Below are 63006 nucleotides of genomic sequence, written 5' to 3' on the forward strand. Positions count from 1 at the left end.
GACCAATTTTCATGAAGATCTTTTGAAATATATGGCCTCTAGAGAGGTCACAAGGTTTTTCTATTTTTAGACCTACTGACCTAGTTTTTGATGGCACGTGACTTTCGAACTTGACCTAGATATCATCAAGATGAACATTCTGACCAACTTTCATAAAGATCCCACAAAAAATGTGACCTCTAGAGTGGTCACAAGCAAAAGTTTACTGACGGACGACGGACGCCGCGCAATCACAAAAGCTCACCTTGTCACTTTGTGACAGGTGAGCTAAAAACAGGGAAGTGTGACAGAGAATATAGGAACAGGGTAGTGTGATAGACAGAGAATATTGATACAGGGATGTGTGATAGAAAGAGAATACAGAGACAGGGTAGTGTGAAAGACTGAGAATACATAGACAGGGTAGTGTGATTGACTGAGAATACAGAGACAGGGTAGTGTGAAAGACTGAGAATACAGAGACAGGGTAGTGTGAAAGACTGAGAATACAGAGACAGGGTAATGTGAAAGACTGAGAATACAGAGACAGGGTAATGTGATAGACTGAGAATACAGAGACAGGGTAGTGTGAAAGACAGGGAATACAGAGACAGGGTAATGTGATAGACTGAGAATACAGAGACAGGGTAGTGTGAAAGACTGGGAATACAGAGGGTAATGTGAAAGACTGAGAATATGGAGACAGGGTAATGTGACAGACAGAGAATATAGAGACAGGGTGGTGTGATAGACTGAAAATATAGTGACAGGGTAGTGTGATAGACAGAGAATATAGAGACAGGGTAGTGTGATAGACTGAGAATACAGAAACAGGGTAGTGTGCATAGACTGAGAATACAGAGACAGGGAAGTGTGATAGACTGTGAATACAGAGACAGGGTAGTGTGAAAGACTGAGAATATAGAGACAGGGTAGTGTGACAGACAGAGAATATAGAGACAGGGTAATGTGATAGACAGAGAATACTGTAAAATCATTTAATTTCGTGGGCATGAAATTTCGTGGTTTTGGTCAAAACGGCAGTTTCGTGGGGATATGAATTCGTGGATTTCAACTTTTGAACATAAAATTAAGGGGAATTTTACTTGTTCGTTGGGATTAAATTTCGTGGATTGACTCAACCACGAAATCCACGAAAATTAGTCCCCCACGAATATTAATGATTTCACAGTATAGAGACAGGGTAGTGTGACAGACAGATAATATAGAGACAGGGTAGTGTGATAGACAGAGAACACAGAGACAGGGTAGTGTGACAGACAGAGAATATAGAGACAGGGTAGTGTGACAGACATAGAGACAGGGTAATGTGATAGACTGAGAATACAGAGACAGGGTAGTGTGACAGACTGAGACAGAGAATATAGAGACAAGGTAGTGTGAAAGACTGAGAAACAGAGACAGGGTAGTGTGACAGACAGAGAATATAAAGACAGGGTAATGTGATAGACAGAGAATATAGAGACAGGGTAGTGTGGTAGACTGAGAATATAGAGACAGGGTAGTGTGGTAGACAGAGAATATAGAGACAGTGAAGTGTGACAGATAATACAGAGACAGGGTAGTGTGATAGACAGAGAATATAGAGACAGTGAAGTGTGACAGATAATACAGAGACAGGTGGTATGATAGACAGAGAATTTAGAAACAAGTAAGTATGATAGACAGAGAATATGGAGACAGGGTAGTGTGAAAGACTGAGAATATAGAGACAGGGTAGTGTGACAGAGAATGTAGAAACAGGGAAGTGTGAAAGACTGAGAATACAGAGACAGGGTAGCATGACAGACAGAGAATATAGAGACAGGGTAATGTGATAGACAGAGAATATAGAGACAGGGTAGTGTGACAGTCAGAGAATATAGAGACAGGGTAGTGTGATAGACTGAGAATACATAGACAGGGTAGTGTGACAGAGAATATAGAGACAGGGTAGCGTGAAAGGCTGAGAATACAGAGACTGGGTAGTGTGACAGACAGAGAATATAAAGACTGGGTAATGTGACAGAGAATATAGAAACAAGAAAGTGTGAAAGGCTGAGAATATAGAGACAGGGTAGTGTGACAGAGAATATAGAAACGGAAGTGTGGCAGACTGAGAATACAGAGAGAGGGTAATGTGATAGACAGAGAATATAGAGACAGGGAAGTGTGACAGAGAATATAGAAACAGGGAAGTGTGACAGATAATATAGAGACAGGGGGTATGATAGACAGAGAATTTAGAAACAAGGAAGTATGATAGACAGAGGATATAGAGACAGGGTGGATAGACAGAAAATATAGAGACAGGGTAGTGTGACAGAGAATGTAGAAACAGGGAAGTGTGAAAGACTGAGAATACAGAGACAGGGTAGTGCGACAGACAGAGAATATAGAGTCAGGGTAATGTGATAGACAGAGAATATAGAGACAGGGTAGTGTGACAGACAGAGAATATAGAGACAGGGTAGTGCGATAGACTGAGAATACATAGACAGGGTAGTGTGACAGAGAATATAGAAACAGGGAAGTGTGAAAGACTGAGAATACAGAGACAGGGTAGTGTGACAGACAGAGAATATAAAGACTGGGTAATGTGATAGACAGAGAATATAGAGACAGGGTAGTGTGACAGAGAATATAGAAACAGGGAAGTGTGGCAGACTGAGAATACAGAGACAGGGTAGTGTGACAGACAGAGAATATAGAGACAGGGTAATGTGATAGACAGAGAATATAGAGACAAGGTAGTGTGATAGACAGAGAATATAGAGACAGGGAAGTCTGACAGAGAATATAGAAACAGGGTAGTGTGACAGATATTATAGAGACAGGTGGTATGATATACAGAGAATTTAGAAACAAGGAAGTATGATAGACAGAGGATATTGAGACAGGGTGGATAGACAGAGAATATAGAGACAGGGTAGTGTAAAAGACAGAGAATATAGAGATAGGGAAGTGTGACAGAGAATATAGAAACAGGGAAGTGTGAAAGACTGAGAATACAGAGACAGGGTAGTATGACAGACAGAGAAAACAGAGACAGGGTAGTGTGAAAGACTGAGAATACAGAGACAGAGGGTATGACAGACAGATATCATGAAATATGGTAAAAGAGAACATAGAGACAGGGAAGTATGACAGCCTCAGGCAGAGAATACTAAGAAGGGGAGATATTACTGTGAGACAGAGAAATAGGGAAGTATGGTAGACAGATAACATGAAGACAGGGAAGTATGTCAAACAGAGCAACTAGAGCCAGGGAAATATGGCAGAGAGAGAACACTGAGACAAGGAGGTATGATAGACATAGAATATAGAAACATATATAGGTACAGTAGACAGATAACAAGAGGATGAGGAGATGTTAAGACAAACAGAGAGCACAGAGAAAGCAAAGTAAGACAGACAGAGAATATAAAGACAAGGAGGTATAGCAGAGAGAATACAGAAACAGGGAAGTATGACAGAAGTAAACACATAGAGACAGGGATTTATGACAGAAAGACAACATACAGACACCCAAATGTGGCAGACAGGGATCACAGAGACAACAAGGTATGGAAGACAGGCAATAAAAAAATAGGGAAGTAGACATACAGATAACATGAAGATAGGGAAGTAGACATACAGAAAACATGAGAGATATGGAAGTATACTGTATGACAATAAGAGAGCTCAGAGACAGGAAAGTATGGCAGATGGATAACATGAAGTTTGTCAAACAAAACAAATAGAGCCAGGGAAGTATGGCAGACACAGAACAGAGAGATAGGGACTATAACAAACAGAGAACATAAAGACAGGTAAGTATGACAGAAAAATAGAGACAGAGAGGAATGACTGATAGAGAACATAGACACATGGGGTATGGCAGACAGGGAATATGGAGAGAGAAAGGTATGGCACACAGGGAATATGGAGACACCTGGGAGGTAAGGCAGACAGAGAACACAGATGTAGGGATGACTAATTATCTCAAATGCAGTATATCCTAATGACCTGATATCAGGGCACAGAGACAAGAAAGTACTGGTATGACAGAAGTAGAACATAAAAGATCTTGAGGTATGACAGAGAATATAGCAACAGTGAGCTATGGCAGATAGAGATTATACAGAGACAGGACAGTATGGCACTGCAGACAGGTAATATACATACAGGGAAGTATTGTAAACAGAGATCATAAAGACAAGGAGGTGAAGCAAACAGAGAACATAGAGACAGATAGTTATGGCAGACAGAGAACACAGACACTAAGAGAATGACTGACAGAGAACATGATGGGGAGATACATGTATCCTATTTTCTCATATTCTCGTAGGCCTAAGGGGTTGTTTTTCCCAGTAACAGAATAACCATTTCATAAACAGCATTTGGGTGTTATTTTGTAGAAAATTCACTTGTCTTTCAGATGAAGTCATAAAATGTTACAGAAATTATCCCATTTAATTATTTTATTACTGTATTTGATACCACCCTCACCCGCAGAAATTGACCAAGAGTTTCTCGTATTCCCGTGGATTTAGATTTGACTTATCATCACAAATGAGTTGTAGAATTTAAAACATTAAAATTACAATTGTGTAATAAAAAGATATATTCTGTAGTAAATACATGAAGAAATATGACAATTAATTGCATAATCAATAATTTATGGCAAATTTGCTAACACCACCAGAAAATTTTTATTAATAAGGATTTTTTTGAAAATTGAGTAAAATGCTGATAGTCTCGTCAATATGCGTTCAAATCACTTGAAAGTTTCAGTGTGTCCGTTTTGCACCATTCCTGTCTAGAAAATAACATTAAATTATTTGACAATTTTAAGGCAAAAAATGAGAATACATCTACATCTACATGTTACTTCCAACAATCATTAGCGATTATGACTGGAAGGCGTTTGTCTGGGCAGTGTTAAAAAATGAGAAAACTCATTAGGTGCAAAGAATAAAAATTACTACAGGTGCTAAGTTAAAAACATAGTGAAGGAAGTTACTGCAGATGTACAGTAGCCAGCCAGAATATGAGAAACCCTGAGAATACGAGAAACAGGAATACATATGGCTGATAGAATACATAGATATGTCAGACAATTGTCAAAAATGCTGCTCAATTTTTCTGGTTTAATGCTGCTCAATTTTTCTGGTTTAATGCTTGCACATTCCTGAAATAAAGCCAGCACCTGTAAATGTCCAAGGGGCAATTCCAGCTCTGCTAGAGCTTAATTTGTACCTGATCCACACTTGGTTGAGCCCCTTGGTTGATGAAAACACAGGTAGGTGTTTTCCTGGCCTTTAATGGCTAGATGAATTTTTGTAAAATTCATCATTATTTGCTAAATCAACTATAATACAAACTACACTCTACACTCTACAACTATGACAATGTACCATATGGATGAAGTATAGTTTTTGGATGGACCAGATGAGGTCACGAATGTCCAGCTTTGGCTTACTTATAAACATTTATGTTTTTCAAATGTAACAAAAATATGTGAAGAGTCTTACCGAATGCAATAAAAAGAATCACAAAGAAAAGTGAAGCAAAAAAGGAAACTATTGGGATTATTATTTCATTCATTTTTCCTTTTGTTTACAAAAACTGGCAGGGTACCAGGTATTTCAGAAAGAAACCAGCAAAATGATTCCTAACATTCTTCGCGCCCTGCGAGAAGCAAGGAACCAAAATAAATTTGACCAATCAAATACGAGAGTGTCAGTCTTAGCGTAATTAGTCAAAATGGCGCTTGCCGATGTTTGCGGATTCCGTGATTCTTCACTTCAAACCAAAATTTTCGGAGGAACAAGAAGCATAAATGCCTCACAGTTATTTCAAGATGTAGAGTGTTCCTCACAAAATTTTTCAATGCCATACAACTTTGATGTGAGTGCTTACTTACTTGTACAGATCTACCGGTTTAGAAAGTGCAACTCATTTTGCGTGCTACACTGGTGGGTGGGGTATGACAATTTTACCAAAAATCCGCAGTTGTGAGTTGGGTGTTTTGTTTAGTATCAGGGTTTCAGAAATCCCATGTCCAGAGCCCGGGGGCAGCTTTTTCTTCTTCTACCAGAAAATTCTGCCGGGCGACTTAATTTTTCCAGAGCGTGCCCGCCGGGCTACCTTGAAACTTCGTATCGAGTAGCCCGGAAATCAATAATTCAGTCTTCAAATATAATTTTGATAGTTGTCTATAATCCCCTTGTTTATCAAGAGATACACGCCCAAGGCTTTAATTATTATCACCTACTGTCATAATCGGCAAACAATTGACCAAACGCCGGCTGTCAATCAAACCAATAAATCGATAGGCGATCAACCAATCAATGCGCTTGATTCGACGCACACCTCTAGATGGTGTTAATGTAAATATTACCCTCCGACATTTCGATCTCGACACCGTTAAAAATAACTGATAAATTCCTTTTGAAAATGATTATATATACAAGTAAAATTTATTAGAAATGGTTAAAAGGTGTCAGTGGGGACTTTGCTAGTCCGATAATCGCTTCACAGAACGCCTAGATTATTCCTTTTCCAAAACCTAAGTAAAGTTTTGAGAAGTGTCTTCGCTGGATTAAGACTTGTGGACGTCCTCACAGACAATTGAAAGTGGATAAAATCGACGGAAACTACCACATATTTGTATATATAATGGTATTAATATATTTAGCTTTCACTTAATTCACATTTGACCCGGGGACCGTGCGATAAATTAGTCTAAATTTGGCATCGTAGGTGGCTACGGGGTACGGGGTATGTGTTCACATTTTTTTTTTTGTACATGCCGGGAGAAATTCTTATACATCTTATACGAAAATTGTGCAATTTAAGTGCAGTTGCCTTGCAGTCACCGCAAGCTTCCAACGGAAATCTTACGTGCTGAAGATGACCAATATATATAACCATCTGAAAAATGTTATGCCATATAAAGACCGCCGCACGGAAATTATGTGGCTGCTGCAGAGTTGCCGCGTGATGACTGCTCAGTATCCATGCGATTTCATTCGGTACTGCAGCAAGCAGGAACTTTGTGGCCCAGCGAGTGCCGTGCGAAGGTCCCATGTGTCTACAATCTCCGTACGATTTCTTTTAGGCACTTTGCCCACGGAATATCGTGCGTTGGCTGCACGATCAGCGCGTGGCCTCCTAACGATGCCCGTGCGGAGATTGTGCAATGTCACCTACGACACGTCTACGGGCTACCGGCTTTCGATTAATTCAAATATGTATAACTTTTCGCTAAACAAAGTCGTAGAGGCTGCGGAGCCCGTACGAAATCGCACATCCATACCCCCTCCCCCCCCCCCCCCCCTCCACACACCCACTGCCTCCGCATGGAGGTCACACAGAAAGGAGGATACGGGCAGTCTACGGGTTCCGCAGACATATCGTAGGCGAAAATAAACTAGGCATTGTTGGTTTATTTCTCAGTCATAACACTTCTTATTGGGCATTTACATAACGAGAAACTGTGAAGAGAAAGTGCCAAAATGTTCAAGTAGCAAAAATATGAACTAAAAGTGCTCCATAACTCGTGCCCAAACTTTTAGTTGCCTCGATCAACATGTACTTGGAAAGGCATCGGTGATGTGAATTCTTTTTATGTTGAGGGAGAAGGGCTATTTATACCTAAAATGTAAATGTATCATTATGCACTTTTTCCAGTTTTGCACACGGGGCATAAGTACTGATAGAGTACAAGTCGAGAAAATATTAAGAAATTATCAAACTGAATGATAAACAAATATTTTTATAATAATAAAAACACGCATAAACTCAGTGATTTATTTAAGAAGCAACACATAATTTTCAACAATTAATATCATCAGTAATTATCGTGTAGCCTTCTTCCGTCCTCTTTTGTCTTCTGAATATACATGCTTTCTCAACTAATTCCGTCCCCGAATGTCAGAAAATCCCAAAACTATCAATGTAAGACTCCTAACAGTACTTACTCAAAATTCATCTAAATGTTTAAAAGACACATAATAAGACAGAAATTTCTTGCCAATCTCTCAGAAATATCGCGTAAAGTAGCAGCAGCAGCCATTATCGATCTAAATGTCGGAGGTCTAGTATTTTGTGGTACCACGTGACCTGTAGGCGGAGCTTGGCGTCTGGTCAATTGACCGTTAAATCGTACCCGCAGGCAAATGTTTACAAAAACATGTGCCCAAGTGATTTTAGACTGATCCAGTAACACCAAAGTCGCTGATCGGTATTGTTTAAAACAATATGCAAACCAGTCTTAAAATTACGTCATTTTAGCGCCACCTGCCAAAGTGTACTTTCAGTTTCGCTGTATTTATCGAGCAATCAGAAAGAACAGATGTTTGATTTTGAGGCAGTTTAGTGCCTACACTGATTGTTTATGCTTTTCAATTTAAATACTTGCTTAACATGCAAAAAAATCGACCATGATTTAGCAAAATATCAGAAAGTATACAGAATTTTGGTCAAACATAAATTCGGATAAGTGAATACACAGTGCCGAGCAGGGGTTCCATTTGACCCGGGACCCCGGGTCCGGTCCCGGAGATTTTCAAAAGACGCTCAAAGGACCCGGCATGAAACTTGCCTATGCGTCCTTCAGGACCCGGGGGCATTTTCCTTTGATAATCCTTTCTCTTAACATTCATTTCCTTCAGTAAAACTATTTCCACGATAGACTGTGTATTCAAAATAAACACTCACGGTCATGCCCTCCTGCCTTTGATCTTCTGCAAAATCCCACCCTTTCTCCTGTAGACATGCCTCGCTGATTTTTTTATCAGCAAGTTATGTCACGGCGAGTGCACACAGGTAACAAGAATCAATGAAGTGTTGAAATTAATTGATAAAGTGTATTGATCCTGTGTACTGTCAAAATGGCGCCAATTATTAAATTATCGTAAGCAGCTGATTATACCGAGCATGTGAAAAGTGCCCTGCAAGATTTTTTCATGCCAACTTTAAATTAGACCGTTGTTTAGTGATCATATCGTAATTTCAACAAGAAACTTTACAAATTTTGATGAATTTCGAAAGCAAAAATAAGTTTAGAATGTCTAATTACACCCGATGTCATATGCATATTAGCCAAAATTCCTTAAAAAAACTGATTTTCAATGCAGTTTTAAATGATAAGTAGCATCATTATTTGGAACTATCTCTGATTTAGCTTAGTTGGCCTAAACTGAGCAAAAACTACTTTCCTATGACATTCCGAAAGTGTACCAGTATCCGGATAGTACATTTTGGATACATTTTTATAGTGTTATAGCACTCATCTGTTATTAAAAATTAAATGAAATATTGAAGAAAACCCTAATCAAAATTTATAACATGAATTTTGATAAATATTAGTTTACAATATGAGACTATATAGCCTGAAACTGACATTTTTATTATGCTGTAACATGATCTTGGGTTTATTGTTTTCTTAGTTAAGATCTACGTATTACTAAATAAAAAAATATAGTCAATTATATGGACGTGTTGGGACAGGACTCATGTATTTTGGAAAAGGACCCTTCAAAATTTGGGCCCAAGGGTCCTGGGACTCTTGAGTTTTCAGGTCTAATGGAACCCCTGGCCAAGAATCTGAGTGACGTTATATACGCGGTTCTAGTCCGTTTATTAAACCAGACAGATGTTTAGAATCAGACAGAATTATTATGTCACCTTTAAAAAAATTTGAGATAAATTACAATTCATACAGCTCTAAGGAATTTGCAAGTTTATAAAAATTGATTTGCGTTCCCTTTATATTGCCATGTTGCAATAACTATCAGGAGTACTCCTGATAATATTTCTCAGTTTAAATACGTACATGTACCGGTTTTATCTTTTAAAAGGAGAAAAAGGAGTAATGGCAATTGCTATTTAAGAGAACAAAATTTATAACAATGTGCATATGGCTAAAATTATGAAACCTCTAATAATTTAATCAGTCCATCCACTTTAGTATAGAAGCACATAGTAAATAAACCGAAATGGCCATTGCCAAATAAACTTAAATGCCCGGGCTACCAGATTAAAATTTTTTACCAATAAATTTGCAGATTTCTGAAACTCTGAGTATGATATTGGCTAGAGACCATTTTTAGTTTGATGGTTACTTACTCTGAGATTTATGGAAAAGAAGGTTTCCATTAAATTTTGCAATAGCATAATTTTTTAAGGCTTACTAAAGTCTCCAAAATTTGTCAGCTTTTTTCTTGATAGGACACATCTAGTAAACTTGAATAGGTATGGTAATTTTAGGCTTTTGGTACAAGTTGTTCTCTCCAATATATTCACTAAGGCCAAAATTAATAGTGAGCTTGAAGAGAAGGCCCATAGGGCTTGCTTGAGAATCAAGCTTCACGATAACACATGTATACTTTAATCACACTTGGTGGTGGATTTTAAAACTTTCGCCGGAAGCTAATAAAGTGCCCCTAGTGGACAGGAAATAGTTCTCTCCACAGTGAATACAGAACTTCATTCAATAAATGAATTGCTGAAACTTATTTAACTGACACTCAAAAATCATGCAAGTGAGGTTTCTAGTTAAATGTAGTTGAAAAAAAGATTTTTTTTATTTTCTTTTAAAAGATAAACAAATGGAAAGAAATTGTAAAGTGTTGTCACAAATAATCTTAAAGCCAGTATGAGAACGCGGTGAATAGGAAATGACGTCACCGTGGCACCGGCTTCCCAGAAAATTAGCAAAGTATGGTATTCGCTGTAATAGGTATAAATTACTATAATGCGGATGCAAATGGCAAAAGGAGAAGATCAACCTATGAAGAATTTATTAAGGTTTACTATTTTTTTCAGCCAGTGGAAAATTTACAGCAGTTTCAAGAGAAAGACAGCAAAGTAAAAATACACTTTGACCATGGTACAACCACACTTGCCTTCAAGTTTCAACATGGTGTTGTGGTTGCTGTGGATTCAAGGGCAACAGCTGGACCATATATTGGTTAGTATTCTCCAAAATTTTCAGCACTAAAAAGGTAAGGTGAGGTTGCTGAACAGTGTTACATACCACAGTAACTAGATAACTAGAAAAAAAATGACTTTTTCAGAATCATACATCCTGGAACAGAGTCTGATTTGACTTTCATGGGCGATTTCATTCCAATTATATAAGACCATAAGAAAGCAGGAATATATGCAGGTATAAAATCTCTGGCACATGTGAGATAAACGGATCATGAAAAGTTTGAGAAAAAAAAATCTTGGGAAATACAGATCAGATGTTAGCTTTAATTAGAATGTCTTCTTAATTTTTTTAATTATATTTAAAGCTACTTGCCCACAGTTTGGGTGAAATTTTTCAACATGTTCATTTCCACCAAGCTTGGCATAGAATGTATATGCAACACTGAAAAATGATAGTGGGTAAAAATGTTAGATATTGGTAAAAATTGAAAGAAGTAAACTTTCTGCATTATTTCAAAAGCCTTGCAGCAGTTTACTACCTTCTGCACAATATTTTTGGCAATTTATAAGAATATCTTGCAAAAATCGTATGCCAGTAAGTTTGTACCACAAGTCACTTTCAGATTACTCACTTTTTATGCCTAAAATGTGTGGGTTAGTCCCTTCAACTGTAAACACTTATTTGATAATGATTTCAGCATCCCAGACAGTAAAGAAGGTGATAGAGATCAACCCGTATTTGCTGGGTACGATGGCAGGTGGTGCTGCAGATTGTTCATACTGGGAGAGAGTGCTGGCTAAACAATGCAGGTAGTTCTTTCCTTCAGTCACATATAGAGAATACTCCATCTTTAGATGGACTTTTCTCAGGTTTCTTTATATTTCTTCTATCAGTTCTGCTTGACTTTTTTTAAGATCTGCTAGAGGTAAATGACTTTGGTGTTTTGGTACTACTGGTAACTCTTATTTTACAGTGCAGCCACTATTTTTTTTCAACAAGAGTAGGTACTTGTGTTGAGTGGCTTTGCAAAATTGTAATGATAGGACTTGGATTTCAAGTATTCATATATCAGGTATATAGGACTGTTTAACTGTTAGGCAGTCAGTTGCTCTGTTAAAAAAAGTTGTGCCATGTACTGGTGCAAACACACCATTTTTAAAAAGGATTCCAGCAGAAGTTCATACACATATTGAGCATAGTTCACTGTACCATGAAATGAATATGTGCATCACTTTTTCAGTTTCAGTCCGACATACATGTGGACCCTTAGTTCATCTCACAAAAGTTTATTGTATGGCTATTTAAAAATTCATTGATAGCTCTAGATAATTTTGCATTGAAGTTTTTCACAAATTCATAGCGTTGAAGGAAAGCTATGTATTGTTATCAGAAGTTTTTTTAATGTTTTCAGAATCTACGAGCTTAGGAACAAGGAGAGAATATCTGTGGCTGCAGCATCCAAACTTTTAGCCAACATGGTTTATAACTATAAAGGAATGGGTCTTTCTATGGTAGGTGCAATGTCTAACACTAAGCAGTATATATTTTACGCTTTAATGGCAGTGATGGACCTGAAGTGGTTATTTGCATGACTAAAGCTTTATATAATATATTTGGATGAGAACAGTGCCCTTAAGCCAATATAGGCTTAGGCATGTTAATAGTCACATAAAATTATGGCAAGTCATTATCTAATGAGTTGTTTATTACATACCTAGATACTACAAGAGCGACTACTTGAACATTTAAATCATACATTTTATCAGATAACAATTTACCTCTATGCTTCTGGTTATTGTGTACATTTTTATACACGCGGACGGACACATTACGTTTTACCCCCGGTGTCCGTCCGTCCTTTAGCAATGTAAAAAATGCATAAGAAAAGTTTTTGTCACACATATCATATGTTAGAAATATTTGACCTAATGTCATGAAAAGTAATAGGAATGTATACAGCATATGGATTTATGCACCTGGGGTTTAGTGGGTAATTTCTTTTGGTCAGATTGGAGTTACAGCCCATGATTTGGTCAGAAGTATGCATAAAAGGCATACAAGTCTCAGAAAATATATGACTTAAGGTCTTAAAATGGTAGAGAATTGTTACATAGCATGCGGGGTTGTGGGCCTGGCGATCTGTTTGAGATTTCATTCAGCAAGACCAGAGTTATGGTCCTCGACTTAGTTCAAAGAACAGATAACGTGCTTAAAAGTTTATGTTGCATATATCTTAAAAAATATTTCACCTAGATTTATGAAACCATGTACAGTGACAGGGAGTGGGGGTGCCAGGGTCGTATGGACACATGTCTAGTTTTTACTGGGTACATAGTTTGTTTTTGACTGGAAATAGAATTTTTAAATAAAAATAAATTACAGATGGGAATGCGTGTATAAAAACAAAAACTTTGAAAGAAGCTAGGGTGAAAATGGCTGAAAATAGACTTATTTAAGAAATCACTTCTTTTGATCAAAGCAGAGATAAATGTCATTGTGACAAGCTTTAATGATAAGTCACTTTCTGTTGGATTATCTCTTAATTTGGTACCTGTGATTCCTTGTTTTCTTTGTGAGACAGTACATAAAAGTAAACTTTTTTTTTCAGGGAACAATGATAGCAGGATGGGACAAAAAGGTAATGCTGTTTTGCTTGTATATATTCTTCTGCATAGCTCATTTCTCCCTTGCTGGAAAATGTTGAGAAATTTAAAGGAATTCACTCAGACAGCTCACCTGCTTAGCTCAGTAGTTAGAGCTCAGATCTAAAGATTGCAGGGTCCATGAGTTTGATCTTCAAGCGAGGTGACCGTGTATGTTCTCCATGAAGATTTTATAAAAGACATGGAGTCTGAAATCATTCATCCTCTACCTCTGATTCATCTGGAGATGTTGACAGTTATTTATGGAGAACAGGTTAGTACTGGTACAGAATCCAGGAACACTGGTTACGTTAAATGTCATCGTTACATAGCGGAAATACTGTTGATAAATGAAACTAAACCTAAAACAAACAAATTGGTTCAGACATACCTGCATCATGGGTATGAGAAATTGACAGTAATTTGAGCCGCACCGTGGGAAAACCAACATAGTGCATTTGCGACCAGCATGGATCCAGACCAGACTGTGAATCCGCGCAGTCTGGTCGGGATCCATGCTGTTTGCTTAACAGTTTCTCTAATTGCAGTAGGCTTTGAAAGCGAACAGCATGGATCCTGAGTAATATTCCTGACCAGACTGCACGGATGCGCAGGCTGATCTGGATCCATGCTGGTAGCAAATGCACTATGTTGGTTTTCTCATGGTGCGGCTCATTTGCAGAAGGCACATTGGTGAAAATCTTACAGTAGCATCCATGAAAGATATTAGTATATTTTTATGCCCCCGAAGGGAGGCTTATTAGTTTTCAACTGTCCGTCTGTTCATTCGTTCGTTCGTCACAACGTTAACTTTTTTGCATGAAGGCACTTTACTCGCGAACCACTGCACCAAGGATCTTGACCACGTGCTGATAGTACTTATTGAGTACACGACCCCTACTGACTTTGGGGTCACCAGGTCAAAGGTCAAGGTCACCAGGTCAAACGTTAACTTTTTGCATGAAGGCACTTCACTTGCGAACCACTGCACCCAGGACCTTTAAACTTCACATGCTGATAGTACTTTTGAGTACACAACCCCTACTGACTTTGGGGTCAAGGGTCAAGGTCACCAGGTCAAACGTTAACTTTTTGCATGAAGGCACTTTACTCGCGAACCACTGCACCCAGGACCTTCAAACTTCACATGCTGATAGTACTTATTGAGTACATGACCCCTACTGACTTTGGGGTCACCGAGTCTGACATGGGTGAAAGTTTTCCGTATTATGACGGAATTCCGTATTTTGGACCTTCCCAAGGGTCATTTTTCCAAATCGTGTAAATCCGATGAGATTTTCGGGGGGGAGGGGGGCGGGATCAAGTCAACTCGTCCCGTAGTCATTGTTCCAGTGCGGTCGTCTATCAATGGCAAAATAATGGCATTCATTTTTTCCAGGATGCTAAAAATAGCGCTGATTGCAACACTTGCATCGTCCTTTTCCGTTAGGAATACCGTATGTAACATTATTCTATAGCTGAAAATAACCGAACACTGGCGATTATTCATCCAAAATAGACTGTAGATCGGTTATTTCCGCGGATTAGAGTGAAGATTCTATTTGAAATTTCCGTGTGTAACCGTTTGTAACCGATGGTTAGCGAATCATTTCAGCACGCGTGATACTTTATGACCTCCTTTTACGACAACCAAAAACCTGTTCATTACTGCTAATCGGAGGCAGAAATTTCGATTGTTCACAATATTGAAGAAAATGACCGATCTGACCATCATCAGGGGCGTAGCTTGGCCTTAGAGAATGTGTACGCAAGCATTCTAGGGGGGTTCGGGGGCATGCTCCGCCGAAAATTTTTGTTTGCTAGAACGTTTTTGGTGCAATCTGGGAGTATTTTCACAAGAAATAGAGTCAATAAACGTGTTAAATACATGTGCTTCATGTAATAACACTTATTTTTCAAAGTGGATTTTTTGACATTACAAGCGAAAATTGTCTTTTAAATCTTTTTCGTTCCAAAAAATGTAGAGAAAACATTTAAATGCTCACTTCCGCGATGCGTTTCTCCAACAATATTGATTTTAAAAAATGATATTTAGGCCTGGTTAATAATGTTAACTTAAATTTAGTAGTATAACTTTAATTTGTATAAAGTCGTGTAAAATTATTATATGCATATTATTCTGATGGTAGAAAATCGAATTGACGGATGTAAAATATAGTTCAGTTCATTCAAAAAAATAAGCGCCAATTTCCTACTCTTCCTTCTAGTGAAGTTATCTAGAACAGACTCGCTGTTCAGAACATTTTCCCGGTAAACGATTAACAGCCCAAGTCCCGACAGCGTGTCAGTGGACATTGTGTTCAATGTCTTTACTCGTCTCAATATACTGAACGATCGTTTAGCGGTAGCCATTGATACTGGAATACTAACACAGAGTACAATATAGATCGCCCGCCCACCTATGGAAAATCAGGTGGCAACAGTGTTTGATTAAATATTTCAACGAGATTATTATGTTTCCAGTTAATACACTGAACCGCTTTCAAAACGCCCCACTTATATAAAATTGTATGCATTATAAGTAAGACACACACTACAAAAAATGAAAGTCACAAGATGACACAAAATTCGTAAAAGTAAGGAACTTTGCCTTAAATACTGATCAAATCAGCGAATATTTTTCATCAAAATGGTTTTAAATGCATTTGTCATTAACTATTAAACATTAACATTTAATTTCAGGTGTAAACCAAAAGGCTCTCTTTACGGCTATTTCTTTATAGATTTGGAAAAACAGCGTAAAATTTTGAATCCTTTGAAATATTTTACCAAAATAAAATATCATTTCATGTTAATTTCGAAATTTCTACTGTCGTAAATTAACCTCGTATCACTTAACTTTACTTACGCTACCGGTAGCCTTTTCGCAATAACTTTAAAACTACCAAAAAGAACTGAATACATTTTCCAGGGAATTTAGAACAATGTATAAGATAACGTTTAATACAAAAGAACAATGAAATAAGGCTAGAATAGCATATTTTATCACTAATCCGATGAAACCCTAGTTTTTTTTCAAAGTCGCAAATAGCCAATAATTATTATGCTACAGTAGTTACTAGCGCGAATGTTAACGGTTTTCATTAGAAATATTCTTGCAAATTTAAAATAAATTGAATCCTGATAGTACGTGACTGAAACACTGGAGATTTTTGAATATTCAAATATGCATTGATAATTTTAATACACACACGACATCGTTTCACGAGACAGAACATCACGTGCCATGTGGTTGAAAAATTTATATTTCCTAATGTCCAAAGATAATGATAACAATTTACATGTTTATTAAATGTACTGAGAACTATATTGGTAGCAATCAAATGATTTTTTTTTTTTAATTAGGAATGTTGACTTTCACGTCATGAGTTGTATTTATTGGAAATAATTGCAACTTTGCAAATCATCGGGGCTTCATCAAAAGGTTCAAATTACGGAAATGTTTGTTGTTAGTTAGTTTTCCTTCAAACAATGCCTGATACTCTAACTGTCCTGAAACTTTCACGGAATTACCTTTGGACGACGGTAGTTTTAACATTATAGCGAAAAGACTACTGGTATACAGCGTTAGAGTATTTGTTAAGTGTATGCCCCGAGAACGCTGTACCTAACTTCATCATTTAGGCTCAGGTTCCCGTGTAAAACGTCTTGCTAAGGCGGACCATCTGACTGGCATTCGGTCATATTTAAACTTGGCGGTGAAGAAACTTTTCAAGAAAGATAAATCTTCCCCTATACTTAATATGTATTTCATTACATTGAAAGCGCGACAAAGATTGCTGTTAAGAATTCTTCTGAAAGAAAGGAAAAATATCGGTATATACCCCCTCCCCCTTCAGTTTTTATTGCATTTTTAGATTGTGTTTTTAATTTATGAGAAACATGTGTACGCAACTGCGTTTTTTGCGTATAGGTAGCTACGCGCCTGATCATGAAGTTTCTACCAACGGATTAAAACACCAAGGAGATTGAGAAACAAGCCAAGAACAAAATTTAACGGCGATGGCAGTTGTCCGAGTTCGATTCTGAGAGGTTGAAATGGTCTGATAGCGAGACCTAGAAGGCTAGATAGATATTTGATGTGTTGCATATGGCACAAACGATTAATTACAAATCCAATGGAAAGAAAGGTATCAGACTTCACTGCGAGGACGGCAAACACCAGAAAAAAACACTCGAGTTGTGAAAACTGAGGTGAGATGATTTTTCATTATCTGTTTATAAATGCTTAATCTATATGGAAGAGGTACTAAAACTCACAAGCATCCATGACAAGTATGCCTCAAATTCAAATAAAAATAAGGGTATTAAACATACTCCAAAATACTGAAACACAGTTTTTAACAGTGTTACCTGAACTTCATACATTATTGTATCCTTAATTCAGGCAATTTTGGCATGGATGTGACCCCACCCTCTTCCTTTCTTCTGTCTTCTCCTTGCTTTACTGGCCATATACACTGTTGCTTGCTGGGACTGGTCTGTTAATTCTGAGTAAATATTAGTTTAGCTTGCCCTGAACTTATGAGCCCAGCAGCAAAGTGTCAGTTTAAACCAAAGAAGCCAATTTCTTAGGGGAACCCATGCCCAATTTTTTTTTAATATATATATATATATATATAAATTTGGGACTGATGTCTTTTATGGCTCTTCTGTATAGTTTTGTATGTCATTTAATACTTGGTCCATTTGTTTACTTTCAGGTTCTGCCGGGTTCTTCTAATGGTACTAAGAACACTGAATCTATGCAAGACAGGGTGGATAAACAACATGCCATAACCAGTGGCACATACGTAAACACACATAGCATTGCCAAAAGCTAGAAGGATGACCGAAAGAAAAATCTTAAAGGATAGATCTTATCACTGTATACCAGTGAGGCAACGAACAATAACAATGATAAGAATTTGAATGTAATCGCATTGTATATTGTGAAATAGTGTGGAAATAATAAAATTACAAATTCATTTTTGAAAAATAAGGTCTTGAATTGTTGTTTGCAGAAGTCTCCAAAACTGAAATACAGAGGACTCTACTTATCAGGAAAAGCTTTGTACAGTACTTGGAAATTGCTGTATTTCAGGAGCTTCCGGGGGCCGCTGGCCCCCTGGATCCCTAGCCAGGGCTTTGCCCTGGACCCACCGGGGGCCCTATCGGCCCCCTGGCCCCCAGATATTTCTTTCAGTATTTTCAGTTTTTCTAACTTTCACCCATGGAGTCAAAGGTCAAAAGTCACCAGGTCAAATGTTAACTTTTTGCATGAAGGCACTTTACTCGTGAACCACTGCACCCAGGACCTTCAAACATCACATGCTGATAGAACTTATTGAGTACATGACCCCTACTGACTTTGGGGTCACCGAGTCAAAGGTCAAAGTCACCAGGTCAAATGTTAACTTTTTGCATGAGGGCACTTTACTCGCGAACCACTGCACCCAGGACCTTCAAACTTCACATGCTGATAGTACTTATTGAGTACACTACCCCTACTGACTTTGGGGTCACCAGGTCAATTGTCAAGGTCACCAGGTCAAAGGTCAAGGCGCTGCGGGGGCATTTGTCACCATTAGTGACAGCTCTTGTTTTCATAACTCAGTAATATAAACTTAAGCCACATCAGTAAGCAAGATTGGCTTGGAGGTGAATCTCAGTATTATAAACTGTTTGGTATAAACATTATATACATGTACATGTATATACAATAGCTTGGAGCACACATGTATTCTGCAGTACATGTAAATGCATGAAGCTTGTGGAGCATTGACTTTTTCTTTGATAATGCTGTAAATGACTTGTGCGTCACTATGCACATAATATTCTTTTATATAAATAGTTTTACAAATCATTCTTTTTTATTAATTGCAGGGTCCAGGGTTGTATTATGTGGACAGCGATGGTGAAAGACTTACCAACAACCTGTTCTCTGTGGGATCAGGGTCAGTATATGCCTATGGTGTGTTGGACAGCGGCTACAAGTGGGACCTGTCTGTAAAGGAAGCGTTAGATCTGGGTCAGCGTGCAATCTATCATGCTACATTCAGAGATGCGTACAGTGGTGGTGTTGTCAATTGTAAGTAGTGGTGCCAGCCAGACATAGTATTTTCTTTGACTTTGTGATTTCCTTGACCCATGATATAAATTCTAAATGGAAAAAAATGAATTTTAGCTCACCTGTCACGAAGTGACAAAGTGAGCTATTGTGACCGCTTGATGTCCGTCGTGCGTCAACAATTTGTAAAAAAAATCTTCTTGAAAACCGCTGGGCAGAATTACACCAAACTTCACAGGAATGATCCTTGGGTGGCCCCCTTTCAAATTTATTCAAAGAATTGAATTCCATGCAGAACTCTGGTTGCCATGGCAACCGAAAGGAAAAACTTAACAAATCTTCTTCTCAAAAATCAGAAGCCCTAGAGCTTAGATATTTGGTGTGTAGCATTACCTAGTGGACCTCTACCAGATTTGTTCAAATCATGACCCCAGGGTCAAAATTGACCCCGCCCCAGGGGTCACTTGATTTTACATAGGAAAATCTTAAAAAATCTTCTTCTCAAAAACCAGAAGCCCTAGAGCTTAGATATTTGACATGTAGCATTGCCTAGTGGACCTCTACTAAAATTATTCAAATCATGACCCTGGGATCAAAATTGACCCCTCCCCAGGGGTCACTTGATTTTACATAGGAAAATCTTCAAAAATTTTCTAAAAATAAACCAGAATGCCTAGAGCTTAGATATTTGACCTGTAGCATTGCCTAGTGGACCTCTACAAAATTTGTTCAAATCATGACCCCCAGGGTTAAAATTGACCCCGCCCCAGGGGTCACTTGATTTTACATAGGAAAATCTTAAAAAATATTTTTCTCAAAAACCAGAAGACCTAGAGCTTAGATATTTGACTTGTAGCATTGCCTAGTGGACCTCTACTAAAGTTGTTCAAATCATGACCCCCGGGGTCAAAATTGACCCCGCCCCAGGGGTCACTTGATTTTACGTAAGAAAATCTTCAAAAAAAATCTAAAAATAAACCAGAAGGCCTAGAGCTTAGATATTTCACTTGTAACATTGCCTAGTGGACCTTTACAAAAATTTTTCAAATCATGCCCCCCCCCCCCCCCCCAGGGTCAAAATAGACCCTGCCATAGGGGTCACTTGATTTTACATAGGAAAATCTTCAAAAAATTTCTAAAAATAAACCAGAAGGCCTAGATCTTAGATATTTGACTTGTAGCATTGTCTAGTAGACGTCTACAAAATTTATTCAATCATGACCCCGCCCCATGGGGTTACTTGATTGTACATAGAAAAATCTTCAAAATTTTCTAAAAATAAACCAGAAGGCCTAGAGCTTAGATATTTGACATGTAGCATTGCCTAGTGGACCTCTACAAAATTTGTTCAAATCTTTACACGCCCGCCCCCCCCCCACCCCCAACAGGGTCAAATTGACCCAGCCCCAGGGGTTACTTGATTGTACATCGGAAAATCTTCCAAAAAAATTCTAAAAATCATCAGTTTGACATTTGAAACATATAGCTCATATTATTCAGGTAAGAGATCCAGGGTCATCATGACCCTCTTGTGACATATCTGTACCTTTAAGAAAATTTCAACTATATTTTCTCATGATTCTTTTGATTGATCTTGATGACTTTTTTACCTTCTTGTCCTTAAGTGCAGTGATAACAGGTGAGCAATATTGGGCCATTATGGCCCTCTTGTTGATTGATGCCGTTTTAAATTTGAAATAAGCAATTTTAAGTTCCATCAAACTGCATTTTGCCCAAAACCATGAGATTTTTTGTCTTTAAAATTAAGAGTACTCAATATACTATTGAAATTATCAAGCTGTTAGGCTTGAAACAGTTTTGCATTTACTGCAACATGTCTAACACACGCTAAAAAGTTACTCTGGTTTACAGTCATCTTATGTTTTACAAACAACTTGTTAGACACTTGCAGGGAACCATTAAGTTCTTGAAATACTGTTAGTACTGCTTCTGTAATTTACTTACACATGACTTGAAATTAATGAGGAAATGCATTTTCCTCCGACAAAGACCTTAAGTATAGAATTATATAACAGGAACACTGTCACTAGGAAATTCTAATAAGAAACTCTTATATCCAGATTCATACATGTATGAACTATCGGCTTATGATTGTTAAAAGATTTTGGTAGTAGAAAACAGCAGGCCTCCTAGCAGGCCTGAACAAAAATAAAGGTTTTTATAAAGGCTCCAATCTATGGAAATAAAGGCCTTTTAGTGTAAAATATTAAAAAATAAAGAGTAAATAAAGGCTATTTTTGTCGGAATTCTCGTTGAAAACACATAATATATATAGGTATTTACTACATGTATGTGGTCTGGTGAACACAACAGCATTCTGAAAAACTCAAGATGAAAGATACACAAGCAGTATCCTAATAACAACACTTAAAAGGGGGGAAGAAATACAGTAGTATAACCATTACTTGCTTTAAACTGGCACGACAAGACGTCTGAACAAAAATATAGGTTTTGAGTGAAAATTACAGGCTATTTGGCCGTTTTAAAGGTTTTTTCACAAGATTTAAAGGTTTTAAAGGTTTGCTCTGAAATTAAAGGTTTTTAAAGGTTTTAAAGGTTTCACTAGGAGGCCTGAAAACAGCATCATTCTGTAAAATCTACTATTTCTGTTTACGTGCCTGTTTAACTCAGTAGGGAGACGGCAGATCTTAGGATCATGGGGGTCACGAGTTTGATCTCGGCGGGGCATATGTTCTCTGTAATTATTTGATAAAAGACATTGAAATCATTTGTCATTCACCTCTTGATTCATGTGGAAAAGTTGGCAGGTACTTGAGGAGAACAGGTTTGTACTGGTATAGAATCCTGGAACACTGGTTAGATTAACTGCCCGCTGTTACATAACTGAAATACTGTTGAAAAATGGCGTTAAACCCAACCATACAAATTTCTGTTCATGAACATATTGCTTGTATATTAAGTGTCCTAGTATTGTCTGTGTGTTCTCCTTGTGATGCACATTTGCTGTGTTATTTTTGTTAAAATGAAAGTTATATTAATAGTATTTTCTAAACTTTACAGTGTACCATATGAAGGAGACTGGTTGGGAATTTATATCTAGAACAGACACTGCAGAGCTGCATTATAAATTACAAGATGAGAAAAAGAAGTAGAACAATTCCAGTTATTTAAAAAGAATATTTGTGATAGTTGAATTCTGAAAGTGCTACCTGTGAAAAAATGTGGGTTCTGTTACAATAACTTAGTGCTGCTTTTTCAAAGTTAAATTAAGGTAGTGGACCTGTACTACAGTCAGCAATTTCCGTATGATTTCTTATTCACATTTGTTTGGCTAAGAAATCTGTTAAAACCAGAGAATGTGGAAATAGCATACAGAGATTAAGTAAATTGTCAGTTGTTGTTATGGGTCCTTAAATCTAAACATTATTCTAAACATGTAGGAGAAAAAATGTGAAAAGCTGTATTAAATATTTGTGAAAGTCCTTGCAAAAGATTGATTTTATTTAGAAAGCAATTGCACTGAAACACTTTGAGCTTTTTAATTCCAGGATTTATGCTGGTGAAAAGTTTCATGTCAGTAAGTTTATCTGGAACTTCACTTTGACAAAACAAAGTTAACAGTTATGATTTTTACCAAAGATCCTTTGAAACATTTTCAGAAAAGTATTTATAGGCAGGTTTGAATCCCATGTTACCTTCTTTCGTCTGTTCAAAGATTATACAGAGTTGTTGTAGGAATTAATGTTCTTTGTGCTCACATTTTTCTCATGAATGTGACAATTTATCATGTCATTTCTTGATAATAAAAGTTGTAAAAAATTGTATGTTGTTTATCTATTATTAAACTTTCTACTTCGGATGGAAAACATTCTTTACCTATTTATCAGAGACTGTTTTCAGCCTTGGCCATGGGGGGATAGTTTAACTGCAAAATCTATAGAAATACAATTAAATTGCTGATGACTTTATTGAAAACAGTTAAGACCAATGTCCTGATAATTTCAATAATCAGTATCATGCATGTTTTTTGGAAGTATTTTCATTTGTTTATAAACTTGAAATTCTATAAACATAAGGACCAACCAACATGGTAACTGACTCACTAGGCCTTCTTTCAGGGACATCAACTAGAGTAATAAATAGTATTTGCCATTACAGGACAGAACGCGTGACTGCTTCAGGTCTGACTGGAATTGAGTATCACTGTCACACAAGTCGCCAACTTTATTTTGCAATATCTTTATATTTTCACTGCATTATTTTCTCCTTGTCTATTTGTTTGCTTTTACTAAATTTATCATGAAGTATAATATCACAACATCACTGTAAGAATCTGGTATATATAATGGTTAACTAGTTAAATGGTGAGAAAATGTACCCAGTCTGTAAAGTTGTACTATTAAAGGAAATCCAATCCTGTGTTAGAGATGTGTCCAAAAACTTGTTAGAACTTTGCTTTTGGACAAAATATCCATCTTCAGCTGTAATTTTCTGATCCACAACTTGAAACATTGCAGATTTACTTTATATTAAGCAGACTATAGGAAGGAGCAAATAGTTATTGCTTTGAAATACAGGAATTATTTTATTGTACAAAATTTTAAAATGTTTAGTTATTGATCCAACTTTTGCCAGAAGTGAGATACTTTGATTTACTAAGATTTAAAGCAGAGTTTTTGTACTGATCCATTAACATGGAAACTTTGAGTTCCATCAGTACAGTTCAAACAACATCAACAAAAGAAAAGATTAATTAAGGTAGCGGACCTGTAATGTGCCAATCAAGTTTTATGCAATTATGTGTTCTCCATGATGCCATTTAAGCATTCTTGGTATGAAAGGAAAACTAGGCGAAATGCTGGAATAGCCTCTATTATCGTCCAAAGAATGTCCAAATTCTGTACTTGCACTGAAATTACCAAATGCTAGTACAGATCTACTGCCTTAATACCTTACACTGCTAAATTTCTATAATGAATCCATCTTTCAATTTGGACAGTACCACTTACTGTTAGAAAGTGGTGCTTATTAAACAGATACTGGCTGAATGGCGAAGAGTGCAGATCCTGATCAGACTGCATGGATGTGCAGGCTGATCAAGATCTACATTGGTCGCAAAGGCAGAATCAATCATGTCCAGTATGATAAGGGTTAATGCAAACTTTCAAAAACACTAATTTCTTTGTTGAAGGGCACAAAAAAGGTAGAAAGTTGGTCACTCAACCAATACTCTTTGTGGACAATAACAAGAACTGATTATTTTCTTTTGTTTATTCGGTAAAAAGGGAAGTTGTCAGTAACAACTATTGCACTATCACAAAACAATAATATAATTATACACTAAAACAAAAGATACAATTCAAATACGAAGATAACATATCTGTATACACTAAAACCTCTGTAACAAGTAACAGTTTTTTTTAACAAATTTCATACGGACTTTGCAGGTTATTGTCCAGATTTTGTTACTTTCTGGCCTTATTTTGGCCAACGATTTTCCAAATAAGAAAGTGAAAGTGGCTCATTTTCAATATTATAAAGAAAAAATTATATTGCTATGTTAAAGATCAATGTAAACAAATTTCTTACACATACTGTGGCATATTTTTTTAATTGAATGTATGAAATAAAACTGCAAACACTACCTATTCTATACCATTTTATACATTTTTTTCACACAATTTTGAGAAGAAAAAAAGACAGTCCCATTATCTGTCTTACATAAATCATCAAAGCAGGTGTCTTATTTTCCAATCTTTTCTGATATTTCATATACTGGAAGTATTTGAGACCATTTCATTTTCAGAACCAGCTTAACCCTTACCCTGCTTAATTTCTATAATGAACTTATCCATCTTTCAATTTGGACAGTACCATTTACTGTTCAAAGGGGTTCTTACCCGAAAGATACTGACTGATTAGCTAACAGTGCAGATCTTGATCAGACTGCACCAATGTGCAGGCTGATCATAATCTACTCTGGTCACAAAGGCAGAAACCACTGTGTCCAGCATGTTAAGGGTTAATGTACAGATTTTCAGCCAGAATTTCTAAGTTGAAAACATGGTTATTAGAGTGGTAATGCTCAATGGAATGGGAACATCAAATTTTCATTTCCATTTACCTACCAAAATATTAGTTGAGATTTTGAAATGAAACTTATCCCGTAGCATATTGTAAGATAAATGTTTGGATTGCATATGGGGCCAATGGAGTCAAGATTTAGGTCTCTGTTTCTAAAACAGAAAAAAGTTTTCAATCATTAACTTCCATTTGGACTATTTTGAATTAAACTTGGTCTAGGTAGATTACACAAAAACCAAGGCTTGGATTAATACGGGGTCAGTGGGGTAAAGTTGAAGGTCAACATAATTTAGTCAATTTGTGCTTTCAAAATCTCACCGTAGTGCAGTGGTTCAGGCACTGATCTCTTGTTTTGTATATTTTTGAATGTAGAAACCTTAGAGAGCAGTGGATAGATAATGGTTGTAATTCGAGTCAAGGCTTCGAGTTTATTTTTCCTGCGTTTGTTTATTTTGTGTATTAAAAAAGAGGAGCAATTTAGATGCCATAGTCAATGTCAAGGTCAGTAACTAAAAGAGATTTTTTTTCCCACTTAGAAACTGTCACTAAAGTAGTGTATAGCAAGCTTATATGAAGAACTAACTACTTATTTATTTTTGGGCGATGGTTATTAAAGATAGACAAATGGTTCCTGCTCAGTAATTCTTAACTATGAATGAGATATTGTGATGTAACTTGGTATGTATGATGTAGGTATCTAAATAGGACACAAAAGTTTGGGGATTATTTTTGCAGCTCCTAGGATCAAGATCACTTCAAGGTCACGGTCACAGATGCTCAAAATAGAAAATGTTTGAAAAAGCCTGGTTTTCCTGAAGTTTTTGTCTTTTGTTTAGATTTTAATATATGGTCTCAAGAAAACGTATCAGTACAGAGATCACCTTGCATTTTACAAATGTTTCATCAGACAATTTTCAAAATGCATGTAGAAGTACGTGTTCTGACTACAGATTTCTTATGCAAACAGATTTAACACAAAGTTCAACAGTATGACATTAATTTAGACAGGAGCTTTCTGTAAGGCACATATGTCCACCACTGGTGGCTTGTTGGAGGTTACCTTTTCAACCCCAAGCATGCTGTGACCTTGACCTTAGGCCTACATTTGTAATTACCATAAAACAAGAGGGGTCATGTAAAGATCAAAGACAATCATGCAATAAAAATTTGAAGCATTCTTCAGTTATAGATTATAAAGTACCAAAGTTTAAAATAACTGTGACACAGACCTCCTGACCTGAAAGTGATAGGTATCATCTGCTGATCACAGACAATCATCCTATAAATATTGACAATCACAAGTCAAACCTTTTCTATTTAGTGATTGCAAACCATTTCTAGTCTTGAGGTCATGTTGACCTTGACCTTCTGACCCAAAATGCTACAAAGGCCATTTAATGACCATATACAATCATCAAATGAAGTTGACTACTGTATACGAAGTGCTCTCTAGTTAGTGACTGAAAATCAAAGTGTCTACTGACAGACAGACATGTGTAAAAAATATACCGTCTCTTCCAAACGGACTAAAAAATATCTATTTATGAGTAACAATTAATGGATCTATTTTTCTGTTTGAAAAACCTTTTAAAGTTACATTCGGAAGCATGCTGTTTTTCACAACACAAATTTAAGTTACCCAAAAGGATACAACCTCTGACTAGATTTCTCAATATTGCACTCAAATAGTAAAGTTAAAATGAACAAAAAATCTGGTTGAGATCATAAAACTTAATACTTCAGTATAAAGAAAAAGACATAATGCATTATACAAAATGAAAGACATTTTTCCACCTCTCTTCACAAGAGGGACTACCTTCTTTCTTTCAACCAAAAACAAAGAAATATATACATAATTACAGTGTCACATTATTTAACCGGATATAATTTCTTTGAAAATAAAATGTGATAAACTAAGACAAAAAATGAAAAATGATATATTAATTAAGTGGTCACTTCTACAAACTAACCACAATGTCTCAAGCTGCCACCAGATATTCCAGAAAAGGCTAGAACAATAATTTTGTCTCATAAATTTTTAATACAGTTCAAATTCATATATATTAACTTTAAAACCTGGCTGTATTCCTAACCATCCTAGTCAAAACTTATGACTTTGTGTTTAATCTAAAATATATTTGCTGAAAATTTGTTATCAATGCATAAATGAGCCGCGCCATGAGAAAACCAACATGGTGGCTTTGCGACCAGCATGGATCCAGGCCAGCCTGCGCAGTCTGGTCAGGATCCATGCTGTTTGCTAACGTTTTCTCTAATTGCAATAGGCTTTGAAAGTGAACAGCATGGATCCTGACCAGACTGCGCAGATGCGCAGGCTGGTCTGGATCCATGCTGGTCGCAAAGCCACTATGTTGGTTTTCTCATGGCGCGGCTCTAATACTGATGGAAGTTTGCAGAGCATTTTGTGGTTATATAGGTTACAATTACACTAGGTTTCATCATAATCTGTGATCTGAAAACAAAAATAGGTCATTAGGCCTCACCAAATGAAAAAGTTGTTCATCGGATTTGCCGCTCGTATATTTTCAGAAACACAAAAAATATATTTTTTTTTGTTTTTGGCTTGCGCTCGCCCCATTGAAAAAAATCAATCCAAAAATTTTTGGTGCGCTACTTTTTACGGATGTAAAAGTGTATAAATGCTTATAATTCCAGTCCTAGATTGTTCTCAAATGGATTTTAATCAAAATAAATACATACTACGCACACATCGTCTATAATAAATCATAACACTTATATTTAGTTGCATTAAAGTTGTTTCCCCTTTATGCAGTTACGCCATTTTCTTCAAATGTTACCAAATTACATGCTAAAAAAATCGATTTATTTCACTGAAAACTGGATGAAGAAAAGCTTACTAATTTATTTGATAACATCAATCTACATTATTTTGGTAAGGGTAAATACTTATTGATGCATGTCACTTATCTGTTTTCTGTTTTTTCTGTCCAAATGATCAGCATTTGCATACGAAAGTTGGTGGGGTAAGGAATTTACATTATGAGTTGTTTTCAGAACCGTTTCGATTTTCAAATTTTCCAATCATTTAGTTGACTAATGTTAATGCTAATGCACGTTAATCGCCATTTCAGACTGTAATTGAGACTTTGTTTCAACAAATTTAGTATGTTATGAAAGTTTAAAGTTAGAAAAAGAGCTGTACAATAAGACATCATGCTCGACTTTTCTGAATTAGAGCTTTGCCAGTAAAAGGGGCATGACAGTCAGAAGCTTTGAAAGTACAGAGCTATTGGTCATTATATAAAACTTAATATTTGATGTATCAAAAACTTTGTAAAGTCAGCTAAGAATGCTACATTTTCATAGCAGTAAATATTCAAGTCGCATATGTATGTGGTAAGTATGGTGTAAGGTTATGCATTGTTGTTTATTACATATTTTCTAACAGCATTTTCAAAAGCATGCATTATTTGATACAGTGTACTGTATGACACTGTTAATACATTTTTTTCACGAGTTCGCTTTGTTGTGCGTCTGCAGGTCAGATTTTCTCAATCCCTGGGGACTTACTTTTTAATTTAAAAGGGCTATGCATTCTATTTTAACATTTTTATTAGTCAGCCGAGAGCCAAATGAAGATAAATATATTTCTTCGCTCTTCGCTCGCTCCTGATTTTCTCAAAAACCTAAACAAATATTTAAATTATTTTTTCGCTAGCCGCCTCAATTTTTTCAGAAAAAAATCCGATGAACAACTTATCAATTTGGTGTGGCCTTAAGAAAATTAAGCACTTGAAATCCCATATCTAAATTTCTGACTTAACACAGATAAATTTTGGCTCTGGATATTGACAGCAAACTCTCCTAAATCACAAAATACTGCAATATTTTTCAGAGTGGTTGGTTCCTTCATCCTCGCTTTCTACGTCTGACTGGTCCCCCTCATAGTCCTCATACAAACTACCTGCTTCAGATGACAACTCAGATACATCCTGTCCAGAGCCGGTTTCAACATCATCCTTCATTAAAGATGAGAAATCACTGTCACGATAAACGTCCGAACGAAAATAGTTTCCATTCTCATACTTCATTGAAACCACTGTATTCACTTTTTGATATTCTACTGAATTGTCTCTACTTAGTTTATCCTTTACGTAACTGTTTCTGGGAAACTGCATCATTTCTGTATTTTGATATTGTTGGAAGTAACTCAATTTACCTGCTTCTCTTTCTCGGTTGCATATTTGCTTTTGATTACATTTCTGATAATTCTCAGGTGAATTTGAAGAATCGGAGTTTCGTTCTGAATAGGTTTGCAAATGAAAACCACTCCGATGTTTTTTCTTATCAACAGATTTACTTTGCAAATCAGCCGTTCCTTTCAAATGGCGATGCTTTTTATCAGGTTTGGTTTTCCCAGCCTGTCGACCATTACCTATAGCATTATACACTGTCTTATCATGCTTTTTCTTCATGTGCTTTTCATGTAAACACTGTTTGAGGAATCCAGTGATTGGCAATGGTAAATTAACTGACCAGGGGTCAGGCTCTGGTTCAGAGAAATCCTGCAAAAAATATACACAATTAACAGTTTAGTGTCTTTTTACATCATAGAACCACATTCAAACCAGTAAATCTTTTTAGGTTTTAACCCTTACCATGCTAAATTTCTATAATAAACTTGTCCATATTTCAATTTGGACAGTACCATTGACTGTTAAAAGGGGTGCCTACCAAAAATATACTTTACTAGTGACTTTCCTGTTTTTCATGATGGAGAAGCACATCAGATGCCACACCTGACATTATTGAAGGTATTGGTAAGGACCTGAGTAAAACCACCAAGCTAGTTGGATTCCTCATACGATAACTCAAGCCTGAATCAACAGAGGTAAGGGCAAGTGATTCGAAAAATCAGAGACCTTAACTTCTTGAACTAACAGAGGTTAGGGGCATGTAATTCCATCAGTGACCTTATTAATAACTATCTGAACCAACACAGGTTAGGGGCAAGTGATTCGAAATCAGTGACCGTTACTATTTTGACACTGTGGCCTGCTCCTTACTATAGTCCTGTTCAATAAGGGTTGTTATCTCCCCTGATTTATTACTCCCCTTGTGAACTCTTCAGTGCCAAAAGATAAGATCAGCATACATCAAAAATATTGGGGAGCAAACATGACAGACGGAAATAGTGCTAAATCTGATAAAAAAACTGTAAAATCACGGAGTTCTAATAGACATTATTGTTGTGTGTGTAGCAATTACAGAGGGAAAACTGTTGATAATAAAACTGTTACCTTACATCGGTTTCCAGCTAACAAAATACTTCAGAATGCGTGGTTAAAACGTATCAGGACTGTGAGTGCAAAGTTTGTATTCAATGAACGTAATGATCGTTTATGTTCTGCTCCCTCATACTAAGGTGTAAATACTTCATCAAAAACGACTATGTTTAACTAATTTCCAAAAGTCAAGGAATAAAATATTACAAGATGACCTCTTATACAAGATAATACCATATCAAAGTAAGTGTAACCACTACATGCCTGTCTTTGATGATATTCTATCAAGTCTTTCATTTCCAACAGTCCTCGTCTGTCTTTAAAAGCCAAAGGTGATCTACCATCCTGAAAAAATAAATTACAATTTCCATAACTAGTTCGTTTTACCCTTACCCTGCAAAATTTCTATGATGAACTTGTCCATCTTTCAATCTGGACAGTACCGTTAACTGTTAAAAGGGGTGCTTACCAAAAAGATATTGACTGAATGCCAGTGAATGGTGAACAGTGCTGATCATGATTCGACTGCACGGATGTGCAGGCTGATCATGATCTGCACTGGTCGCAAAGGCAGAATCAATCTTGTCCAGCATCATAAGGGTTAATAACCTACATAAAATTAGCTATAATTATCCAAAGTTGCCTTAACTTGATGGAGACAGGGAACTGCATTGTATTTGCCTGTTGGTCTATCACTCTTTGCTCGAGTTGATAATAATCCCTAATAATAAATTTGAACTTACATTTTACCCTACATCCTAAAGGGCCTTGTATTTTGTAAAACTAGATGGTTTGTAAAGGACTACCACCCAAATAAACTATAAACCAAACGTGTAATAAAATGAATTTTAACAATCATAACACTACCATACTGCTGGTATAGACTTTTCTCTAACTAAGGGGATAAAGTTTTACAAATTTACCCTTTTTAGGTAGTAGAAGAGCTCACAAGGGACAGAGCGCTCAACAATAATTATCTGAAACTTTTCCACATAATTCTATTTTTCCTGCAGAAATTTTGCAAAAAGTTGAAAAAGGGGCATAATTTTGTAAATTTGAGTCAGAAATATGGTACTTTGCTTAGTCAGTACAGAATCATGAAGATTTTGAAAACATTCAGTACCATAGTTCCAGATACCTGCCAGCATGCAAAGCTTCCACAAAAATTTTTAACTGAAAAAAGGCATTATTTTGCATAAATGTAAATTAGGGCTTTGAAATCTTACAGCTGAAGTCAACGCACGATGCCAAAGACATGTGAGAAGTTTGAAAACATTTGGTCATGTAGTTTCTAAGAAACATGCTTACTTGTAAAACTTTCACAAAACTTCTATGTTAGAAAGCTGCAGAATTTTGACAAAGTAAAAGCTAGAGTTATGTTGCCCTTTGGGGTCGCCTAATGGAGTCAAAGACTTGTGTGGAGTCTGAAAGCATTCTGCTTAGCTAATTCCCAGTGACATGCTTTCTTGCAAAACTTTAACCAAAGTTTGTAAATCAAGGTGAGGTCATCACATGATGCTGAAGACCTGTGTGAAGTTTGAAAACTTAGGACTAATATTTTTTTGAAAACCTGCTTACATGCATACTTTCGTGATGCAGATGCCAATGAAAGGTTGACAACAAAAGCTCTATTAATATTTGCAAGCACACTGTATAAACCATCGACTTCATCTCGACAAACTTTACCGTGAGTTAAAAGAATCTTACATGCCTGCTTGTGCATCACTGGGTTTTTCCCTATTCAAAAGACAGCATGGAATGAGAAATAGAGCTTTAGCAAGATTTATTGTCCATGATATCCAGAGGGTTGGGAAAACAGCCGTCATTTGCAGGCAGAACATGTAAGATAATTTTTCTTGCCCATCATGTTAAAAATAGATCATGATGACAAATACATCTGAGTATTTTCCTGCATTATGAATTTAGTTTGTGATGTATAATAAGGCTAATAGTGTAGTTATATCACTAAGATTCACCCTATTTTAGACAAGTTTTTTCCCAAGTTAAAGACAGGAATATCTATCTATCCATGGCACATCATCTGACTTCTGTATACTTCCGCTGTTAGATAGACAAGAATATGATGTCTCTAAAAATTTAGAAGAATTCTCCAGTTAGTTGTGGACATCCTGGTTAAATTGGTACTTGAAAATTGAAGAATGCTGAATTATTGAGTTGTTATACAATTTGTGAAACAAAATTTAGTAAATAAAGTCCAACTACCTGACTGTATATGTTTATAATTATTGATTTTCAAGTTATTCTGACATCTTTTCAATTTTATAAACAACTAATCAGATCTAACTTGAAACAAACTGAACAGAGTAACAAATACCAGTATACTGCTGTCTACCACTGACAATAACTGATATGCTAATAAAAGTACCCACATACCTTATCCATTGAGTATTCTGACATGCCGTTATCCTCCAAAATATCTGCCATCCTTTTACAACATTCCATTCCATACAAATAGTGTAATGCTGTTCTGAAATACTGAATACAAGTTTTGATATATCAGTGACTAATTTATATTATTTTCACACTCATAAGCAAACATAACCAATGCTTTTGCCAAATCTGTCCAGATATCAGGTTAAGCCAACTGTAAAAATAGAGACAAAATCTTCATCATTAAACTTTCACATCTTCAATTATAGCACATATTTTTAACCTACTAAGTTGGTAAATCACATCAATATTTAAGGTAGTGGATCTGTAACAATAACCTGCAAGTTTTATTTGATTATATCATGCCTGGGATTCAGTCAAAAATCAAAAGTCTGATAATCTACACTCTTATGCCTGAAATCTCTTTTTTTTCAATTGAGTTATATTAGGAAATTCTGGCAGTCTAAAATCTGAAATCTGAGCCAATTTGAAAAAATTCCAAGCCTGTTAGATGTTCCTTGTAAGCAATTCTTGAATTCTTCGGCTAGTATTGAAGAGCAATATGGTCAAAGAATGCAGATACAATGTATAATATTGTAGAAAATGTAACAGAATGGAAATGACAGCTCGTCATCGAATAGTTCACTTGCTTAACTGAAATATCTCATCTACTAAATGTTTGTTCAGCTACAACAATGAAATAATATCTAATGAAAAACCTGATCTCTAAAACTGTCCAGTTTTCTCTTAGTGTTGTGCATCACATATTGTACAATTTCTTTCACAACCTCATCATGTTCCCATAATACTGCCTTGTGTAAGAGAGGCTGACCATCTCCACGTACCCTGAAAAAATTTAGTTATGTTATTTTAGAGGCATTTTCTACCCAAGATTAACGGGATTGGGGTATCTTTTTCAACCAAGTGCATTTCTTCACATTAACAGATTATGTACCATCAGGGTTAACCTGAATATCTCCTATGTTTGGATCCCTTAAAACCATGGATTCCTCTAGCAGTTTCCTCATACCCTTGGTGCATGGAGCAACAGGTTTGTTCGTTTGTTTTGGGTTTAATGCCATTTTTCAATAGTATTTCAGTTATATTCAGTTAACCTAACGAGTGTTCCTAGATTCTGTACCAGTAAAAAATTGTACTCCACAAGTAACTTCAAACTTGCCCATATGAGTAAGAGGTGGAGGATGAATGATTCCAGAACAATGGCTTTTATCAAATCTTCACGGAGAACGTACACTTCATCCGGGGATCAAACTCATGGCCCCGCGATCCATAGATCTGTGCTCTCCATATTTAGCTAAGCAGACCGGCTCAAGCAATAGGTGTTTTTCTGAAAGTAACATTTACTTTGAAGGGCAATTCATACCATAAAGAATATTCCGATTTGGCTAGTTATCAAACTTGGCCGAGCACTTACTGGCAAACAAATTTTGTTCAAGTTTGGTGAAGATCGGATGAAAAATGTTCGACTTAGAGTGCGGACACGGTTTGTGACAGACACACAGACAGATAGGAGTAAAGCAATATGTCTCCCATACCACTGTGTGGTGGAAGACATAATTAACCAATGAGTTCAGTTGGAATCCAGTCACAGGTGGAAAATGACCACCATTTCGCAATCCCTAACTACTCCCTAATTACTAGTTAGATCGGTAATTAACAGTGAAAGTTAGTCATGAGAAAATCACCATATCTCAGCCATGCCACATAATAACAGAATCTGAGAAATCAAAATGAAAATTTCTACAACCATATGCAAATGAAGCATGAATTAGACACCACAACATATATTTATCCTTTAGCCTGCTGGCGGCAAATGATTCTGCCTTTGCGACCTGTGCAGACCAAGATCATCCGTGCAGGCTGATCATGGTCTGCACTGTTCGCTATTCAGTCAGTAAATTTTCAGTGAACACTCCTTTCAATAATAAGTGGAATGGCCCCAACTGAATGATGGACTAGTCCATCATAGAAATTTAGCAGGCTAAGGGTTATAGAAGATCAAACACTTTATTTAGAATATGCATCTAATTAGAACATACCTGCAATCTGCTAAACAAACATCCAAACCTCTGTCTGACCATGATTGTGTACCAAGCATTTCCTTAACATGAGCTGCATCACCAGTAACTGTTGCTTCTCTCAATTGAATCTTGAAATCCTGCAAACAAGACAGAGCTTATATACAAGATTCAAAAGAACTAACATTTTTAAATGTCTACCAGTAACAAATTTTCTGTCAAAAATTCATGTATACGAGTTCAGTATTTTTCTATTCAAATATTCAAAGAGAATCAAAAATATTTCTTTGTTACAGATGGATTTAAAAACTTTTTAACAGTATAATAGTAAACCAGCAATCACTCAAGGTCCCCAGGGGATGAGCAAAGTCCATGAGTAATCCTGGGTTCCGAGCAATAAGCAGACTCTTCCAAACAAAGATAAAATCCTTATGGCCAAACAGCACCACTCATTTATTTTGCCAAACTGAAATTTCAAGAAAACAAGAAAACTACTTGCTAAAAATAATACAAAATTACAGCAACAAATAAAAATTTACTTAATAAATCAAAGATTTAGAATTTCACCTTAAGAAATAAACATTGCTAGTAATTCAGAATCAACACTGTCATGGATGTAGCCTAGTTTCGCACCAACAATTTTAAGTGTGTCTATACTGAGAAACACCCTGATCAGCTGAAACGCTTAAAACTGTATTGTAAACAAACTAAAAAAGAAGTCAAGGAAAAGTGCAAGAGATTCAACCAGGAAACCATGGTTAACCTCTGCAGGGTTCAAATTTAGACAAGCATACAAGCTAAATGCTAGTGGAATTTTAAAATAGCTAGTGGGTTTGAAATGTACAAGCTAATTTCAGCTAGTCAATAATATAACAAGCAAATGTCTTCAGTTTAACTGTTTTGAAGGTACACATTTTTCTTCATGAAAGGATATCATTTATGTTGACATTTTATTGTTCAAGCTACTTTAAGCTAATAGAAATATTTTGTTTGTGACTGGCTACTAACAGAGATCAATCAGTAAGTTTTGGCCAGTAAAATATTAATAGAGTAATTAAATATTACTAACTTTAGCCGGTAGCTTTTCAATTTAGCTAGTGATCAAAAAGGGCACTAGCTAATTTCAGCTAGTACAAACTATTGTTAAATTTGACCCCTGCTCTGGTATGTGAAAATGAAATGCTTGATTCAACCCTGGTTGTTCGAGCCATCAATACTCAAGCATACTAGTATATGGTGCTTCTTAGCAATATTGAATTGATAGAAAAGTATAAGAAACAAAATACCTCAAATTCTTCAGCAAGTTGCATATAGTTGATTAATTTATCATTTGGACTTGTATTTTCTGCTGTCAATGGCAACACATACTGGTAACCATGGAGACACAATGTGTTTCTATTTATAGCCTGATCCTCCTGGGAACACCAGTCAGCAACAACCTATTTAACAATAAATGGAGTCTATCTATACCCCAATATGTAATAATTATGTAACTTAAAACAGAAGGCCTTCACTGCCAAGCGGTCAAGGTCACTAACTTATAATCATCAGCCTCTAAAACCAATGTAGGTTTGATTTTGTTTTTGTTGGGTTTAATGTCACACCGACACAATTATATGTCATATGGCGACTTTCCAGCTTTGATGGTGGAGGAAGACTCCAGGTGCCCTTCCTTTCTTTATTTATCACGAGCGGGCACTGGGTAGAACCACCGACCTTCCATAAGCCAGCTGGATGGCTTCCTCACATTAAGAATTCAATGCACAGATTCAGACTTGAACCCACATCAGTGAGGGGCAAGTGATTTGAAGCCAGCGACCTTAACCACTCGGCCACGGAGGCCCCCACTGTAGGTTTGAGCAACACTTGGACTGTTCATGTGAAGAAAAATTTTAGGATGTTTATAGGAGGTCTGTGTTAAAAAAATTCAATCATCTTACAACCCTGTGGCATATTTTATCTTTACTTCAAAAGTTTCTTGTTTGCCACACTTGCCAATTTTGGTAGTCTCGATATTTTTTTCTCCAATATCTGGACGAAGACCAATACCAAATTAATTTTATGAAAAAACTCACTTAAAAATACTGGCCATAGTCCTAAACAATACATAAAGCACACAGAAATGATGGGCAAATGAATCAGTTAAGAACCTTAGCCACTCCTGTATCAAAAGCTTCAAAGTACACAAAGTGGAATTTTTTACGAATATTACATTTCTCTACATTATAATACAATCTGTTACTAAAAACTGTCAGTAACATATTCACATGGCACTTAAAATTATGAATATTATGTCATAGCTGCCATTTAGTAACACTTACAATTTCATGTAATTTTCGGTGAACTATGTTTTACATATTCTAGTGAGACTTACAATTTCAAGTAAAAAATGTAAAAGAAAAAATACTTACAACATCAATTTTTGTATCATACTGTTCTCTGCCATTCACAACAGCATACTCTCTTGCATTAATGTTGCCCTAAAATTTAATTTCAATAAAATAAAAATCATTTTCATATAATACACTCATACTTGAAAGTTCGGTTTTATGGATCACAAGGCTATAAATGGCCAGTATCGCTGCAATTTTCAATAAACAACAAATACTCTCAGACATTAAACTTAGACATTTTGCAATTTCATGTACAGTCCAGCCCTGAAAAGTATTTTTCCTGTGGGTAATAATTTAGGCCTGTTGTTACTACTGTTAAATCATTATTACTTCATGAGAGCCATGAGAAAACCAACATAGTGGCTCTGCGACCAGCATGGATCCAGACCAGCCTGCGCATCCGCGCAGTCTGGTCAGGATCCATGCTGTTCGCTAACAGTTTCTCTAATTCCAATAGGCTTTGAAAGCGAACAGCATGGATCCTGACCAGACTGCGTGGATGTGCAGGCTGGTCTGGATCCATGCTGGTCACAAAGCCACTATGTTGGTTTTCAGATGGCGCGGCTCACTTATTTTTGTGGATTTCAAAGTTGTGTCCATTCACAAAATAAAATCCCAATGAAGGCATTAAATTAATTTTTATTTCATTTTGAAAATGTCATATTCTAAAAGCTAAGTGCCAAAGAAATAGCTACTTTGGTATGAACCATTTTAATGACTTCACATTTCACTGCAGTGAGCATTCAGAAAGAGTGTTCAAAAAGAAAGTTCTAAATTAACAAAAAATCTGTAATTACCTCAATTCTTTGTGTAAGCACATGGGCTGAGCAGGCTTTCAGTATATCATAGAACAGATCGATATCCACCACGTGCTCTATGCAGTAAAATATCACATTCCTTCCCTGGAAAAAAATTTGGAACACATTTGTGACCAGTTTTTCATCCTTTAATACTAGATGTAAGGCATAATGTTAGGATGATAATCTTTGCCTGTCCTTTAATTTTTCTTTTTTCAAATGATTGTAATATAGTTTTCATACTACAGACAAATAACTTATGCAGTATGATTTTTGGTTATCATTTTTTTTTTTTGCTGGGGAGGGTTGGGTTTGTCTTCATACCGTCACAGTAAAAGCTCACAGGTGACTTTCCAGCTCCTGATGGTGGAGGAAAACCAAAGATGGCACTCCAAGCATTATTTATCATGGGCGGGTATATCGGCAGAACCACCGACCTTCTAAAAAGCCAGCTGGATTGCTTCCTCATATGAAGAATTCTATGCCCAAAGTGAGGTTCGAACCTACATCTGTGAGGATTAAGTGATTTGACTATGCAGCATGACTGCTGTATGCCCTTTTCTCCAGATACAGAAAGAAAATCTTTTCGATAGCCTACTGATCACTCAACATGTACAAAACAACATGCACACAACTACTTCTTTGAAGAAAAATATTTACTGGTAGGCTACATTAGGCCTATATGTATTACTCACAATTTTGACACTACATTTCTCCTTGAGTTTTACACACAAAAACTGATTTACAAATATAACACCATTATCAAAATACCCTGCAACTCAATGTATTACCTTATAGTAAAGCTGGTCAACTGGCACTGGTTTTCTTGGAATGGTAAATCTCAGCATGTCTGTATCCAAAGTAGGTATGTGGGATAAAGCAGCAAAATACAGAGGCAGCTCCATCTACAAATAAAGCTGTATGTTACCGTTCTTTAAATCAGAAATCTTTTAAACAGATTCATCATTGCTATATTCACCTACTGTCAGTACTCTAGACAAGAGCTGTCCGTAAGACAGCGCGCTCGACTTTTCTCAATGCTTGACTCTGAATTAGAGCTTTGCCAGAAAAAAAAAATTCTAAGTTAAAAAGGGACATAACTCTGTCAAAATTCAAATCAGAGTTTTGGGAATTGTGTCTCCTGGTGTAGACTTTGATAGTAAATAACTATTTTGAGTTTCAAGTCAAAAGCTTTAATAGTAACAGAGATATTTGACTTTTAACAAAAAAATTTAAGTCAAAAAGGGGCATAATTCTGTCAAAACTCAAACCAGAGTTATGGGGATTGTTTCTCCTGGTGTAGATTTTGATGGTAAATAATTATTTTAAGTTTCAAGTCAATAGCTTTGATAGTAACAAAGATATTTGACTTTATCAAAAACTTTAACAAACAAGAGGACCATGATGGTCCTGAATCGCTCACCTCTTCCCACACGACCCAGTTTTGAGTATGACGTCTTTTTTTCTATTATTTGACATAGTGACCTAGTTTTGAACTTGACATAGGTATTATCAAGATAAAAATTATGGCCAATTTTCATGAAGATCCATTGAAAAATATGGTCTCTAGAGAGGTAACAAGGTTTTTCTATTATTTGACCTATTGACCTAGTTTTCGAAGGTACGTGACCCTGTTTTGAACTTTACCTAGATATCATCAAGGTGAACATTCTCACTAATTTTCATGAAGATCTCATGAAAAATGTGGCCTCTAGAGAGGTCACAAGGTTTTTCTATTTTTAAACCTACTGGCCTAGTTTTTGACCGCACGTGACCTGGTTTCGAAACTGACCTAGATATCATCAAGGTGAACATTCTCACCAATTTTCATGAAGATCCATTGAAAAATATGGCCTCTAGAGAGGTCAAAAGATTTTAATAATTTTAGACCTACTGACCTAGTTTTTTACCGCAGCTGACCCAGTTCCATATTTGACCTAGATATCATCAAGATGAACATTCAGACCAACTTTCATACAGATCCCATGAAAAGTATGGCCTCTAGAGAGGTCACAAGTTTTTTTTTTTTATTTGACCTACTGACCTAGTTTTTTAAGGCACGTGACCCAGTTTCAAACTTGACCTAGATATCATCAAGGTGAACATTCTGACCAATTTTCATGAAGATCCATTCAAAAGTATGGCCTCTAGAGAGGTCACAAGGTTTTTCTATTTTTAGACCTACTGACCTAGTTTTTGACCGCAGTTCACCCAGTTTCGAACTTGACCTAGATATCATCAAGATGAACATTCAGACCAATTTTCATACAGATCCCATGAAAAATATGGCCTTTAGAGAGGTCACAAGGTTTTTCTATTATTTGACCTACTGATCTAGTTTTTGAAGGCACGTGACCCACTTTCGAACCTGAGCTAGATATCATCAAGATGGACATTCAGACCAACTTTCATATAGATCCATTGAAAAATATGGCCTCTAGAGAGGTCACAAGGTGTTTCTATTATCTGACCTACTGACCTAGTTTTTGACGGCACGTGACCCACTTTCGAACTTGACCTAGATCTCATCAAGATGAACATTCTAACCAATTTTCATGAAGATCTCATGAAATATATGGCCTCTAGAGAGGTCACAAGGTTTTTCTATTTTTAGATCTACTGACCTAGTTTTTGATCGCACGTGACCCAGTTTCGAACTTGACCTAGATATCATCAAGAAGAACACTCAGACCAACTTTCATACAGATCCCATGAAAAATATGGCCTTTAGAGCGGTCACAAGGTTTTTCTATTAATTGACCTACTGACCTAGTTTTTGATGGCACGTGACCCAGTTTCGAACTTGACCTAGATATCATCAAGGTGAACGTTCTGACCAATTTTCATGAAAATCTTGTGAAATATATGGCCTCTAGAGAGGTCACAAGGTTTTTCTATTTTTAGACCTACTGACCTAGTTTTTGATGGCACGTGACCCAGTTTTAAACTTGACCTAGATATCATCAAGGTGAACATTCTGACCAATTTTCATGAAGATCTTGTGTAATATATGGCCTCTAGAGAGGTCACAAGGTTTTTCTATTTTTAGACCTACTGACCTAGTTTTTGATGGCACGTGACCCAGTTTCGAACTTGACCTAGACATCATCAAGATGAACATTCTGACCAACTTTCATAAAAATCCCATGAAAAATGTGACCTCTAGAGTGGTCACAAGCAAAAGTTTACGGACGCACGCACGCACTGACGCACGGACGGACGACGGACACCGCGCGATCACAAAAGCTCACCTTGTCACTTTGTGACAGGTGAGCTAAAAATTCTAAGTTAAAAAGGGGCATAATTCTGTCAAAATTCAAATCAGAGTTATGGGGATTGTTTCTTCTGGTGTAGACTTTGATAATAAATAACTATTTTAAGTTTCAATCAATAGCTTTGATAGTAACAGAGATATTTGACTTTATCAAAAACTTTAACAAAAAATTCTAAGTTAAAAAGAGGCATAATTCTGTCAAAATTCAATCAGAGTTATGGGGATTGTTTCTCCTGGTGTAGACTTTGATAATAAATAACTATTTTAAGTTTCAAGTCAATAGCTTTGATAGTAACAGAGATATTTGACTTTATCAAAAACTTTAACCAACGGCGACGCCGACGCCAGGGCGAGTACAATAGCTCTACTTTTTCTTCGAAAAGTCGAGCTAAAAATAAATAACTGCAAAAAAGCTGTCATCTACATGTATGAGTCTCACAAATTAGTCATATATCACAAACATTCTACCATGCGCATCAATTCCAAAATAACGAGGTTCAAGACTTGCGAAAATAACTCATTTTACAGGATCTTAACACTGTCCAAAATCAAAACTGCAGCATTGCTGGATAGGTTGTATCAGTCTTTCTGATGGTTTCAACTCTCATCTGGGTAACAGTCAAGTCACCTCATATCCGTATAACACCAAAAGGGTAGAATGATTCAAGAAGTGTCGAGCTTTCTTCACTGTTTGACTAAAGTACAGTAGGATAAACTAACTGTTGTATGCTATTTGTTTCCCAATAATTTCTTCAGTTATTAGTTACCACATTCATATAACAATCAAAATTTTAATATCTTTTTCTTAATTTTTTTTGTACCTTAGTATCAACATTTTGACAAATGTACAAATGACTTGTACCTCATTTTCCCCTTGCATACTGGAGTCAAGTCGTGCTCCGTGTTTTAGGAGTAACTCAACCATGTCTTTGTCATTGTTACAGATGGCATAGAATAGTGGGGTTGCTCCCATCTCAGCCTGAAATATAGAAGAATTTAACATCAAAGTACTTGGCAGCCTGTTTCAAAACAAAATTAATTACAGCCTTGTACTGTTAGTGTATGAAACATTAACCATATGTTCAACAATAAAAGTATTCTTTTCTACAGTTTCAAATCTTTTGTCTCTTTTAAGAGAAAATATTGACAAAAGATGCTGAATACCAAAGCTCCCATTAAGGTTGTTTACTGTAATGACATTCAGCAATTTCTGTGTGATTGCATAGTTTTGCTTGGCTAAATGGTATTCTTCAATTTAAATATACAGTCTTGTAGATCAACCTGCACATGACTTTCTGTAAAAGATGGAAGATGCCGAAAAGGCAGAAGGAGAATATATACTCTGTTGATTGTCAAGGTTCACAACCTTCATATAAATACTTCATATTCAGTTACCCTTGCACGTATTTTGTTCAAGTTCCATACAGACAGTATATCCTTAGGGGGACCAGTACATTTTTATACAATCTCACCAGGCATACGTATGTTTTAGACAACACAAAAAATGACATCAGATGACCTTCAGCTTTTCCCGGAAGTAAAGAAAATGAAAGTACACAGGCTACTTGAAAACAAAAGTCGCATTTGCATTGGTCTATAGTCAGGGTTCATGCGCAGGGGTCACCCCGTCTAAATGTATGCACGTGGCCTTTTTTTTTTGGCTAATGGAGAGTCCATTTTCAGCATTTTCTTACGATCTGAAAATACCTGAGCTTTCGCATGACATGTCAGCTTTTCATCTACAAAACAATATTTGCTCTCGGGAAAAACATAAATCCCAGTGGTTCATAACGGAGTAGGGTATATGGAGAGTTTGGGAATGTTGTCAAACCATTCAAAAGGTCCTTTTAGATGTTGTCTAAATGTCAGTATATGCCTTGGATGTCAGATATTTCCATATTAGAGAGCTGCAGACCTAGATATTTCAGAAATACTTTCATATGAATTTCATGTAATAAATGTTGATTCTTAGCCTGAAAGGGCCATCAGATGCTAGTACGATTTAATACGCTTCAGCTTGGGAAAGGACATGTAGATGATAAAGGTCTAACCAGGGTAAGCTTATTACCATATTTTTCAAGTTGATATTGACACGGTTATTTGACTGTAGCACCTTCTTAACTGTGAAATAATCTCCCGCCAGTGCACTGTGTGCCATATCCTGTAATAAAAACATCAAGCTAGAAAACTAGAATATGTATCATACGTTAGGAATTTGATTGCGGTCTTAATTTAGGAGCTACTGACATTCTGTGCAGAAAATTGTCAGCAACACATGTCTCAGTCTACAAAATGAAACTAATATTTTCGTCATTCTTGAAGTTATGATTCCTACCAAGACATGAAGCATCTGAAACTGCTGGAACTTTACCACTCATAATATCCTGACTGGAAGCCATAAATGATAAAAATTTGAATGTGGTAAATGAATGATATGATTTTTAAATGTTTGGAATAACCTAGTAAGACCTTAGTTATAAAATACACTTGAAAATCAACTAAATAAGACTAGTCTTTAAATTCTTTCCTATTAGAGTGCATTTATGTATTTTAAACAGTAAATTATGAAACAAAAGGGCCAGTATCAGAAAAAAAAAAGTTAACCTGAGTCACTGTTAGTGGGTAGTATGCAAAGATCTAACTTGTTGTTGTCAATAGGAATGTTTATTGTAAAGTACGATTTTGTTACTGCTGAATAAAGTACAAGAGATTAAAATGACTTACCATGGAGGGCCCAATCCCCGAGATAACCCTTATAATACTTTCTGTTCCTTTACTGTATGCTAACTGCAGTACTGATGTTCCATCCTGTTAACATATATTGAAAACATGCTATAAAACAATGTTAAAATGTACAACTAACATAATCTTTCAGCAGTCTCAAGCCAGTATTTCATAATTATGTAACTATGTGACCTGTGGTTAACTTCTGATTTCGTGAAATTTGTAATGCTAATCATTCACGATTCTATAAATGACCAACTTTTCACTGAAATAAAAACAAAAGCAGATCTGATACAAATAGAAAACTTTCCACTATGAGGCATAACAAACATTGCAGAAAAAAAGTCATAAAATCGTAGAAACTAAAGTAAATATAATGTAAAATGCCCCTTTACATTTACAGACTCTAAATTTTCTTTTGGACTCCAACGAAGTCAACCAGAACTAAAAGAACTACTCTTACAACTTTATATAAATCATTCATTATAAAGACTGGTAAAATATGTAAATAGTAAGAGAATTTCAACAAACCTTCACTACTTTTATATTACACCATTGATTAATCAACCTTCTAACAGTGCAAGCATCATCTGAATCCACAGCACGCCATATTCCGGGCTACGATATAGAATTATATACATTAAATACATGTTATATACATAATACACATGTACTTGCATGAAAAAAACAAACACATGTCCTTTTCTGTCTGAAAATTCTTTGTTTTGTTTTTCATTCTTTAACAGTTAAATACAATATGAAATCACAGAAATTAGAGATGAACTTATTTTCCTGCTTTCTGTGGCTGGACCAATGAATAAAATTTAATTCATGTCCAAGTAAAATAGCTATTTCAGTCTGAAACCATGTAACTCTGATATTGCTGAAATAACATGTAGAGTAAATGAAAACGAGAATAAAATGCAATATTTCATTGTTATTGTACATTCTGAAAATGCAGATCATTGTATGTAGAATGGCAAGCCATGATCAACAATAGTTATATTGTATTTCTCTACAAGTTATCATTACCAGGACAATAAGTTTTTTTTTGCAGATGCAAATGGAAATCAAAAACTGATGAAATGTTTGCCTGTCCTTTGTTTAAAAATTCCTTCCTACTGCACTGAACATGCTGACTTAGGCTGTTAAAAAAGAACTATTGAAAACAAAGGCTGATTTGTGAAATATGACACAAAAAATTGAAAATATGAATTTTTTCTTGAGTCACTAGCACTGTTACATACCATGTACTCCAGCACTCTGGCTCTGATCTGTTTTGGCAGTTCATCTTCTTGCAAAATGTACTGCAGTACATCTAAACCATCCTTCAAAAAAGTCATGTAACTACAGCATTACAAATAAAGAAAACAATTTGCTGAAAATTGCTTATTTTGTATGTTTTCTCATTGTGTCATTGTGTCTAATATTGTACTTCATAGTCTTCAGAATACCTGTGGCCATACCTTTGTTATTTGAAATGAAGTCTAATTTCTGTTGAAGTAATGCTGATTCCAAATGGTGAGATTAAACTTTACCATGCTGAATTTCTAAAATGGATGGGTCTATCATTCAATTTTAGCAGTACCGTTTATTATACGAAGGGGTGTTGACTGAAAGTCTACCGACTGAATTGCAAACAGTGCAGACCATGATCAGACTGCATGAGTGTGCAGGCTGATCTTGGTCTGCACTGGCTGCAAAAGCAAAATCACTTGCTGCCAGTAAGTTAAAGGTTAAAAGTCTATCCATAAGGAAGTCGTATACCTGACACATTCCTTTTGCAACTAAAAATCCCATCCATGAATCAGATAAACCAACGAAAGGCCATAACAATTTATTTGTTGGGGGAAGCAGGGAGGAGTTAATGTCACACACAATCGTAAGTTATATGGCAACTTTCATACTTTTGTTTATGGATGAGGAGCTGAGGACTATTAGTGCCCCTCCTGTATTATTTCCGGTCCGAGCAGGCACTTGTGTAGAATCAAGTACCTTTCCTTAACCTAGCTTGATGGCTACCTCATATGAAAGAATTCATTATTCTACATCCAAAGCGTGGTTTCAAACACACAGCAGAGTAGCCCATAAAAAATACTGGACAAATTCCATACAAGTAAAAAAAACTCGTGCTCACTTTTCACACAGCCAAACAAAAGCATTCCTTACATTTGTTTTCCCAAAATGAAAAACTATGCATGCTCAAAATTATTCATGGCAAATGAAAAGTTAACTTTACATCTAATTAATGTCAAAAACTGTTGCTGTTCAAGTTTAAGAGTACATTTAGGTAATCATTATAAAAGCCTTGTGTAAAACTGTTCATTTTTTTTACTATATTTTCCAAGTAATATTTTTCATTTTCATATTTCGCTTGTACACCTACCTTGTTTTTTAAGCAACTGTCAGCTCCACATCTTAGGAATGCTACAACCAGATCATCTGACAGAAGGCCTATATCAGCTGTCTTAAGGTAACACAATAAAGCTGTATCCCCATTCTATAAAAACAAGAGATATTTAACCATTAAAGGGCACTTCAAAATTTACAAGTACATTGAATTAAGAATTAAATATCCAAAATAGTGAATTGTTGTTGAATAAAGCCATTGTTTAGCATTCAGATGCAAAGGAATCATATCACAAGAGTGCAGCTAAAGTGGTAAAAGAGTACCTACACATCTGAATGACAATGATTTTATTCAATAGAAAATCACTGAGATTTATAATTTTGATTCTAACACAATATAAAAAATCACTATCTTACATCCTTGACAACATCCACCAAATATTTGTTTGTTTTATGTGGTCTTTTTTCCCAGCATGCCATTATGATGTTTGACACTATGACATAGTAAATTAATTGTGACATACAAACAGTGATTTCATTGCATAATTGCAGTATCAGTCTTCTTTGATTCACATTTAATCAATCAGGCCGTCATTAAAAAATTGTTTGCAGTAACATGAACCAAAGTTTTTTTGTGTGGGTAGGTAGGTAGGGATTTTTTTTGCATATAATCATAATACGGAGAAAAAAAAACATTTTTCATCTGACTGGCCAGAAAAAAAAAGTTTGGTTGCAGCGATTTTCATGGGTAGGTCGTGTTACCACAAACATTTTTTTCATGATAGCCTCAATAGCTTAATCACCTGTTCAGATCTTGAACAACTGGGTCCAGGGTATCATACAAGATACGATTAAGTAGTCACAAGATATCTAAAGAACCAGTTACCCTGGCTTCCTCCAACAGAAAGGCCAACTTATGCTTCTACCTCAAAAGCTGGTATTCAACTGATAATTTGTTGTTATTCTGACGATGCAAACTAGTTTTAAAACATGTACAGTACAGCAGGGCACAAATGGGAACTCGAAAATTATGCAATGTTTCAATACCACCAAAAATACATATTTACCTCATCTTGAATATTGATATCTGCACCATGTGTAGACAGCATGTACACAATCTGTGTTGCAACTCTAGCATACACTCTGCTGCTTTCACTTGCATCTGTCTGCCTGTGCAGCAAAGCCTCAACTAATATATGGTACAGTGGCAGATCCTATAAAAGAATGGTGTGATGTTCATGTATCATAGTACTATTTAATAGGTACATGAAAGGAAAGTTCTATTCAGAAATTTTCAACCAGAGCGCCAAGATGGCCCTAAGCTCACCTGTGTAACACACCATAACAGAGTAACATGTTTTACCTGGTGATTTCATGGAGACAAAATATTCTGACTAATTTTCATTAAGATTGGACCAAAAAACGTTGCCTCTTGAGTGATAACAAGCTTATTCTTTGATTTGACCTGGTGACCTAGTTTTTGACCCAACATGACCCAGATAAAAATTCATACAATATTTCATGCAGACAAACATTCTGACCAAGTTTTATGCACATCAAATGAACAACAGTGTTAACAAGCTTTTCCTTTGATTTGACTAATTGACCTAATTTTTTACCCCATATGACCCAGTTTCAAACTTGGCCTAGGAATCATCAAAATAAACATTCTGACCAAGTTTCATGAAGATAGGGTCATAAATGTGGCCTGAAGAATGTTAACAAGCTTTTCCTTTGATATGACTTTATGACCTAGTTTCTGACCCAATTTCAAACCTGGCTTAGATATCATCAAGATAAATATTCTGACAAAGTTTCATGAAGATAGGGTGATAAATGTGGCCTCTAGGTTGTTGACAAGTTTTTCCTTTGATTTGACCGGATGACCTAGTTGTTGACCCGACATGACCCAGTTTCGATCCAGGCCTAGAGATCATCATGTTAATCATTCTGTGCAAGTTTGTATCAAATCAAAGCATAAATGAAACCTCTATATTATATATATGGCAGAAAGGGCCAAGATAGAAAATTTTGCCGCTTTCAGGGGCAGTAACTCTAGAACCCATGATGGAATCTAGCCAGTTTTCAAAAGAACTGATATCTTATTGTGACTTAAGCTGTGTGTAAGTGTGGTTAAAATCAAATACAAAATGTCACTTCTATCGTGTTCACAAGGTAAAAATTACCAAAATTTGGCTCTTTCAGGGGTCAATCAGGGGCCTATGATTGGATCTGACAGAATCACAGATTCATCATGGAATCCAAGATTTATTGTTGTTGAAGATATTTTGCAAGTCTGTATCATCGAACCGTAAATGAAGTCTCTATATGGCTGCAAAAGCCAAAATAGCAAATTTCGGCTCTTTAAGGAGCCATAACTTTGGAACCCATGATGGGATCTAGCCAATTTTCGAAAGGAACCGAGATATTATGCAAATATAAGTTGTGTGCAAGTTTGATTATAGTCGATTGCAAAATGTTATCTCTATCGTGTTCACAAGCCAAAAATAGCAAATTTTGGCCCTTTAAGGGGCCATGACTCTGCAACCCACAATGGGATCTGGCCAGTGTTCAAAAGGAACCGAGATATCATGCCAATACAAGTTGTGTGCAAGTTTTATTAAAGATGATTGCAAAATGTGGTCTCTATCGTGTTCACAAGCCAAAAATAGCAAATTTTGGCCTTTTACGGGGCCATAACTCTGGAACCCATGATGGGATCTGGCCAGTTTTCAAAAGGAACCAAGATATTATGCCAATACAAGTTGTGTGCAAGTTTTATTAAAGATGATCGCAAAATGTGGTCTCTATTTTGTCCACAAGCCAAAAATGGCAAATTTTGGCCCTTTAAGGGGCCATAACTCTGGAATCCATAATGGGATCTGGCCAGTTTTCGAAAGGAACCAAGATATTATGCCCATACAAGTTGTGTGCAAGTTTGATAAAAATCAAATACAAAATGTGGTCTCTATCATGTTTACAAGGAAATTGTGGACGGACGATGGACGGACAACGGACGAAGGGTGATCACAAAAGCTCACCCTGTCACTAGTGACAGGTGAGCTAAAAATAGATATAAAGCTTTTGAGCTTGCTTACTTTTTGATTTTTAAGTGAGTACATGACATTGTGTAATATTACTCATCTTGCATTATCATTATTTCATAACATTTTGAGTGTTAAAGAATACCAATCACTGTGAAGAATGAACTTGTTAAACAATATATAAACAGAAGAAATATTTGGATAGAAAATATTATACCTTGAATAAATCTCCTGTATTTTCACTGCCATTTAAAACTTCGACCACCTCTCTTGGATTTAACTGCCTAACCAGTGAAGTGAAACTTTCATGATTAACCAGGCTGTCCATTCTAGCTAGACTGAGTGGTCTAGGCTAACTTTCCAACCTATAATGTAACAATAGATAAATAAGCCTTATGATAAGCACAAAACATTATATCAACAAGAATTGGACTATGAACAAAAATTTTTTGTCACTGATTACAATTAATGAATGAATAATTATGTAGCACTGAAAAGGTATTAGAGGTGTATGTATGAACTAAGATGTTACTGGCAGAACATTTATATGTATGCACAGAGCTAGATGTTTTAGATGTGTGTATATGTGCCATAATGTTTATGCGAAGCAATGAGATGTTTTTAGAGGTATGTATATGCACTGTGAAAACAGCTATATGTATGAAATGAGATGTTGTTACAAATATGTGTATGACCCAATAGGATTTAGAGGTACCTGTATGCACCAAGATGGTTTTAGAGGTTTGTATGATATATGCATATATAATACGATAAAATGTAGTACTAAGAAAACATCATTAAAATACTAAAACAAAACATCAGTCTTATACTATATCTGCATATGAAAAGGGTCTAAATATATACTTCTGCTGTACTTATGGAAATAGGATATTAGTTCTGTATATATAGCAAAATAGTAACACTGCATCAAAAGAAATAAATATTATAGTAATGCTGTGCTTTTATAGAAAGCCAGAACTGCATGATCAAATTCTAACACATCTAGTATTTGTAAAAATTTAAGACCTAGCCTGAATAGTATAGTGAGTATACTTGGAAAAAGACAAACTTTTATAAAAATGACTAATTAAAATTTGTTGAAAACTTTAACCCTTATCATGCTGGACACAAATAACTCTGCCTTTGCAATCAGTGCAGATCATAATCAGCCTGCACATCCATGCAGTCTGATCATGATCTGCACTGTTTGCCTTTCAGTCAGTATCTTTTTGGTAAGCACCCCTTTTAACAGTTAATGACACTGTCCATATTGAAAGATGGACAAGTTCATTGCAGAAATTTAGCAGGGTAAGTGTTAATGTTAACTTTTTATGTAAAAGCATTATTCCTGCATTTCATATACAACTTCTTTCATATATTTGCAAAAACACCTGAGTGAATAACTGATCTGGAGATTGCTAATTTTAATCTATCTCGAGAAAAATTTGACATGAACTTTTATGTGTTAGTGAAAGTATATTACAGTATTAAAAAATAAATAATTATGAAATTTATGTAGATTAAGTAGTTGTTATTTTTCATCTCCTGAAAATTACTGCAATGAACTTTGTATTAAACATTTTAGTGCGACCATTGAAGGTATTGCAAACAAATACAAACTTAAAAAGTTGTGTTGTTGTCTTTATTGTTTCTTAAAGAAGTATCAAACTGCATTCTGAAACTGACTGAGCAGTGAATCAATTACAATTAGTCAGTGTACCAAATTCAGTATTTTTATAAATGTACAACTGTATGTTTTAGTGTATACACCTAGAAGTTTTTAGAGGTATATGTAAGTACTGAGATGTAAAACTACATAAGTTGCCTTTGTAACTGTAATCTAGCAGTGTCATTATATGCTGAAACAATTCAGCTTCAAATATTCTGTTATGACTTGATGGACCACCTCAATAGCCTAGTGGTAGAGTGTCCACTTTATGTGTGGGAGGTCTGGGGTTCGATCCCCGGCCATGTCATACCAAAGACGTGATAAATGGTACCGGTAGCTCCCTTGCTTGGTACTCAGCACTGAAAGGGTTGTACCAGGAGGTAAAATAAGCACAGGTAAGTATCAGTAACTGGATACCTAGTTTGTCGGACAAGAGCTTTCTAGCTCGTGTTGTGTGTTGGATTATATATATGCAACGTAAAATAACGCTCAACTTTACCTCCGACGCAACCAAAAGAAAATAGCACGTTATAGTAACTAGGCCCCGAGCATCATCATTATATATATCAGATCCATCATCTTTTAGATGTAAAATTTGGTTTCAACTAATTAGCTGACAGAAGTTCATTCACATATGCCAAATATGCCCTGAACCTTCCTTACTGTTACACAAATTTCAAGTTGCACTTTTCAGCCAAGTTTAATTATTATCTCTCATCCTAGTAAAAGTCAGTATAAAGTCCAATAGTTTGGTCTAGACTTGATTATAAATAAGCAGTGGGTAAAAGAAAACCTCTATCTGATTTGTCAATGCATCAACGCAATAAATGCGAAAAATGTAATCCATTCATTTTTATTGATTTGCTCAGCCTCAGCAGCCAATGGACGAGTTATTATTTGTTGATTTGTTGATCACAGCTAAATTGGTTTTTATAATATGTCAAAATAATTAATAATATTTATTTATTTGAAATTGTTGCAACTAACCTATATTAGATATCAGAACGATATCTTTTTCAGAATAACGAAACAAAATATCAATGCTAAATTATTCTTTGCGAATGATAACGTTCAGCCCCTAACAAAACTAGCGGAAAGGAGAGTGCAGCGAAAAGCGATAACTTAACAAGGGAGCATTAGTAAAGAGGAACACGATTTGTAAACAATTTGAACAACCATAAACACTTATTTAACGGCTACAAAGTAAAAACACATGTTTTATGATCAGCATATTTATGAAGGGTTCGACGTATTATATGTAATATTGTCATATTACAAAATGTTATAGGCCAAAATAATCTATAACCACAAAGTACAGGGCAATGATAAAACACACTCAATCAGGTAGCTTGAGCTTATATATGGAAGCAAACATGAATATTGTTGTATTTCTATGTTATAGTATATGAAGGTGAATCGGTGATATGAAATTTCCAAATGAAAAATTTAACACAGTTGTATTTTGTAAGTTTATTCCAAGAAGTGCCAGGGAAATCATGCATGCATGTATGCGACCATGAATATTAACATCGTCGCATTAGCTTAGTGGTAGAGTGTCCACTTTCAGATGTAGATTTAAAAGGTTGTACCAGGAGGTAAAAATAAGCAAGTGTAAGTATCTGTTAGTGGATACCTGGTCTGTCGCACAAGAGCTTTGTAACTTGTGTTGTATGTGTATTATATGCGGCATTTAAAACAGTTTACCCTGAACTTTAACAAAGTATGCAAAAATATATCCCAAAACAAGATAATGTGTCGTGCATAGCACGAAGACGATAATATGAAGGTGCAACTTAGAGATAAAAGATAAATGAGTCTGTTTTTGTTTCCTCTCCATAACTATGAAAACCATCAAGGGATTTCAATATTATTCTGAATAAAATTTCCAAATAATGTTACGGGCAATGCTATGACCCATAGCTTAAAGTTCAATATGTCACATAGGTTTAGAAGTTTAACTTTCAAGTTTTTTTTCTGTTTTAAGCAAATTTTCTTGCCCAGCTTGTACTTTTGTGCACTGGTAAATATTAAAATAACTTTGCATTTACATTCGCTTTAACTATATATAGAATGAAATTGTATGAAATTGCATTAAAATACACTGATAAATATTTTAAATGAATTAACAAACGCAGTTTCAAAGACATGCCAATTCAAATTCAGACATTCTGCATTATAACATAGTGTACATATAGCATAATATTTATATACATCATTAACAGATATCATATCAGTAGGTTATGCTGAAGCTGAAAAACTAAAAAAAAATAAGCAGGGCGGGGGATGGGGCGCAAATGACCCGCCTGTTCCTACGGGTCTCTATAATAAACATGTATACATACAATGAGACTCCAACCTTGCACCTAATAATACTCATCGAAGGAGACAAAATTACTCTAGGGTCTAGCGCCCATTACGCACGTGATCAATACAATGATCTTACCCCCACCATGTTCCAAAGACACGGGACAGTGTAAATAAAAGTAATCCCCTCCAGGTGAATCTCTAACACACGTAATGGAAACAAAAAGGCATGGCATGTAAAACACAAAAATGCTCGTGTATAAATATATAAAAAGCAAACCTTTAGAACCGAAAACGTATGTACTCAATGCCTTTTCAGAAGACAGAGCAACAAGAGAAACACCCTTAAGGGCCCGACGAAACAGGCCAGACGACAGATATCAAAACAGTTCAGTCCTGGTAGGATTTAAAAACTGCTTATCATAGAGTCCTCCCCCTCTTCCGTCAGACACAATCAAAGAGGAAAACGTAGTGTCCAACTGTAAACGGGTTGAACACTAAACATGCGGTATGTCTCAAAACAGCTGGGTCGTAACTTCTTTTAATAAAACGTTTTACATTTTTACCAAATACATTAGGAAAATTACCATGACCCAAGAACTTACGAAGTATGTAAACCCACATCCCCATAAAAAACGGGTTTAGAAATACCTTCTCGCAGAAGTGTCTTTAAATTACTATTGAATTTTAAAACTAAATCAGAATTACGATAGTAAAATTTAGCAAAATATTTACGCAATTTGTAATAACGGTAGCCTTGCTGAAGAAGTTTACTTGTAATATATTGATTACGTTCATTGAAATGCTTGACATGACTACACGCTCTGGCAAACCGAATTAATTGAGAAATATATACCCCATAAGATGTAGCCTGAGGTACATCCCCATCCAAATGGGGAAAATTTACAATTCCGTCAGACACAATCAAAGAGGAAAGTGTAGTGTCCAACTGTAAACGGGTTGAACACTAAACATGCGGTATGTCTCAAAACAGTTGGGTCATAACCTCTTTTAATAAAACATTTTATAATTTTACCAAATACATTTGGAAAATTACCATGACCCAAGATCTTACGAAGTTTGTAAACCACATCCCCATAAAAAAACGGGTTTAGAAATACCTTCTCGCAGAAGTGTCTTTAAATTACTATTGAATTTTAAAACTAAATCAGAATTACGATAGTAAAATTTAGCAAAATATTTACGCAACATGTAATAACGGTAGCCTTGCTGAAGAAGTTTACTTGTAATATATTGATTACGTTCATTGAAATGCTTGACATGACTACACGCTCTGGCAAACCGAATTAATTGAGAAATATATACCCCGTAAGATGTAGCCTGAGGTACATCCCCATCCAAATGGGGAAAATTTGCAATACTAAAATTAAAATCATCCCTCTTGTCATAAATTTTGGTATGTATAATATTGTCATAAATAGAGAGATGTAAATCTAAAAATGAAGCATCAGTATCCGAATTGTTAGTTTTAATTAACTGAAGCTCCCTAGGATAATCAGTACCCACCAATTGACCAAAAAACGGATTATCCATATTAAGAATATCATCCAGATAGCGTGATGTATTATTAAATGCAGGTATAATATCTGCCTGCGTATCTGGAGAAAGGCTCAACATAAAGTCTCTTTCATAACAATATAAAAACAAATCTGCGACAAGGGGTGCACAATTTGTTCCCATGGGAAAACCAACTACTTGTCTAAAAACTGCATTCCCAAACCTGATGTAAATGTTGTTCAATAAAAAGGAAAGGGCTTTACAAACTTCGTCACAGGTCCATTATAATGTTTTATAATACTGCTAGTAAAAAAAGCTTTATCAAAATTGCAAGCGAGAAATGTAGCATTCTCTCTGGCAAAAGTCTTTTGAATTTGGGCAGTTAGTTGGACTGGTCATACGAGGGATGTTCGAAATGAATTGCTTATTTCTATCTGGAGACTTCAAATTTCAAGTTAGCCCAAAAGGGCTCATTTCATGCCCTCGAAGTACTCCCCCGTGGCCAGAAATGCAAAGTTTCAGCCGATGTATCCACTTCTTGAATGCGTCACGGTACGCTGATTTGGGCACAGTAATAAGGTACTGATGAATGGCAGATCCAAGTGCCTGTCGGGACTGGTATTTCCGCCCAGCAAGGAATGATTTCAATTTCGGAAACAAAAAGAAATCACATGGTGCAAGGTCTGGGGAATACGGGGGGTGAGGCAAAACAGTTACTTTTTCTTTCTTCAAAAACGCCGTAACTATTGCGGAGGTATGGGCGGGGGCATTAGAGAGTTTGAGATTTCAAACTTCGCCTTCCCCTTCAACGTCTCTCATATATATTTTGGGTAAAACGTCACCGTTATGCGTGTATTTTATTTATATCACACGTTGCTACTAAAGTTTTCCATGTAATATCACGTAAGCCTAAGACTTCTCTTTATTACTATGCGAAATAAAAAGCTTAGTTTCAGGATTTCTGCTTATTAAGTTATTTGATTATCCATATATATAATTAGACTAAATTTGATGCGAAACACTATCAATAGGTATAAGAATAATGAAGTTTTGTATGGCTAATGATTTTAACTAAATACATTGAATTGAACCTGGAAGTATGAAGTTATCAACTGATTTTGAGAAACTTTGAGATTTTGTTCAAACTTTAACTTCTACGGCATATTTGTGTCCCCAGGCGGTATCAATTATACCAGAGGGGCCTTTTTGTCGTATAAAGTGAAGTTTGCGTTTTAATCAGAAACATAAAATGGTACTAGTAAGACGGAAATTCTTCTGAAGTATCAGACAATTTCAGATCTATGATATCATGATGAGAGACGTTTCCTGTTAGCCGTATGGGATAACTCCATTCTTTAAATGCACGGAACCAGAGCCAGGCAGAGGGACATTGTGGGTTAATTCCCCCTTTGTTTCTTACATTTTACAAAGAAAGTCGGTCTTGAAACTCGGTGTGACCCTACCATATCCCTATACCCTCCCCCCTCCCCACCCCACCCCCTTAAATTGGGTGACCCCCTCTTTAATGTTGGTGTCCCTCTAACCAAAATTCCTGGATCCGCAGATGCTTTACTTATAAAATAGTATATTAAAATCATACTGTGCTGTCTGAGAGTTTGGCATTATCACTTTGATACGATCATCATAGGTTATTAACTTTGTATGTGGATATATGCACGAGTTCTGCAGCGGCAATATTGTCTGCGAAAGAACGAGTGCATATATCCACATACAAAGTTGATAACCTTTTATTACATATCCACTATCAAATGATTAATTTATATCTAAATGATCGTTCTGTCACGAAAGACAGGAAAAAATACGGAAAAAAATTCTCCGAAAACGCAATTAACAAATCAAACTGACGCGCATTAATATTTTCCGCGAAAATGACGTCAACTTGTTGTCGTAACGTGCGCGTGGACGCCATGGACGTCACGTGATTCTTTCCATTACAACGGGTTAAGAAACCATTCTACGTCCTATATTAGTCCAACTCATGACGTAATTATAACTTTCATTTCATTTCAGTCTGACAAATTACTATATGCCAGTATCTAATAGGTCAGATTAATCAAAGTGTAAAAGTAAACAAAATGTTGCATAAACTATAAATTAAACAAACACACAATAGCAACAAAAAATCTAAAGAAATGAGGTCCGCAATGGACGCACCGTCAGGGGAGGTAACTAGAGTCACGGATTGGGACTAGTCCGATATGTAAGCGTTCAACGTCATAATATGGAAAAATATTGCACGATCGCGGTCCATTGAAACCCAATGGAAAATAATTTTAGGTATGTAATACATGTAATCATTTTTATTTCCTCTCATGTATTACAATCGTGCATTGTATACTGACTATACTGACATAATTTTATATAAAACCTAAATGTTTGGAGCAACACTAACGATTTTTTACATTGTTCACATTGTTTTATCGTCTGAATTTTTTTTTTAAATTTGGTAACCGCTCTAATATCCATGCGATGATTATATTAATTGAAATGTTTTTTATTTAATTTTCATTTTTTCATTTCTAAAGCCGCTTGTAAAATTCCTGCCCTTTCGGACAATTGGTATCAAAATGCACGAAAAAAACGATCATAATTACGGACAAATTGAATGGGCGGATTAAAAGAAGTAAGGTTCATTCTAATGTTTGAAATCTCAAGGAATTTTAATCGAACTTCAACTTTATACGTTAACTGAAGGGGAAGGCGAAGGTTGAAATCTCAAACTCTCTATTGTCATGTAGAAGACGGACATGTTTAAAACCAGTGGCAGGGCGTCGTTTCTGATAATACTTTTTCAGTTTCTTCAGTACTACGTCTTTGTAGTACTTTCCGGTGATGCTTTTGCCCTTTTTCACCGGCACTTTTATTGCGACTCCTTCACCAGAGAAGAAGATTGCATACAAAACCTTCTTTGCACTCAAAGAACGTTTGGCAATTATTGCTGTGTTTAGTGGCCCAGATCTTATAGCTAACCTTTCTGACGGGCTCAAAATAATGGACCCAGGTTTCATCACCTGTGACGACATTGGCAAACTGCTTTTTGTCATATTTTGGAAACATTTGAAGCAGCTTTTTGGCCACTTTAACCCGTTGCCTCTTTTGCTCATCAGTCAACAGATGTGGCACCCATCTAGCAGAAATCTTTCTGACTTTCAAATGCTTCTTCAAAATAAGGTGAACCATTGACAGTGATATGCCTACCTTTCGTGCAATATCATGAACTGTAAATCTGGCATCTCCTTCAATGATTTCCTTTATTTTGGAAACGATTTCTTTACGAGATGCAGATTTTGTCGTACCTGATTTCGGTGCATTTTTGATGGACTCTACACCAGACTCAAATTTCTTTTTCCACCGCCGAACTGTGTCATAAGACACACAAGAAGGTCCATAAGCAGTAGAAAGTTCAGTCATCAGCTGCTTCAAAGAACAACCAAGTTTTGAGCGAGCTTTGATGTAAGCCCGTATTTCATCTTTCTTGTCGACGCTTCTACCAACCATTTTTACTACAGTGGTCAATGATTGTGTGTATTCAAATGGCAAATTTTATGTCTTACACTTAGTCTAACATGTACATTTATACACCGTTGTGTAGGTACTGAATAACCCTATACAGGTAGGTATTGGTTTTTATCGTGCCCCACGTGGATATCGAGCTAGAGGACAATAAGCAATTCATATCGAACACTCCTCGTAGGTCCACGACAGCAGTTAGAAATAACAAACATACTTCAAATAAAATTCTTAAAATGGTATCTAGCGTTCTTGATCCAAATAACACTGAAAATGACATCAGTGGGCCTAAATGCCCAAAACTGGATAAGGAAGAGAACATTACCCCAAACCAGTCAGAGACTGGTCAGAATAAACGCAAAAATACGCAATTTGAAGACATTACATCGCGCTCGGGTATGATTAATTTTAGTGGCAGTACATTTAACTTCTAACAACTTAAAACAATTTTTCAGAAGTTGTGATGGATTCTATGACTGGAACTTAATTGCCCTGGATTTTACATTTTAAAACAGATCCATATAAATTAGATCTACCACAATTTTACTAGAGAAGAATCAACTGTTTCAATATTTTTGAAATATTTTTTTTTTATTTCAGTGTGTTGATATTTGACCAAAACTGAACAGTGCGGTTACTAACCGTGCGGGTATCTGATACCCGAACAGATATAGATACCGCACTCTACTGTGTTGAAAATGCCCCCCCCCCCCCCCCCCTCCCTTTCACTTAACCATAGCCCTCCATTACCCATGACCTGAAATGGAATGGTATGCCCTTGGTGTATACGATTTACCCCCACCAACTGTGTTAAGAAAAAACACCAAGCTATGATACAAATATATTTAAAGTAAGATATACGTTCATTTCTAGTATTTAGTATCCTAGGTTATGAATGTATGTGCAACCCTAATAAGTAATTTTCTGTTTAAATGACCCCATCAAATTCATCTTTAGAAACATTCACAGGAACGATTGCATTATAACTATTATATATATATATATATTTGCAAAAACACACGGAATTACGTTTTGTCCATCACTATCACTATTGATTAATACAGCAGGGAGCGAGTGTGACTGTGGTGATCTTATGAAAACTTGTGGCTGCTCATTTAGAGAGAATAACAGACTAATAATATCTTTCAATTTTAAAGAGTATTATCAGGTTAGAATGATATAAGCGAAAGTGATCAGGCGAATTTATCCTCCTCGGACCATATCTATCAATAGTTATACGATAGAAATGAAAAACACTTTTCTGTTGTTTTGTTTATCTTGTAATTCAAATAATATTCGGAGAACATCGTTTAGATAATCTTTTTTGTAATAATGGTTTTCATCAATTTAATTATATCAGTTTCTTGAAAAGCAAAGAACTCGAAAAAACTTGCCAGCAAATTGGTTAATCAAAACTAATGTGATAAAAAATGATATGACTAGGAAAATATTTAAATATCATTCCATTGATATGCGAATTCATCATAATCATAATGAAAGAGCCTTGTTTGATTTATTTATCCTCTTAGATAACTACGTCAACACGAATATGTAAACCCTCCAATAATTTCTTTTGTCAGGCTCTGTTCATGACGTTTTTAAGTACTACAGTTTCTCCGATTTGATAACTCTAGTTGAAAATGGCATTAGAGTAACAGAAATTTGTGTGTATAATGTTTTTACATTTATTCATTATCATTCATTACCTCTCATAGGGGTCTCTGTGACCGGGTGGTTATAGTCACTGACTTTGAATCCATTGCCCTCACCGATATGTGTTCGAGCCTCGCTCGGGCCTTTGAATTCTTCATGTGAGGAAGCCATCCAGATGTTTGGTGTTGAACCCCATTTAACTCCAGTGCCAGAGAGTTTGTTTCTAGAAATATATGTATGTGTAAATTTGGATAGAATTCTATGTTCTGAATTTTTGAAACCGATGTATTTAATTTTTATACCTCGGTGCTTTTTAACAAATATGATAAAAAAGCTTACCAGTATTTGCTAGATATCTTAAAATGTCTTTTTTTCTGATATTCAAAGAAAATATTTATGCCATAATATACGAGTAGAACAATGCAGCATATGTTCGTAGTAACGGCCAGAGGTTATTTCAGAATTCCAGATGCAATATCTCAAAAATGTTCCATAATATTTTTGAGGATTTTTTTCATTTCCATATATACTACTTGTTCCACACTAAAAGCGGTATGACTGAATAGCGAAATCTAGTAGATTTCGCGAAATCTAATCAAATTAGCGAAATCTAGACATAAAATTTAAACTAATGAATACTTTTTAAAATCCTTTCAAGCTTTTATTAAAAATATAAATCTACGTGTGCATGTCAATTTTCAAGAAAAAATATTTACATTTAGGGTGTTTTTGAAGCGAAAAACTTATACGGGTCTAGATTTCGCCCGATTTTACATGCGCGGAAATCTCGAGTGTCAGGCAAAATCAAGATATAAAATCTAAAGTGATGAATTTTCTTTTAAAATCTTTTTAGGTTTTTATTAAGAATATATTTATAAGTTTGCGTGTCAATTTTCAAGAAAAAATATTTATATGTAAGGTGGTTTTGAAACGAAAAACTTATACGGGTGATGATTTCGCCAGAGTTTATATGCGCAGAAATTTGAAGTGACGTGCAAAATCAAGACATAAAATTTAAGTGATGGACATTTTTTGAAAATCATTTTTAAGGTTTTATTCAGAATATATTTCTACGTGTGCATGTCGATTTTCAGAAAAAAAAATTATATTTAGTATGATTAATAAACGAGAAACATATACTGATGCTGATTTCGCCCGATTTTACATGCGCTGAAATCTCAACTGAGAGGCAAAATCAAATCTTAAAATTTTAAGGAATGAGAATTTTTAAAAAATCCTTTTGAGCTTTTATTAGGAATATATTTCTACGTGTCCATTTTAAGTTTCAAGAAAAAATAATAATATTTAGTGTGGTTTTTAAAAGAAAGCATATGAATTCGCCTGATTCTGTATGCGCAGAACTCTCAAGTGTCAGGCAGAATCAAGACATGTATTAAGTAATGAATATTTTAAACCTCCTTTTGAGCTTTTATTAGGAATATATTTCTTCGTGTCCAAGTCAAATTTAAAGAAAAAAATATTTATATTTAGCATGGTTTTGAAAAGAAAATCCTACAAGTGTGTTCCTTTCGTCCTATTCTACGCGGAAGCAAAATCAAATCGTAAAATTATAAGTTTGTATTATTTATTATTGAGAATATAATTCCACATTTATATGTCGAAAAATAGTATTGTTTTGAAAGAAAAACAAATGTATACGGGTGTGTATCTTGATGCATTATTCCAATATTAAATCTAAGTTGGGTTTTAAAGTTGTTACTTATTTTCATAATAATCCGGTAATTTAATCAATTAAGGAAGGTGTGATAATAATTGGACCGTGTTGCAGTGGGACAGTGTTACATGCAATGCACGCGACGGCAATATACAACACAATACACAAATCGTATGCCATGATTTTTTATTGAAATCAAAGTCATAAATAGATTCTAGTAGTTATGCAAAAGTCACCTTTCTAAAATAGAGCACACAAATACTCTATCCACGCCGCAATGCCGTAGTTCCTCCACGTCTCATATTTATCAATCATCATCTAAATTGTTTAATACATGAAAGAATAGTTGGAGAAAGAATATATATAAATGAATGAAATTAAGGAAATGGGCCATGTCCTAAACATATAACTTCAATTTAATTCTTAGAAAGACATTTTCATATGGAAAATGAAAAATAAATTGTAAATCTGAATAATTACTGTTTATTACATGTAATAATCTAATAATTCTCGGAAGATATAAATCGGCACAATTTTGACCGAATGATTACCTGCTGCATTTCACACCTTTTCAACCGTGTGAGAAAACCACCTTTAATTAAATTATCGTTTATCCCCGCTTAACTAATTGGATTAAATTTAATTTGATTAACTAACCAACTTTTTAAAATAATCACTGTGTTAATCTAATTAAAGC

At 35.7% G+C, this 63006-nt stretch overlaps 2 protein-coding genes across 2 annotated transcripts; one reads left to right on the top strand and one right to left on the bottom strand.

Annotated features, from left to right (window-relative positions):
* The first annotated feature begins 5709 nt into the window (after window positions 1–5709).
* Window positions 5710–22811, top strand: LOC123548890 (proteasome subunit beta type-5-like). The gene is made up of 7 exons (XM_053545898.1): window positions 5710–5871; window positions 10795–10939; window positions 11601–11712; window positions 12315–12414; window positions 13512–13541; window positions 19432–19636; window positions 22658–22811. The coding sequence occupies exons 1-7, from the start codon at window positions 5728–5730 to the stop codon at window positions 22747–22749; spliced, it is 828 nt and encodes a 275-aa protein (XP_053401873.1). The 5' UTR covers window positions 5710–5727; the 3' UTR covers window positions 22750–22811.
* A 6633-nt stretch (window positions 22812–29444) lies between these two features.
* LOC123548889 (uncharacterized) lies at window positions 29445–52508 on the bottom strand. The gene is made up of 18 exons (XM_053545899.1): window positions 52422–52508; window positions 50177–50324; window positions 47983–48129; window positions 46953–47066; window positions 45814–45894; window positions 45098–45184; window positions 44567–44650; window positions 43911–44003; window positions 42705–42821; window positions 39360–39473; window positions 38569–38673; window positions 37790–37858; window positions 36665–36817; window positions 35400–35518; window positions 34059–34185; window positions 33343–33444; window positions 31213–31293; window positions 29445–30228 (listed from the first exon to the last, which is right to left on the bottom strand). Exons 2-18 carry the CDS (start codon window positions 50285–50287, stop codon window positions 29533–29535), a joined length of 2400 nt encoding a protein of 799 aa, XP_053401874.1. The 5' UTR covers window positions 50288–50324; window positions 52422–52508; the 3' UTR covers window positions 29445–29532.
* Window positions 52509–63006: the final 10498 nt, after the last annotated feature.

Source organism: Mercenaria mercenaria, chromosome 6 (assembly GCF_021730395.1).
Source record: "Mercenaria mercenaria strain notata chromosome 6, MADL_Memer_1, whole genome shotgun sequence".
Classification (NCBI taxonomy): domain Eukaryota; kingdom Metazoa; phylum Mollusca; class Bivalvia; order Venerida; family Veneridae; genus Mercenaria; species Mercenaria mercenaria.

Coding starts and splice junctions, on each gene's coding strand:
- LOC123548889 (XM_053545899.1), bottom strand. CDS start 50,287: ATGGACAGCCTGGTTAATCATGAAAGTTTCACTTCACTGGTTAGGCAG. Junction 44,651..45,097: donor GTAATATAAAAGTAGTGAAG/GTTTGTTGAAAT, acceptor ATATGTTAACAG/GATGGAACATCAGTACTGCA. Junction 39,474..42,704: donor GTATGCAAGGGGAAAATGAG/GTACAAGTCATT, acceptor CTTTATTTGTAG/ATGGAGCTGCCTCTGTATTT.
- LOC123548890 (XM_053545898.1), top strand. CDS start 5,728: ATGGCGCTTGCCGATGTTTGCGGATTCCGTGATTCTTCACTTCAAACC. Junction 12,415..13,511: donor AAGGAATGGGTCTTTCTATG/GTAGGTGCAATG, acceptor TTTTTTTTTCAG/GGAACAATGATAGCAGGATG. Junction 13,542..19,431: donor TAGCAGGATGGGACAAAAAG/GTAATGCTGTTT, acceptor TATTAATTGCAG/GGTCCAGGGTTGTATTATGT.